This window comes from Phalacrocorax carbo, chromosome Z, assembly GCF_963921805.1.
Source record: "Phalacrocorax carbo chromosome Z, bPhaCar2.1, whole genome shotgun sequence".
Taxonomy (NCBI): domain Eukaryota; kingdom Metazoa; phylum Chordata; class Aves; order Suliformes; family Phalacrocoracidae; genus Phalacrocorax; species Phalacrocorax carbo.
The window spans coordinates 20763662-20835750 of NC_087548.1; the positions used below are offsets into that span (position 1 = coordinate 20763662).

General features: G+C 41.7%; 1 protein-coding gene across 2 annotated transcripts; it reads left to right on the plus strand.

Annotated features, from left to right (window-relative positions):
* The first annotated feature begins 580 nt into the window (after positions 1–580).
* SNX18 (sorting nexin 18) lies at positions 581–30225 on the plus strand. Of its 2 annotated transcripts, none has more exons than XM_064437915.1 (2): positions 581–2479; positions 30030–30225. In XM_064437915.1, the coding sequence occupies exons 1-2, from the start codon at positions 910–912 to the stop codon at positions 30068–30070; spliced, it is 1611 nt and encodes a 536-aa protein (XP_064293985.1). In that variant the 5' UTR covers positions 581–909; the 3' UTR covers positions 30071–30225. The 2 variants fall into 2 exon arrangements, with proteins under 2 accessions (XP_064293985.1, XP_009504446.2); XM_009506151.2 differs by lacking the exon at positions 30030–30225 and adding an exon at positions 19585–22475.
* Positions 30226–72089: the final 41864 nt, after the last annotated feature.

The window sequence follows — 72089 nt, forward strand, 5'->3', positions numbered from 1 at the left end:
ACAGGAAACCAAAATCAGCAGGACGACCACATTTTTCGAAAGAGCCGAAATACACATTATCCACAACTAAAATGCATGCTGTCCTGAGCCTAACCTTACTTTTCTTTGTAAGCAACAGCCAGCCGGAGATGGACCTCCAGACACAGCGAGCGTGTCGCCCGCCGTGGCATCTGCGCGATGCACCTCCGGCAGAGGGGCTGAAGCAGCGGCAGCACCGAGCCCCCCGCTCACCGCGCGGGAGGGACACCAGGCACCCACGGCGGCGGCGGGCTTCTCGGCCTGGCGGGGAGGAACGCCTCTGGGGGGGTCAGGTCGGGAGGGATGGACATGTGTTTGGGCGGCAGAGGGCGGGGAGGCTTACGGGACATCAGCCACGGGACTTAAAGAGGCTGAACGTGCGGGTGTGACAGCCGGGAAAACCGAGCACGAAACGCTGAAAACGGCTCGGTTTGGGATCGCCGCCGCCCCACGGGGGCTGTCGGACCTCGCTGCCGCCCGGCCGGGCGGGAACGGAAGGAAGGGACGGGAAGGGGAAGGGGAAGGGGAAGGGGGAGGAGAAGGAAGGGGCGGGGCTGGCCCGGCCCGGCCCGGCCCATCGTTGGGGCGGCCGCTCTGCGCTCGGCTCCTCCGCCCTGCCTCTCGGCCCTGGATTAGCGAAACTGGCGACGTGGGACGGCCGCCGGCCCGGCCCCCGCGCCCCGCCGCGCCCGCCGGGGTGAAGCCGGGACCCGCAGCCCAGCGGAGCGCAGCCCGGGCAGCCGGCCGCCGCAGCGTCCCCGCCGGCGGGACTCTCAGCCGGGAGGCGAGCAGCGGCGCTCTCCTGCCGCAGCCCCGGTGGCGGCGGCACCGCGGCGGCGGGGAGCCTCCCCTTCTCCCGGGCGGGTAGTCGGTCGGTCGGCCGGCGGGGCCATGGCGCTGCGGGCTCGGGCGCTGTACGACTTCAGGTCGGAGAACCCGGGGGAGATCTCCCTGCGGGAGCACGAGGTGCTGAGCCTCTGCAGCGAGCAGGACATCGAGGGCTGGCTGGAGGGCGTCAACAGCCGCGGCGACCGCGGCCTCTTCCCGGCCTCCTACGTGCAGGTGATCCGCGCCCCCGCCGCCGAGCCGCCGCCGCCCGCCCGCTACGCCAACCTCCCGGCCGGCGGCTTCGAGCCACTGCCGACCCCCGCCGCCTTCAAGCCGGCGACGCAGCAGCCCCCGCCTCCGGCGGCAGAGGCCTTCCCGCTGCCCCCCGCCGCCGGCGGGTACCCATTCCCGCCGGCGCCCTACGGCGGCCCCTACCAGCCCAGCCAGGGCAGCGATGACGACTGGGACGATGACTGGGACGACAGCTCCACCGTGGCCGACGAGCCGGGCGCCCTGGGCAGCTCCTACCCCGACTGTGAGGCGGCGGGCGGCGGGTCCTCCGGCCGCTACCGACTGTCAACCCGGTCTGAGCTCTCCCTGGGCTCCCGCGGTGGCGGCGGGCACCCGGCGGGACACCCGCACCCACCCGGAGGCGGCGGCGGTGCCAAGAGCTCGGCCACGGTGAGCCGCAACCTCAACCGCTTCTCCACCTTTGTCAAGTCAGGCGGGGAGGCCTTCGTGCTGGGCGAGGCATCGGGCTTCGTGAAGGACGGGGACAAGCTGTGCGTGGTGCTGGGCCCCCGGGGCCCTGAGTGGCAGGAGAACCCCTACCCCTTCCAGTGCTCCATCGAGGACCCCACCAAGCAGACCAAGTTCAAGGGGATGAAGAGCTACATCGCCTACAAGCTGGTGCCCAGCCACACCGGGCAGCAGGTGCACCGCCGCTACAAGCACTTTGACTGGCTCTACGGGCGGCTGGCTGAGAAGTTCCCCGTCATCTCCGTGCCCCACTTGCCAGAGAAGCAGGCCACCGGCCGCTTCGAGGAGGACTTCATCTCCAAACGTCGCAAAGGCCTGGCCTGGTGGATGGACCACATGTGCAGCCACCCCGTGCTGGCTCAGTGCGATGCCTTCCAGCACTTCCTCACCTGTCCCAGCACAGACGAGAAGGCCTGGAAACAAGGCAAGCGCAAGGCTGAGAAGGACGAGATGGTGGGTGCCAACTTTTTCCTGACTATCAGTGTCCCCACAGGCCCTGGGGCCAGCCTGGACTTGCAGGAGGTGGAAAGCCAGGTGGATGGCTTCAAAGCCTTCACAAAGAAGATGGACGAGAGCGCCCTGCAGCTTAATCACACCGCCAACGAGTTTGCCCGCAAACAAGTCACTGGTTTCAAGAAGGAATACCAGAAGGTGGGGCACTCCTTTAAGTGTCTCAGTCAGGCGTTTGAGCTGGACCAGCAGGCCTTTTCAGCTGGCCTCAACCAAGCCATAGCCTTTACTGCAGAAGCCTATGACACCATCGGGGACCTCTTTGCAGATCAGCCCCGGCAGGACCTAGACCCTGTGATGGATTTGTTAGCGCTGTATCAAGGGCATTTGGCTAACTTTCCAGATATCATCCATGTCCAGAAAGGTAACACCCTTATGTGTTTTCTGAAATAGTAAAATTTTACTTATCAGTGGTATGCACATAGATGTAGGCACCAGGGGCTACATTTGCCCTGCATCTGGCTTGCTGGCCTAGAGTTAAATCTTTCCGTGTTTACTCAGGTCAACTTGCTAAAAGCACAAAAAATACATCAGTGGCAATTTTTGTTCTGTGCCAAAGGTCAAGGCATAGTTGGGAATTTTACTGGTTAGAGGTTGTTGCGTTTGGCTGTGTATCTCTGAAAGAAACCACATCTGCCTATACTGCTGATAAGTTAAAAGTTAATGGGCTTGTTTACAAACCCTGTAGATCAAGTGGTATGAAAACAGCTATTACTCTTTGATGTGCATTAGGTGTCTTAAATATCTGGTCTAGTAGATAATAAATATGAAGTAACATGAAGATGCAGGTACTTCTCCAATTGACCACCTTGTTTGAGGTGTGTGTGGTGGTGTGTGCATTGTGCAGTGTCAAGACAGTCAGGTGAGACATTTAAAGCTGCTGGGGTTTCTCAGTTCAGCCATGCATTAAACTCTCTTGGTGCCTTTGTAAGAGTGATGGTCTGCCACTGTGTTCTTAGTTGGAGTTGTTCATCCTTTGCCCTTACTATCATAAAAAGATGTTCACCAGTTATACTTTCAGCATCTTTCTAGCTTTTGAGGTTCAGATTGCTGATTGTGATGCATCAAAGAGAAAGAAACTCCAAAAAAGAATAATCTCCTGTATAACTAGTTACACTTATTCAGTTAAATAGAAGTTTATAGCACTATGTTTGTTTTCCTACTGTGAAATTAATGATATTCATATATTCTTCACCATTGTGAGAAGACTAGCCCAGCATTCATTCTTTTTGCTGTTCTATTCCTTACCTGTAGTTTTCAACTCAAGGATCAGGGTGGGGTGGGGATTGGAGCTGTAAAGAGGGGAAGAAAATATCACATATGCTCTGCAGAAATGGACGTGTGTAACAGTTACCTGAGAAAACACATGAGCTTTATTGAAAACTATTTTGGAGATTAATAAGTGGTGTTCTGCATCCCAAGAGGCAGAGCTTGAATTGTCAGTCACAGTGAACCAGTCTTTTGTGCCCTTTTGTGATATTTCCAGGGTTTCTGCATCTACAACAGTTCCTTGAGTTTGATGATAATAACAGTTGGAAGCATTTTTCCAACAGATCAAAAAGGCAGGCTTCTGGGAGGTATGCATGCTTGCTGGGGAAACCCTGAGGACACAGAGTTGGTACAAAGTGCACAATTTGTTGTTATTCAAGAAAGTAAGCTTTTTGTAAAAATTGCAAGCATCAGAGTCAAATTTCCATTCTTCTGTCAAATCTTGAAAATTGTGAGAGGAAACTTAATACTGTTTTGAAGAGAAAAGGGAAGTATGCAATCTAACCGTTAAGGAGTTGTTCTGCTAGCTGCTGTGGTGGTGTTCTGTTAACAACTTTCAAGTATTTTAAATTTGGAGGGAAGGGTGGCCGTGGTGATGCCTGATGATTGGCAGTATAGCATTTTAAAGTGAGTTGTCAACTAATAATAGGATTATCTGTAAGCTTCTGGAAGTAAATAAAGCGAAAGATTTTTTCATTAGGTGGAAAAAAACAGCAGATTGTATATACTGTTTAAATAATATGTCCTCAGGGTTTAGCACTCTATAGAGTCCTTCACTGCAGTATTTTTGGAGGTAAGACTTTGAAGAGAGAACTGAAATAATAAGATATGTGCTTTTATAGTTCTATTGGAGTTTGTGCTTACTGGTTAGGTTTACCTTGCTGAACTGAGGAAAGCTTATCTAAATGAGCTTCCACTAGAGCAGTACATAAGCATGACATCTGTAGAGTAGATTTTGTGCCAGAGCACTGTCCTGGAGCTGGTTGGAGAAATGTACGGCCAGTCTGTGTGCAGGTGTTAATGCCCTAGCACCTCTTGGGCTAACACAGCCTTCAATAGACTATTGCCCCTGGTACAAACTTGCCATCAGAAAACGGCATGGGCTTGAGAGGTTGATGTCTTGAGAGCCCACATTCATGGTTGGAACAGGGTTAGAACCGGGTTATGTGTTTATTATTTTTGTTCCTGTTACAAAACAGGCATACTGGAGGCAAACTTGAGAGGCAGATATATTTTACACCCAGTATATTGCTGTTTTATTACTCTTAATTGTTACTTGTAGCAAGGTATAACTTTTCAATTCCAAATGTAAACTTTAGATGAAAGTATGAACTGTTTGGTGTTCATACAACGTAAGAGCTTTCTTTTATTTTTACTGTCTGGGATAGTTGCCAGTTTTCAGAATTATTATTGTCTGTATAGACTAAACAAATATCTATTGGTGATAATAGATCATCTGAAAAATAGAGCTGACGTGTTGTTTTTCAAGTGTTTTATTTTCTAGTGAACAACTTGTTTGTGCAGTAAAATGACCCCAAAGTGCCCTTAGAAGTGGTAGAAAAAGCAGCCTGATTGATTGATGCATTGCTTACATGGCCGTGCCTTTAAAAAGATCAATTCTGAAGTTAGGAGTACCTCTCCTTTGTTTTCTACATAGTACAAGTACACTGTCCTCTTGGAATAAAAACCAAGGCCTTTTCTAGACTCCATTTCTGTATTTCCCTGGACCTGACAAGGACCAAAAAATAAAGGAAGCTGTGCCCAAAGTGTGCCCATGTCTGTGGGTAGAATATTCAACTACATTGTCCTGTTAGGGGTTTGCTGTACTGCAGATAGTTGAACAGCTGCTGAATGTGATTTGGAAATGTGTTTTCTGGTATGGACTGAAAAGTCTGTACCTCTGGGGTTTTTAATCATTTCTGCAACTTCTGCAGAAAGGAGGACAGAGAATCTGTAAACCAGAGACAAAGATTTCCCTCCATTTGGGTTTTGTCTTTTCTCATAGAATTATGAACCAAAGCCATGGAAACCCCGCTGTTGTTTTTTCTGTGTATCAGCAGGAAAATGTGTTAACTGTTGTGCTTTTAATTGCTCTGGAGTTCAGATCTTTCCGCCTCCTGTGCTGAGGACATCGTCCATGACCTGAAGTGTGCAGAAAGGGATTGTAATTTTGGTCACTTGTGTAAAACATGTGAACCAATGGACTGTGGGAATGTTTTCAAACTGTTTATTACCTTAATAATATTGTAAGAATTTGTTGAAATGGTAATAGCTTCAATAGGAGATTTAAAAAGATTCCTTTCCCTCTGCCTCCTTCATCTTGAGCACCCAGTGTTTAAGGACTTAAAGTTCCTGCTCCAGAAGAGACAGTGGAAGGATTTGAACTTCTCTGTTCCACATGCGAGTTGAGGATCAACTTGTCAGTGCTTTGTGAGACACCTTGCCCAGTTTCATATGCGTTCCAGTCCAGGTCTGAAGATTCACTAGATTGAGCCCTACAGTGAAGAATGCTCTGAGTTGGAAACCCCATGTTTCTATCTGGAAGTGCTTGGTTTGAGAGTCCTACTGAGGCTGGCACAGAGCATACCAGCCCCAAGGCATACATCCCTTAGGAAAAAAAACTTGTTTTGTAGGTTTTATTTGGAGAACTGAGTGGTGAAAAGAAAACTGGCATCTGTAGGGGTGGATGATGGCAGAGTAGTGTCTCAAGCATCTAAGCAACCAAATACTTGTGTGCATCTAGCCCTCAACTCCCCATGGCTAAATGCTTCTGAAGTGCTTGCGTGAAAGTATTCCTGTGTGTACCTGTGTGTTTTGGACTGGAAGATCCAAATATGTTAGATATACTTATACACAGGGTTTTTTAGCCTCTGGCAAAATGTTTGTGGAAGAAGAAAATTAAGTTCTGTAGGCTCAAAAACTAAGCTGCACTTCTGTAATTTTCTTTTGCAGAACTGGTGTATCTTTCAGGAAACACTAGATTCATTTGCCTTAATTTTGAGAAGGAAAGCAGCCTCCCATCTTCATTTATAATGGATAATGCTGCCTTTTCTGCGTTTTTAGGGTCTACTTGTGGAAATTCCCTGGGCATTGTTGGCAAAATAATTCCTAAATATTTATTGCTGGAGCTTTACTCAACTGATGAGATCTTCTCACTTCAATAATCTTCAACAAAAATGCTCACTGCAGGCCCGTGCAAGTTCAGGTTCAGAAAATCTATGCACATGTGAGAATTTTAGATAGTGTGTGCTAGTACTGTTGCTTATGCTTCTCTGGCTATCTTATCTTCATATTTGCTTAGTGAGAGTAGAGAAGTTATGGGTTTTCAGGTTTCGTTCAACTTTTGTTTGAGGAATTACTATAATTAGTCTTTTGCGATTCCTGAAAGTGGGGAAAAATACTGACTAACTTGCTGTTTCATCTCTGCTTCCAGATTTCTCCTTTCTTTTAAAGGCTAGGCAGACTTTTGGTTATGATTTTTGCAAACGTGGTCTAAATATCTAAAATATCTGATTTATCATCTAATAAGATGTAGCCAGCAATTCTGTTTCCTCTGCATGCCAAGATTTAAAAGAATTATTTTTTAAAAATCTGATTTACCTTTTTGCTTCTTGATCACTGTTTGTGAAAAGCAAAATAAGGCAAATGATCTTATTTACCTGAAGCAAATGTAATTCTAGACATTGGCTTTGAAGAATGTGCGAGGTGTGTTTTTAGACTATCTTACAGAATTCTAGGTGAAAAAACATTCCAGCTGGAAATGCATCAAAAAAACCCTCCAAACAACACTGAAACCTGGAACTCTCTAATGTTTTCAGCACTGTTTTATTTTGCAGGTGGAAGTAGTGGTACTTGCGTTCACAAATAAATCAGACTGGTCAAAATTCACACCTAAAATTTTGTATCACAGTGTAAAAGCAGTGCTTCTCTCACTTACTTTCTAACCTCTTAAATTTGTTGTGCAGATGTGTTTTAATGCCTGTTTTTTCTTTTATCCACCTTTCCTCCCCCACTCCCCCCTCCCCTCAGATACATACACTTTGCATGGGGTTCAACTCAGGTAGCTACTGGCTAAAAGCTAGGCATGTAATCCTAGCTAGATGACCCTTACAACAGTAAAAAGAGATGGGAGGCTACATTTCATCTGTTGAAGGACTTTGATGAGAAAAGATGGGTTGCTCCAGGATGACTGGTGTTTTTTTGCCTCTCTGGTTGCCGTAACAGCGATGATGTAGCATTGTCTGCTTGCTGCTGAATCACCCAATATTACCTCCCAGTATTTGAAGGTAACCTGGAGGAAACTGAGACTTTTAGATGGCTAAAATGTGAAAGAATCTTTGTGTTTAAAAACTGCATGAAACTCCTTGGTGTATGTAAAAACAGAGGACAACAATAAACAAGACTAAAATTGAGCAATAGCCTTACTTGAAGAAGATTAATCAGAAAGAGGGAGAAAAGAACTTCTATTCCATGTCTGCCTAAAAGATGCATAAGTCATTTTAAAGTATGGGTTTAGTTTTTTTCTCTTTCACTCCTTCTGTAATAATTTCTTACCTTAACTTTTTAAGGGACCAAGATTCATGCAGTCATGATGTCTTTCTCTTTGCTGCTACCTTTTGAAACCTGCTAGCCTGATATCATACACATTTGATGACAGAGAGATGTTTCATACCTGTTAAAACCCCAGTGATTTTTTTTCAAAACCGGCTGGTAGTAGAGTATAACTGTTCCTCCTGTGGGAGAGAGACAGCACATGTTATGGCACATCAGAAGGTCTATCCAGGCTGCCCACTTAGTCCCAACAGGCTGGAGAGGTTTTTATTAGAGCTCAGCTCTGTAGTAGATTTGACTGCAGGCAGTGCATTGTCAGCTCTTGTGCTCTTACAGGTACTTGTTCACTGCAGGCAGTAAGGCTCTGTCCAGTGGGAAAACCTTTGTGAGCAGCTAGAGAGTAGCAGGACTGTGTAGGTATTGAAGAATTAAGAATGATTTTGTAGGAATAGGAAGTAATTTTATTTCAAAGACTATGTAATATCTTTTCAGCTCAAAGCTTATGAAGAATCTAGGTGGTGAGATGGTTCTCTTGCAGCTCAAAGAACTCCAGGTCTTGCTAAAAGGACTTCCATCAAAACACAGAAGACAAGAATTGGTAGACTGAAAACAGAGAGTAGCTCTCAGAACTCTTCCAAGTCATTGTACGCACATTATCAAAAACAAACAAGCTGGCCGATTTTTTCTATTTTGCAAGTCACCTTTGAGACAAGGACATGTTTCAGCCTTTCCAGCATCTTTCCATTACTTCATGTTAGACTTTGTTTGAACAGTTAAAATGCCAAGTTAATGTGTGCAGGCTGTATAAACTCATCCACCTGGTACCTTATTTTTAAATTGCTTGGTTCAAATAGCACAGAATTTGAAAATGAAACCACATTTGGCTTAGCCCACAAAACATGAGTCTTAGGAGACTGGAGGAAGCAAATGGCAAATGCTTTCTAGACAATCTTGCTTATATCTTTTATGAAGGCCATGAGGATTTAAATACAACAAAAAAAAATAGTGAAAAGTGTGTTTTAAATTTTGGAGTGGAATCTCGTTAAATCAGTCGTAGAATATATACATTTAAAAAATCTGTTCAGTTCTTGTGAGTGACTTTGTGTTGTTATTATAGCAGAGCAGGAAGGAGTGATGGTTTCAGCCTTTGTTTTAGGTAGGTAAACAACATGGGTGGACAACTTGTGTATTGTGATGAACTGAACTACCCTTTTTATGCCTATGTGCAGTTCTTTCATAACAATGTGAAAAGCAGATTGATGCTATGATTGGGAGTTTACATTTTTTTTTGTCCCATGATAAAAAGCAACTTGCTGTTGTAGTTTATTCAGGCTTATCATTTTGAATCTTTATATGGATAAATAGCTATGTTTTGCAGTTTTAAGTAAGCCCCAACTCAAAGGGGCAAATCCCTTCCTCCTAAAAGGGCAATCATCATCTGCTTTTATAAAACGATAATATTCTCTATATATTATAATACAACAATATATACTGGATAGCATTTCTTATAGTATGAATATAGTATTATATTATTATAAAGTTCACATATTCTGCTTTTGTATCATATAATATATTTTAATTGGTTACATTAATAATGGTTTACTTTGCATATTTTTCTTGCAATAAGGAGTCTACTTCTTTTTGTCCCTACAGAGATACTGTAGCATTCAGTTTTCTATGAAAGAGCATTTAAAGGGTACTAGGGAAAAAGTGGAGCAGCATCTGCATTTTTTTTTTATCTCAACTCCCTTCTTACAAATTTATGTTAAACTGTCCATGCATGTTGTATTTACTTGTATTAGGACAGTAGCAGAGCTAAGCAGATGATGATGGACAAGTGAACACCATAAATTGTGCTCCCTTTTTGCTTCCCTTCGGCCTTTACAGAGGACCACATCCAAAAGCAGGTCTTCCATAGCATCCCCATAAAGAGGGATGCATGAGTTGGTAGAACCTGCATTTTATACTTGATTCTCTCAATAATGGTATATGGACATTGATATGCAGTGTTATGTGTCTTCTCCTGTCCACCCACATCCCATGAATCTTAAGAAAATTTTGAAGAAGTTACCATTTCATATAATGATGCTTACATCCATTTTGGCTGTGACTTATATTCGTCCTTTATAGATCCAGAGGAGACATTTCTGCTCATATACTGTTAACCAGTTTTACCAAGAATAAATTTATATCATGCGTGCACAGCATAACTTCTGATTTAGGTTGTTCTCTTGACGTCAGCATTATGAAGAGGGCATTTACAAAAGCTGTTTAGAGTCTGTAGGCATCATTCTAGCAGAAAAGTGCCTGTTCTTAGCATCCTAATTGCGAGAAACTAGTGTTCAGAACCTATGATGACTAGACTGTAATAGATCAACTTAAATTCTGGGGAAAACAGAGATTTATTGTAAAGCCTGTTTGATGCCTTGTTTAGATGTAAGCTAGTAAGAAGTACTTTGAATCAATAAGTTTTCACCTTGGTACTTCTGCAAATTGTGATTGCTTAAACTTTCAATTGTGACCATCCCGAAGAACATGACTGGCTTTCTAGCCAGCAAATAAGTGTACCATGTTTCTAGTGACCAGCCTAGCTTAAGTTTCACTTCTTTCTGTGCCCCCCAGTCTTTAGTGTCTGCTGAAGCCATGCCAAAGAAAAACTCCTTAAATAGCACATGTGAGTGCTGAAAAGTACAGACCGCCTTATAGTTGGGCAAAACTGGCGTTACTGTGTGTTTGCCTCTCAGGCTGTGGTGCAAAATGCTATGTTTGTGATAATGGACAGGAATAAACACAATTTAGCTGGATTTTAAGATAAGAATAATTCCTGTCTGAAAGGAGGCCCGTCATCACCGTAGGTACCTATAAAGTCAGAACTACTCATGAACCCAATTTAAACATTCTTTAGTGGCCTAAGTAAGGTCATTTGTTTGCTTAAAACACTGTTTGTGTACAATGCATCTAAAGATCCGTTAGTTTTAAATTCACTGATTTCAAGATTTGAATGGAAAATTTCCATCTGATTTTGCACAGTTTTTACATGTGGTTACCTAGCACTATGGGCTTGTTTTTTAGTGGGGTTATATGGGGCAGTAGGTGCAATAAACTGAAATTCTGTAATGTTTCTTTCACTTACTTTGACACCTTGTTCTCACCTCCTATTATCAACTGTTTCAAGGGTAAACTATGGCTGGTTGCTCATATAGAAGTGTGGTGTAGTGTGGCCCAGCAAAACATTCGTACTGGAGGTGCTGCACACCAAAGCTTATAGATTCCTCTGGGGGACTCTAGAACTGAAATGTACATTGCCAATGTGATAATTCAAATACTTTTCAGTAGCATGAGCATTTTGGAGCCTCATGCACAGGTATGATTACAGTCCTTGTAGATCTGGATAAATAAATTGGCTATGTATGGTCTTCCTATGTGTGTGTAGACCAGCTGGCACAAAAAAGTCTAATCAGGTCTTAAATATCCCATTCTTTAAAATTTTAAAAAGGTTAGTTAGACATGTATAGTATCCATTAACCCTGGTAGTTCTTAAAAATTGAGTGACATTTGACATTGTGCATTCTAACACCATCGTTAATCAGTTATAGATTAAATCAATGTATATGTTAAAACCACCAGATGAGATTAGAGTTGATCAAGTTTCCGAAATCTCTAGCAAAGACTATTTTATTTGTGTATGATCCCCGAGTTGTGTAGATTAGAAGGTGCTTTGAACTGAAGAATGCATCTCTGGGTGATGGCTTTTGATGAGCTTTGCAACAGGGTAAGTGGAAGAACAAATAATTCTGTCTGACGTTAATAATCCTTCAGTCAGGCAATGTTAATCTAGATGTTAGCATAGTATTGTGATTTATAAGCCTAGTTTTATACGATAGTATTATTTTAGTCTGTGTTTTTTTGAGCAATGGGCAATGAAATAATAAAAAATAAACCTCACTTTTAAAATTATTTTTAGGTTGCAGATTCTAAAAGTATTACAGCCGTTTTATGTATCTGTAAACAAACCCTTGTAATACTAAAGTAATTGCAATTTTATATATTTTTAATATATGTTTCTAACTTTCATTACGGAAGATAGAACATTGCTAAAGTAGTTTTGCACCCATAAGGAAAAGAATATATTTGAATTAGAAAGACTGGTTTTCAAAACATTGTTGTGCTAGCACTTTCCAAAAGAACAAGTGACTTCATAATTTTGTTTTTGATGTTGAGATCATTTGCTTTTTTCTGTTTAAAACTGTAAAACCAGATTTTATAGTAGCAAGTCATTCCTACATTAATAACTGTAATGGTACTTTTTCCCTGTGAGATGTCTTTTATACAGTTCAGTCCCTACTGGAGAAGACTTCTGGTTTTAATTTCAGGCAAATTCCCATTATGCTCTTTCCATTCTACATCTTGGCCAGACAATGTAAAGAATCTGCAGAATCTTAATGTGGGCTTCTTTTGTTAATCTGTGCTCAGAGTGTTCTTAAGCAAATAATCTGTCAACATAGTAAAATCTCTATCCTGCTACGTGCAATTTTGTCGTTTCACTTTGAATTGAGAGAAGGAAGTCTGGGGGCTTTTTTCAGAGTAGGATTTCATGATATGTGTAATCTCCTGTGGTGCTTCTGCAGCTTCCCTTGTTTTGAAGCTAATGATTGTGTAGCCCCAGGCTGAGCTGGATCACATAGCTAAGCCATTGATGAAACTAAGCCACCGTTGCTCCCTTCCAGGCCAAATGCAGTTTTTTGTTGGATTAGTCATTTGAATCATCCTGTAACCACATCTTTGCTAGATCTGGTGTAAGTGGGACAGCCATGTAGACAGGCTTGTTCTGGCAGCAGTCTGCTGGATTAGAGAAAATATTGTTTCCTCCACAGTTGTTTGTTTCAGAAGGAAGGTAAATCAAAACTGCTATGTGCACATGGGCTACCCAGAGTTTGCCTTTTCAAATCTTTAAAGGAAGAGCTGTAGTTAAATAACCTAGTCATTAGGTAAGGAAAACAAAAAGTTATTTCTAGTTATATTTTCTGCTTTTGTATCCTTTGAAAGCAACATCATGAATGTATTGTTTTCTCCCTTCCTTTTAGAGATAGTGTTTCATATCAGTGTCTTGTAATAAAAGTAAAGAAAAGGGATTTGTTAGACTAGTTCAAAGCCCTCCCTTCAGTAGCGTGCTTTGAAGGACACATCATGCGTACTGTTAGACCAGCTGAATGGCATGGAAACATAAGTTGTTTTACTTTCTGGTAAGTAATGCACCAAATTTTATGTTTTATAAAAGTATAAATAGTAGAAAGATGAAAAATTGTTTATTGCACGGGGCATTTCATTTTCACAAGATTTCCAAGGTACAACTGCCAAGAGATTTTCTTTGTCAAACTTGTGAGTTTCTTTCAAGATCACAGAGTTTTCTGACCCCAGCTGTCCTTCCCTGTGAGGGAGCCATCTCTCAGAGGAGCCTTCAGACTTCGACACAAGGTCTTGCTGTCACACTGAAGCCTGTTGGCCAAGGGACTTCTCAAAGGCAGTGTTCAAGAATATGGTGCTCTTTGGTTTTGCCACAGTTACCACTAATGTCAAGGCCACAATGATCACCCTCCTTGGGTTTTTTTCCATTCTGCCATTTTTATGGGTGTTGTCCTTTACAGTATCATTTATGAATAGAGTCTACAAGTAGAATTAAGTGCAGGTTTATGGTTGGAGGAGTTGGTGACCAGGTGCCCCATTTCTGTCCCTTGGAACGCTTACTGCTTCTTACCTGCAGCACAACCAGGGGTGGGCTGGCCCATGCTCGCCCCCCTCCTGGCAGTGCTAGAGCCACCAGGGAAAGGCAAAGAGCCATCACATGAGGAGAAGCACACACTGTTGAGGTGGCACCCAGCTTACTGTTTCACTCTCCCTCCCCTAGCTCCATTAAAACTTTATTTCAGGAAATAGCGTTCTTTGTAAGATATCAAGGGGAACCACAGGACTAATTTTTTTCTCCCATGTCTTCTTTCAGTCTGTTTTCAGTTGGTTTGCAATAATTCCTTAGCTAAAGGTATGAAGTAGAGTAACAAGAACATGAGTATTCACTGAAAGAGTGTTGTACTAATCATAACTGGCATACATGTAAACTGTTATTTCACTACTGCTGAAAGAAATCTGTTTGCTGTGCTTTAGCGTAATTCATCATTGAAGTGAAAGAAATATTTTAATAACTGCAGTGGTAAAGGCATTTTCATGATAGCATGTAAGTATTTAACTTGTTGGCTCCTACCAGCTGTGTGAGTTAAGTTCAGTGTTTTGGACTGAGATACTGAAGGCATTGATATATGGGTGACTTAATGTATGATACGCGTTCCTGAATTGCAGACCTCCCTGACTTCAACAGAAACTTACCACTGCTTAGAGTGCTGTATTCTAGCAGTGTTGAGCTGATACTTCTTTGTGTTTCATCCCATGTGCAGTATTACTGTATGCAGTATTTTTCAGAAATACTGGTAGTGTTATGAACAGTATCAGTAATTACTGCCTGTGTTTTTTAAGAGTCAAGCAAGCCCAGACATGAAACAGATGTCCACTGTAGTAAGCACTGTGCAAGTACGGAGCAAAAAGGGTTCCTGCCTCGGAGGATTCGCTTTCTCTAGGCTTGCCTTTATTTGGATTAGTAGCTTCAGACACAGCTGACATTTTGTTCCTGACTGCTGTATGCAGCACTCAAAATCTGATGTTGGGTACTTTGAGGAGAGGTGGAGATGGGGCAGTGGGAAGATGGTACACCGTTAGCAGTTACTACTCTTCATCTTCCAATCACCTGTGCTGGCAGGCACAGAGCAGACCTGGCTTCAAGTAGACAAAGGAGTTGAGTGAAGAGCAGTCTTGCTTGCAGCCTTCACAAGCTGAACCCCAAAACTTTTGCCTTCTGGTCATGTTGCAGGCTGCAGCCTGGTCTTGTGTCATGTATACTGTGTATGAGGAACCAGTCTAGGGCTGGCTGCCAGTGCACTGATGATACCATGGAGCTGGAGAGCTTGGAGGCACGTATGCATCAGCATGGGTTTACGTGTATATACACATACTTACAGTGTGGAGGGAGAGTGAATGCAATTACAAATATGGATTCAAGACCACCCTTAGTTGACTCTTCACACAATCCCAAAGCATTTATTAGTGTAATAAAACTGCAGGTGATGTGAAAATATGTTTGATCCAAACCTAAGTGCTGTCAGGTTCAGGAATTCTTTTTGTTTTTAATTAATTTTCCTGAATGTGTTTGACTCTAGCAGCCTCATTGCAACCTGATTTTTGCATCGGCAACTTACTGACTCAATACACTTCCCCCCCACCCCGGTATCTCCCAAGCACCCTTTTACAGCTTGGAAATATTTATTTCTAGCAGGACTTTTACATTGTCACTCTGTTCTTGGCTGCTAGCACATTACTATAAGTGTTCCTTGTTAAATGTATCATCTTGTGTTGTCTAATCTCATACTTCAAAACAAGTACTGAAACCTGTGAGTTTCTCTTAAGCCCTTAGCAGCATTCAGTGGGCACCGGTGTCTGTTTAACATCAGGCTTTGGGCAGTGAAAAACAGCATTCACATCTGCTTTTCCCACCTTTGAGAACAGAAATAAATGTAGCACAGTGTCTTACAGCATCTGATCCAGGCCCTCTTCAATCTTTGAAAGCTAGTCCTGATCACTGGTACGTGATCTGACAAAAGGTCTTTTCATCAGACCAGAAGCTTTAAATGCATGAGCAAGACTTTACAGAACCTGAAGAGCTGGAACTAAAGAACCCTAAGAATTTATTTTTATATATTCCATCCCTGTAGGAGCAGTGCATTGGTGGATATTTATCCCAGACATGTATTCAGCAGGAGGTTTCCTTGAGCTAATATGCGTTACAAGGTGGCTCCTTCTGTTTCTTTTCCCTAAATGCGTGTTAGCTTTTTCTAGGGCTGCCACAATTCAGCTTTTGTTTTTTAAATATGTCTTGCTTTTTTGGATTGTCCAAACCAATACTAGATGTTCACATCACTAAATTCAGAAACCAGGAGATGTTGCTGCAGGTTTACTTGGGCCAGAGGGGGCTTGCTCAGCCTCAACAGCCTGTGAGGGGGGCAGCGGGAGCTGGGAGATGCTGGATTAGGTCCTGAGGATGATGGATAGATTAGTGAGGATGGACATGGGGGAGTTCATGGTATATGGCCTGGGGTGAGGTGAGCTAGGAGTTGTGGGCTAGGAGGTATTAGATGTTGCCATGGCATCTGTCCCCTACTTGGGCGTCTCTGAGCAAGACCCTCATTTTCAAGCCAAGATGTACACAAGCAAGCAAGTTTGTACTTAAGCATGTGTGTAAGTTCTTGTCATACATTGCTGATCAGTGGTTGTAGTCTGCCTAGGATTTAAAGGAAATTCCACTATAGGACCAGTATGAATCTGTATACATTAAGGGAACAGTATTAATGGTTGCAAGTTTTCCCCTCTGATTCCTTTCCCTAATTATAAATTGTTCCTTTTTTTTTTTTAATGGCAAAACCCACATAATGCATAATATGTGTAGTCTGGAGGGGTTTAGTGTTTGGTAATGTATGCTTCTAACTGATGTAAAATAATTTGAAAATTCTGCATGCTCCAGAACTTAGTTATAATTTCAGTTGCTGATGCTGTAAATTCAGTATTTTTCTTCCAGTTTGGTCATTCTAGAAATAACATCTAAAGCTGTTTCCCACATCACAACTGAAGAGTTGTCATGTTTATTTAACCAGCTCCATCTGGCTTCCAGTAAGTCGCAAATTTCAGTTTTTCACAGCCGTGCATGCATTCCTGCCATGCCCACAGAACGCAGAGAAAATTTCTGCTAAGCCTGGTTTTGTTTGTTGAAAGACACATCCTTTTTGCAGAAGAGGGGATTATATATTTTTCCGATTGTGCCCTACCCCACAGATTCCTCACTCCTTAGAGGGGAAAAATACAGATCTTCTGGCACAGTCCCACTGCTGGCACCACTGCATGTGGAAAAGGTTTTTTGGTGGTGATTTTTAGGGCCAGGCTGGAGATGATTAGGTCAGTCAGCTGTAGCAGCCAGTACCAAGCTTTTAGCCACCATGTTGGTAGGCTGTGGGGACCAGGAAGGTGTGGAGCTGGGCCCTGCCACCACTTCGCAGCCCCCAGGGAGAGCTGCTGCCCTTGATCTCTGGGCAGCTCTTTGGCGCATCTGGTTCAGGGAGTGGCCTCTGCCACACAGATATCAGCGTCCTTGGCTGTGCAGCCTGCGGTCTGTGCTTACTTTGTTAATAACCTCCCTGACACAGTTTAAAAAAGACAAGCGAAATCTTTTCTTTGGTCTTTCTGCAAGTATGTCACTCTGAAGGGGAATTTCTTATGCTCACAACTGAGAGCTCAATCCAGGGCTGCAGACAGGAGATGCCATGTACAGCCCAGCCTAAATGCAAATTATGCAGAAAAACACAATTTTAAGAGTAGAAGAGTACTGATAATAGAGGAAGTATTTTCCGAGTGTTTGCATCCCCCCCCCAACAGTTAAAAAGTTGTTGCTAGAAGTTGCATGGAGAAAAGTCATGCATGCTTCCCTGATCTTAGGAATTCCAGATTTTATTTATAATGCAAGCAAAACCTCCATTTCATTTCAAAAATGCAACAAACTCTTTTTCCATAAGTCTTCCAAATCATATGATATTTTAACCCCCTTCTAGTAAGAGTGTACCTTGGCCCTCCATTCTGTCTGACTGGTGAGGTGTTGGAGATGGGCAGGGGATGAACTGTAGCAGGCAGGGGAATGTGAAAAGTGCCTGAAAGAAATGCAGCGAGCAGCAGCTGTGCTCCCTGGTTGCCTCCCAACCTGCTGTGCATGCAGCAGACCCAGATGCATCCGTGCACAAGGTCATGCTCCAGATCTGAATTGCAGAGACGTGCTGGGGCTCTGGGGGGGAGTCACATTCGAAGTGGTTTGTTAAACAGGCACAGGAAGGTAAGGATGAAAGATAGCATTACTGACTATGAACTGCGCGTGAACTGCGTTTTTACTGTTCAGTGGTGTTTACTATGTGTGTGGATTTGAGGTGGCGAGAAGACAAACCTGCTCCCCCAGCAGATACAGTGGAGGTTGTCCCCCTGGAACACATAGGCAGACCATAGCTTGCTGGCTAGTGTCACTGCAGGGAGTACAGAAAAGTATTTCTTCAAGGCAATGCAAAAGGAGTCCTGTCAGTGAACTGTAGTCACTTGTATGGTAAGAAGTATAATCTGAAAGGAAAGATAGTTAAGACATTACAAATAGTTAAAGGAACAGGTAACTTAAGCGTGATGATAAAGGATGTGAAAAATGTCCCATCACTAACATCTTGTGAGAAGTTAAAAGCTGTGTTGGTCTGATTGGTTTTAGTCATATGAATAAACTATCTATGTAATATTTAAGGCAAAGAATTTGCTCTATGGGAAATTGAGTCCAAGATAATGAATGTCTTAAGATTTATCTTGGTACTCTGTCATTATATGAGTCTGCTTTCAGTGATATTTCATTTTTGTAGGATGTGTGTGTCCTTTAACTACTAGGAGAAGGACTGTCAGTTCTTTTGCTCTGTTTCTTCTAGCTCTTAAAAGACTGTGTTAGGTCTACCTGGACCTGTGACTTTGAAATAAACTTTTTGATTCTCTGGTACTCAATAATTAATTTTGGGGTATCTGTAGTGTAAAAGTGGAATGGTGTATTGGTAAGGTTTTGTGTATTTAGATCTCCTTTTGACGTTTCACAAAAACTGGGAAAAGTGATGTTTCACAAAGTCCAGTTTCTTAATGAGGTAATTTTTCTGGTGTTCATGTAGGCTTAAATTGATCTGACAAGTTCTCTAGTGATTTCATTTTTTCTCACTACTGGTATATTTATCAGTTATTCTCTGAATGACACCGTCTGATTTTTGAGATTGTGAAATAGGCATGTTTTAGTAACTTTAGCAAGCTAGAGCCTTAAAGAAGTGTTGGGTTTTTTTCACAGAATCCCAGGTTGGAAGGGACCTCAGGGGTCATCTAGTCCAACCTTTCTAGGAAGAGCACAGTCTAGACAAGATGGCCCAGCACCCTGTCCAGGTGAATCTTAAAGGTGTCCAACGTGGCCGAGTCAACCACTTCCCTGGGGAGATTATTCCAATGGTTGACTGTCCTCACTGTGAAAAATTTCTCTCTGGTGTCCAGTCGGAATCTCCCCAAGAGCAACTTGTGTCCATTCCCCCTTGTCCTCTGCATGGGACTCCTTGTAAAAAGGGAGTCTTCATCTCCTTTGTAGCTACCCCTTAAGTACTGGTACATGGGGATGAGATCCCCTCTGAGCCTCCTTTTCTCAAGGCCGAACAAACCCAGTTCTCCCAGCCTATCCTCATATGGCAGCTTTCCAGTCCTTTGATCATCCTAGTGGCCTTTCTCTGGACCCCTTCCCCTTTTTTAAACAAGATTCACTTTTCTGTGGGTTTTTATATGAAAAAGCCTTGATTTTATTCCTTTTCATTTGTGTATATATATAGGCACATATATAAATACATTTAGAATGAGCCTTACACAAATCCTTGTTGCTAATAAATCACTTGTTAAAGTACAGTAGTCAAGTCTACATTGTCCTCATAGTTCAACTGTTCTGTTTTGTTCTTTACGCAGGAGCCCTTACCAAAGTAAAGGAGAGTAAGCGGCATGTGGAAGAGGGGAAGATGGAGCTCCAAAAAGCTGAGGGCATTCAAGAACGCTGTAACATTATTTCTTTTGCAACCCTAGCAGAAATTAATCATTTCCACAAAATTCGTGTGAGGGACTTTAAATCACAGATGCAGCATTTCTTGCAACAGCAAATACTCTTTTTTCAAAAAGTGACACAAAAGCTAGAAGAAGCTCTTCACAAGTATGACAGTGTTTAATCTCTGAACTTCGGTTTGTGGACTTCCCTCAGCATGAACGTGACCCAGGCAGCAGAGCAAATGCTGCTGCTGCTGCTGAACTGTTGCCAGTGGTAGACAGTGGTACAAGGATGGTTTTGTGTTCACCTGGAACCCCGGTTTAATCTCCGATTATGTAGAAAGGAAACAGTTACAGGGCTATGTAATAGAAACAGTACCACGCATTGTAACTAAGTTATATTGTGTATGCCTACACTACCATTGTAACTTTTTTGAAATAATGAGTATACTATTTGCCTTATTGCTTTTGAAATATGGTATTTTAGTGCATACTTTGTAGACCTGAAAACCTTTTGGGTCTTTAAGGAAGTTGGCTAGGTTAAAGCCTGCTTCAGATGCCTTTTTACTTTCCTAGATTTGGATTTCTTAAATTCAAATTATTCTCTGTTTACAGACTCTCCTACTAGAGCAGCTATGTCATTCTGTGCCTTTAGACTCTATTTTTCCTTTTCTAGTAAGTCACATTTTTATGATTGAATGAATGAAGGGTTGATGCCTATGACAGGAACTGATTATGAAACCTCACATTGACTGGAAAAAATTCAGCTGCCATAGAGTTTGCACAGCGCGTACTGTCTTACGACAAATGTTGGCTCAAAAAGGAGAATCTATTCACCCTCTCCCTGAAAATGGAGACTACTTGTTACATGTGCTAGTATGTTAAGCACATACACAAAAAACACCACTCAGTTCCTTCTCCGAAATGAGTAATAGTGAGGGTTTTGTTATGTGTGGTTTTTTTTAATATACACCATTACTGTGAGTAGAAATTTGAAGAGCTAGCCTAATAAAAATGCCATATATCAAGGGGATATGTATGCAAGCTATATGGCTGGAGCATTTTATTAAGTTTGAAATTACCTGCTCAGTGTTCAGTTGCTGATTCAGTTTAACTTCAGCCTTGCATTTACAGTTGTTTGCGTTGAAACTCCACTGTGATTCATTGCTTCACTAAGTTAGAAATTTTCAGGGATGTTCAGTAATGTAAATTATCTGAAATAAGTCTTTGCTGAACTGACTTGGAAAACAGGTGGCATTTTTGTTTGTAACACTCAAGAATTAACAATTGTCTTAATTTTTGTATAAATATTTTTGACAGGCAGGGTGCATTTATATATATATGTAAACACTATCTTTTAAAGAGTTTTCTGGCTTATTTCTCTTGAGTTAAGTCTGGAGTCAGTGTTTCTTACTTACTGGTTTCCTTCTTATAGGTCAGTATGAAAGGGGATTTTTACTTATTCTATATTTTTTTTCCTAAACAAAAATAACAAAGCCTTCCAAGGAAGCAAAATGTTTACTTTTTTGATTTTAATTAAATTAATCAAAGATAGCTTAAACAAATAAAGGCCTGGAAAAGGAAGTTAAGCAACAGTTACATTTAAATACAAATCATTTCTCACCTATGCAGCAGAAACATGTGGTTCTTCTGGTCGATCATGTGATGTAGCTTAACCCCATACCTCCATTTTAGAGGAATAAGTGTAAGAATGTAGTTTTGATTTTAAGATTCATCCTGAAATGCTTGGAGATTGCTATTTTGTGCAAGTTGTGTTTGGCAGTGCTTCTAGTACATACTCAAAGCAAATAAGATTTGTAAAAGAAAGGACAATCAGTGAGGAAGGACTCAATTTCCAGGCTGTTAAAAGAGTTCTGCAAACAACAAGGTTGACCATAAAGTAAAGACCATAGTCACAGGGCTGACGTGCCCTTTATCTTCCTCATGGTGTCTCGTTCCACATTCAAAACTCACCACTTCCCCTAACAGCTCTTCCCAGCAGCACTCCAGCTTCCCATATGTCACTTAATTATGTAAGATAGTGATGAGCGAGGTTTGAGCTGAGTTCCATGGCTTGTATTTGCTTAAGCCAGATACTGTTGTATTAAGTATCTTTGCAGTAATTAGATCAGACTACAATCAAATTAATTCTTTGTGTTTAGAAATTGATCTTGGTCCAGTTAAAGTATTCTAGGGGGTTAGTATTAATGACATGTACATGTCCAGGAGGAAATTAAGCTGTGATATGTATACATACAACATTATCAGACAGGTACAGTTTTCCCAAATAAACTGTCATGGCCTTCACCTTACTTTCTTATTTGTGAATTTTTGGGGCAGGGGGAAGGTAGGGGTGCTAATTGATTAAACTTGATGGACCAAAAAATGCTTGAATGGAATCCTGGATCTGAATTGTTGCAGAGTCTGGAAAGGTTCAAATCTGCATACATACTAGCATCATCCATTTTACTCAGTCGTTATAGAGTTCTAGTTAAACTGATGTAGGGAGCGTGAACTCCATTAATGCTTACTACACTGTGTGAGAACTATGGTTTTAAATTTATTTGGAACGAGTATGACATTGACCACTCATGACTGATGGACAACTGGATGGTGTGGTCTGAGATCCAAATGTACTCTACAGTAAAGTGAATGTATGTTGTGTGGGACTTTAGAAGCATCAAAGAAAATTTAACAGAATCATTTTGAATAAATAAATGTTGGAGGAAAGCAAATTAGCTCTATAGTGTAATGTTAAATGCCTTTGTTTTATTCCATTCCTGTAATTTGTTTTTGATGCGTAACAATTTTTGCACTGATTAGTAGTAAGCGTCTGGTATACTTGTTGGGGGTTGGAGAGATTGAATTGAAAGCTGCAGAAAGATCTGCTGAGGCATTGGTTTCTGTCAAAGTGCTGAATCCAATGGAAACTCTGGAATGAACCCATCAGGGGAATATATCTACTTAGAATCACCACCAGTGCTGGTTGTCTGCTCCAGCCTGAATTCTTCTGGGAAACGTAAATGAAAGTTGTTCAGCTGTTTCTCAGAAGGAGATCATAAAAACAAAGAACTTTTCCCCCCTCTTAAATTCTCTAAACTGTTTGCCTGAAAAGCTTTAGTTCTTTCATATTTTGGAACAAGGACTTGAAATTTGGCAGACTCGTTACCTTTTGCATCCTTAGATATGCCTTCTGCACTGCCTGTGAAAATTTGTCCAAGTATTTCCAAGTTAAACTAAGGTTTCTTTAAGCCCGGCTGTGCTCAAGTTTGACATAAATTTTCTGTAGCTCCCCTTTGGTCCAAGCAGTCTTGGTTCTAACCTCAGTCAGCAGCAGCTAAGTGAGATTTTCACTGTAATTGTTTTTCCTTTCATCTAGAAGGCGCTGAACCTCCTAGACCAGAAGCTGAGTAAAGAGGCTGTCGGTGGGGCCTGGCGTGGCTGCTCTTTGAGCCTGGCCATGTGAGGAGAGAAGCACTAGCCTGAAAAAGAAGTTTGACATTGGGCTTGCCAGCTACAGCAAGGTGGAGGTCGGAGGTGGTCAGGGAGGAACATATGGGGACAAAGATCAGAAAAGGGTGAGGACAGAAAGCCCTGTGACTACAAAAGCCTATTTCTACAGTCCTGTTTATACCTTGGGCTTCCAAAGTATTGGTGACCTTTTGCTCTTACTAAATAGCCATAATGAGCAGGCACAAAATGGGTAACACAGGTTCTTCTGGTGGTGAGGATGGCAACATTTTGTTTCTTTCATTAGAAATTTCTTGGCTTCATGGTCAAAGGTCTGATATGGCTATTGAAAAGTTCAACCTTGTTGATAAACTGTAGATTTCAGGGCTGAAGGAGGTGATGTAGTGCAGGCTCTGTGAGGCAACACCATGGGTGTCAGTACGGCTCCGTATGTTCTATTACCTGTTTTTTTCTTGGGGAGGGAAGAGAGAATCAATTTAGGAAGTTGCACACAACAAAAAAAAAGGATATTAAAGAGTGCTAAGATTGATCATTAAAAAAATTTAGGAAATTTCAGAATTAAAGTTGCCTGTGTAGCTAATATATCAAGGCACATTGTGAGACACGGTTACATAACTCTCTTTCCACCACTTCCCTGCCTGATTCGGTGCACAGGATATTCAGCGTTCTTCTAGTCAACTAAGGTCTTTCAGGGAGGGTGTTCTCTGTATAATACTTACTTTGTTTGCAGCATCAGTTGTACTCTGCACTGTGAAAAAGAAAGGCAGTGAGAAGATCAAGTAACAGTCTCCCTCAGCCTGCAGAGTGGTGCTCAGAGAACATGACTCTGTCCCTGCCTGTATCCAAGTTCTTCTATGCAATATAAGCCATGCAAAATAAATAATTTTTGTGAAGGGTGTGATCTCCATTTTGTGTAGGCTTGCGTTTAAACCCAGGACTTATTCTGAAAAAAGTGCTGGGAATTCACAGATTTTGCTGAAGGCTGTGAACATTCTGCTTTAGAGGAAATGCTGCAAAACACGAAGTTCTCTAGAAAAAAGAAATATCAGGAGTTCATTTCTTTAAGTAGACCACCATAAATTAGAAGACACTTGTAATCTTTTAGCCTTAAAAGTGGAATAATAAACCCAGCTCATTTGCTGGAATGTTGCGGATATAAACTCCCTGAAATAAATGCAGTCATCAGATGTTGCTTTATTAAGGCTTGAAAAAGACCTCAAAGACTTCTAAGGAAATTAATACTTAATCTTCAGAATGAGGTATGAATATTATTTGGGAAATAAGGAATGGGGCCATGAGTAGAGCAGCGAGGTAAAATAAGTCTCTAGAGGAATCTCAGTCAGGTACTGTTCTTTCGGTGAACAGAAAGAAAGGCATTTCCAGAAAAATCGTAGGTGATCGTGTCATTGGAGCCCATTTTTGACGCATGTTCACAGGGAAGCTGAATCAGTGAAACGGGTTACCTTACTTCTGACATTCCCTAAGTTTTGAGATGCTGCTTTTGTAATTTCAGTAATTGCTCAGTATAATAGTGCAGAATAGTACGTGCTATACATAGTAACTTAAATTGTGTAATATATACAAGTAATGTAACTTCAGAGTACTTCAGCCTCATGCAGTTAGCAGCAGAGCAGTCATGCACTGAGTTAGTTTCAATACATGTGACTTTTAGATACAGTAAAACTCTTTCTCAAGTTAAAAGGCATCTCCCATACCAACTGCCTGATAGACTTGCCACTTAGCAACTCCATTTAAAACTAAGCACTTAATTTGGTTCCACTTCTAATTCAACGGGAATTTTTTTTGCTTGGATCCACTGGGAAGAATATCAGGCTCTGCGAGTTGAAATAATATCCCTCCATCAGTTCAGTAGCGTTGAGTCTGAGTATTCCCCTCCACTGCTGATTACAATTGAATCTAACCTATGGTATTTTGAAGTTGCCTGTCAAAAAGCTCCTTCCTGTAATTTTAATAAAAATACACTCTTGCTGTTTTAGGGAACATGACATTGTCGTTTGAAACAATAGGAAGGGAGATAATTTTTTTTACTGGTTTTACTCTTAAAAGGCATTTCCAAGGAGCAGGAAGACATTCTGTGAGAAGATAAAATCAGGAATTTTATTCCATCTTTTTTTCTCTTTTGATCCCTATAATTGACAGTAACAGCTAAGTTTTTGTTGACAAAATAATGCTGCACATGAGGGGCACAACATAAATACACGAAAATTTAGAGAGCTAGGTGAGGCAGTACAAAGTTTTATTTGTAGTGAGTTGGAGTGGCTATATTTCCCACAGTTGGTACTGGTTAATCCCATGCTATTTTTTAAGACTTTCCTTTTGGAAAAAAAAAAGAAGAGTCAGTTCTTTCATTAAAAATAAGGTAATGAAATAATATTAAAAGGATCTCACACCCCCCTTCCATTTTTGATCACTAGCTCTCAGGTAAGAGTTGTAGGACACATTAAGTTCCTTCTCTGACCTTGAGGGTACCTCTACTCAGCTGGCTTGCTTTCTTTCAAAGGGTACCATACCCACCACCTCTGCCCCAGCGCTTCTTAAGGTGACCAGAGGGAAGAGCCACAAGCACCAGTTTCAGTTTCTCAGGCAGTTTCTGGTCTAGTTGCAAACACACAGGCAATGTTGCAAAACATCACTTGCAAAATAGAAGTGTCAGAGTCCTCCAGTGCCATCCTGGCAGGATTTGGCCACATTCGGTGGCTTTGATTTCACTTCACTCAGAGAAATGTTGCAGGCAAGAAGACTCCCCTAATAGTTGAAGAAATTGAGGACCATGCTGCTGCTTCAATTGCCTTGTCAAGCCTGCGACAGTTTTTGCCTATCATGGGTAGACTTCATACAATTTTAAGAAAAAATAGGAAGGGTTTTTCAGAGCTTAATAAGTGTTAGGAATGCAAGCAAACATCTTGTTTGATTGCATCCTTGTTCAGGATCTCTGAAGCAAGCTGTGTCAGAGGGAAAGTCCCTGCTGTCGGTGTTGTACCAGTTCCTTGTTGTACCCATGCATAGCTACAGTGTAGAAACAGTCTGTCCACTAGATTCATGCAAGCAAGACTGAATGTGCCAGTGAAGGATTCCCAGACAGTCAGGAAAGTCTGTCTACTCAAGCTCAATTACCTTCTTCAGCAGAGTCTTTAATTTCAAAAATTTAGTGTATGTATTTTCTTTTTTTTTCTTTTCCCCTTCCCACCGTCTCTCCGGGACTCACTTGTGAATAAGCGTAGGCAGTTGCTCTCAGGCAGTTTGGGCTATTCCATAAGAAACATCCATTGACAAGCTGTGTGCCGAAAGGCACCTGGATCTCTGTTTAGATTAAGGTGAACAACATGTCAGGGTGCCTGTAAGCTGAATTTTGAGTGGCATGAAAGTCAGAAGGAAAACTGAAGTTGTGATGATGCACGTTAAACACAATAAAAATGTGGCTGATGCATCACTCTGCAACTGTGCGCAGCTGGACCTATTATCCTGTCCTGCCTGTCTTTTCCTCCAGGTGGTTGTAAGCAATGATACTTCATCTTGAATGTCTCAGTGTCTCGAATAGGTAATTTTCCAGGCTTAGCTGTCCATACCCCTGCAGCACATGCAGTGATAAAGAAGGGTGCCTTAGTTCAAGAACTAATTGCTCACACTTTGAACCATGGTTAAGGAATGTGCTTGGCCAAAAGAGTTGAGCAATATGCATCCCCATGCCTGGGGGTGGGGAGGAAAGAAATTTAACTGCTCACAGCAGTAACCAGATAAAGGTCAGACTCTGCACCTTGGAGCATTGCTCAGTGTACTAATGTGGTGAGAAAAACCTGTCTGGAACTCGTTGAGGGAGGAGGATGGGGAGGAAAGAGGAAGCAATTGTCTCTTTCCTCATAGTATGGACACAAACTGCAGAGCTGTGTGTTGGCAGCCAGAGAAGGAAGCTGGAGGATGCTTCAGGTTTCCCTCTGGACCACTCTGAGGTCACAAGTGCCTATGCAAAGGATGAAGTATCCCACAGAAGGCAGTTGTCGCCACTTTCTCTTTGAAATCCCTTATTGCTTGGTGTAACAGGAGCAGCCCAGGGAGGAGGAACCTCTCCCAAGTTGCTATTTGCACTTTGAGTAAATGCTGAAAGCAATGGTCTTCAGGGTCATCTCAGAACCTCCTTTGGCATTCTTTGGCACTCGGAGACAATGAGAGAAGGAGGAGCTCTAGCTCACACTGATGACAGATGCTTGCTCCTGGGATATATGCACCTGAACCTCTGTGGCTGAAGGAGCTGGAATTCCCCTCCACATGGGTGAAGCTGCTTCACTGTGCAGGAGGCAGTGGCAGTCCACCAGCATATGTTAGGGCTGAGCTCTACCCTGTTCTTCAAGAGGACACAATGAAGGTGCCCAGACACCAAAGAGGACATTGGGCTGTAGGTGCCCAGGCTATAAAAACATTCATCTGAAACTGTGTGGGAAGGATGCGAGCTCCCAAGGAGGTGTGTTGCCCATGACCCCAGAGCTCATTCCTTCCCTGGCTGCTTCTAGATGTCCTTTTGCTTGTCTCTCTGGGAACTGTGTTGGCAAACTGCAGGGAGTCAAGTCACCTGATGCAGAGGTCCCCACTGCAAGCCAGGCACCTTAAGCTTAGCTTACAGGATCTGCATTCCTTATAGCCTCTAGCCTTAAACAGTTGTTCCACTTGGAGAGTCAGGAAAATTTGTCTAAATTAGATCTAAAGTAGATTAGCTAAACCATGTTAAAGCCTTGTGTTCATGTACTCATTCAGGATTCATGTTATTTCCATTTAGCTTAATTTACCCAGCTAATCAATTCAAGCAAATCAAATTAAGCTCAATTCTGAACAAGAATGCCCAGTGTTTACATAGGGAGTTATGCAGCTCTAATAACCTAAATTCCCTTACCTAGCTGACACATGAACACTAGTCTGAAAATTTCTACACAGAAAAGCCTCCAAATAGTTTGCTATGTATTCTGAGATTTACACAAAATCTGAACACCTTTTCTCACTCTTAACATCTTTTCAAAACTGGGATTAGAGGCTAACATTGCTCTAGTCCATGTCAGATTCCCAATAAGAGCTGTAGCTGCATATCTACAGGAATCCCAAAAGCAGAAAAGGGGGGGAGAAAACAAATGTAGCAATCACTCAGTACCTGCCCTTCAAGCCTTCATAGTCCTCAGTGTTGCTGCAAATACACTACCTCATAGTGAGCTGCCTCACATGACATGCCTTCTGCCCTTCCCACCATACCATGCCATACTTCTAACAAGACTCCGCTGAACCACATTCTCACAGAGCAGTCACCATCCCCGCTGCCTGGAGGAGGAACATGGCTGACAAACAGGCAGAAATGGGCTAGTAGAATTAAACTGGCATGTAGGGTCTGTAATCTGTAGCAACTGGCAAAGTAAGGTATGCTTGTGGATAGGGATGACTCAACATTTTCCTTATTCTTTGTGCATCAGGTATGTTCTGTCTGAGGCAACTCTCTTTTTGTATAAATTTACCATACCTATATCTTTTCTAAGTTCATTTTTTACTACAGTTTGGCAGGCTGCGTTCTTAGAACTTGCATTAAACATTCATGAAACCTTTTTCAAAATTTTACCTGTCGGATAGTTTTTGGTCTCTTGTGAATAACTGTCACTGAGATATTGTTTCAGTGTTGAATTTGAACTCTTGGCTCATTTTTAATTCCTGCTCAAAGGTTTGCAATTTGAAAGTAGTCTGACAATGAGCGGAACCTAATCTCTATCAGTAAGAAGGGAGATAACGTGGTTGGGTTTTCTTTCTCTGTCTCAGGGTCCCGATGAACACCAAGCAGCCCAGAGCAGAGGTGTGTCCCCAGATTGCAATGAAGCCAATATACAGGCTGCTGTAAGCTGCAGAACAAGAATGTTTGGGACTACATTCAAGGAGGCACTTAGCATCTAAGTCCCAAATTAGGTATTTAAAATACCTTCATCAGCCACTGCTCTATCCTGGAAGTGCCTAATTCCTTAACCACCTATCCTTTCAGGTTTACATTCCTGGGGCTGTTTCAGGTGCACCTCCCTCAAGGCTGCTCAGGCCTTTGTAGGGTCAAGCAGCTCATTGCTTAACCTGTGTCTAAAACTCACTAGCACAGATTAACTGGGCATTTGTCTGCCGGAGTTTCTTAGAATTGTGATGATTGTGCTAGAGGCCATCTAAAAGAAAACAAGGTCTAGATTAAAGAGCACATAAGTGCCTGCAAAGTGAACTCTGACACACCATTTTTTAAACATCTGGGCATGAGTACAGTGCCCAGAAACTGAAACCCTAAACTGGGTTCAATTTCCTGTGATTGACCCTGCAGACTTTCCTCTGGGAGGAGAATTCATGGCTTCTGAAGGATAAGTCCCAAGACTGACACACCAAGGGTGAGACCTGAGACCTACTAGCTAAGCCTGGAGCCTCTCACTAGGAAATTCAAAATACAAGGTGCATTTGAACTCATGCTCAGCTGGAAATGCTGGTTATTTGTTTTGCTTTATTCTGTCTTTGAATTGAAGGTAGAAATAACGTTAAATTTAAAAAAGAAAAAAAAAGTGAGTAGATGGCAAGACTCCTTTCTTCTTAGGAAGCAACCTGGTCAACAGAGAGACTGACACAATGACAAGCTGGCGTGTGCATGCTGTGCAGACCTGGGGGAGTGCATCCTGCTTCACCGACCCCAGGTGGATTTAAAGAGGGTCTGGGAACTTGCAGGCTCAAGGGAGGCTGGTTTGACATGCTGTTGAGGTTCAGTAGCCACTGAGCATTGAGGGTTTGAATCACATTTTTAGGCTACCCGCCTCATCTGCCCATGTTGTGTTCTGTTTCTAACCACAGGCATCACAGGGTGTTGCTGAAGGAAGAAATAACCCACTCTTTTTTAGGTCTCTGCTTTGAACCACTTTTTGGACCTGGTGATGGCTGAAGTGAACCTCACACATCACTGGTGGGGCGCCTACAGCCGCTACATGAGCACACAGGATGGACAGGGCATGCCTGACACACTGAGGTCTGATACAGAGGTGTCTGAAGCATTGCATTTCTTTGGAGATTCTTCACAGGTGCTTGTATTCACCAAACAGAGAAAAAAAGACTTAGGCATTTATAATAAATAAAATCTTCTGTATGAGGTTGGCTTACACTCTTTCAGTCCTGAGAGATCAAACACTTGTATCAATTTTTTACTCCCTTCCCAATTCACCTTCTTCAAGATAAGTCTTGGGCTAAGACTTTTTAAAATCATCTGTTAGGCTCCAGAGAAAAGACCTGTAAAATGAAGTCATTAGTATCAAAGTTGTTAGCAGGTAATTATTAGAACTGCCAAGTACAGTATGATAGCTACAAAGCACCCAATATTTCACATATGAATTGTGGTGATCTTGCACTGTGCTAGCTCAGACAGTAGGTACTTCTGAAACCAGTGACCAAAGTTTGAAGTGTTTACAACAGAGAGTTTCCTCCAGAGAGAAGGTTTCCAGTCTGCCTGAGAGTTAGTTTATATGTTTGAAATGACGAAAAGGCTTATATGAGACAATAATGTGCTGAAGCATCTTTTCACTCAGGTGGTAATTTCTTGTCTTAACTAGAATTCTAAACATCAGGCAACGTCAGGACACCTATACCCCCTGTTCAGTGCTGAATTTTCAGGTCATTATATTACTCTTTTCTGCTAATTGGTTTGTGACTGGCAGACTTTGAAGTAGTGTATTTCTTCTCTTATCATACAAGCTGGAAAAGTGCCCAAAGCATATTAGCTCATCAGCCAGCCATTTGTACCTGCTGCTTACTGTCTGCAACTGCTAAATATATGCTAATGATCCTGTCTGAGTCTTGAGAGGACAGGGATGGATTTGTAAATTGTGCTCATGCCAGGAAAATGAATGCTACTTACAAAGATGACAAAAGAAGCAGCTGCTTTTAGATGAGATGAATCACCACATTACATATTACTCTGGGGTAACAAATTATATTTTCTTTCTTGAATTAATTTATTGAAAGTATGTAGTTATATGGCAACTATAGCATGTGAGAAACCTTTCAAAACCTTCTGAGATGGAATAACAAGGCAGTATCAGCTTTATTATTTTTTAATAGACATATGTTTATGTACATACAGTTCTATTATAATGTGGGATTTTTTAGAGGTCTTTTCACATATTGTATCCTAATGTGAAAACTGCAGCCTTTAAATATTTTATAAGGGTTTTTTTCTTTCTTTTAGTTATTAATTACAAGAGTTTTTTTCAGCAACAGTGAGCAATGTTCAGCATGTCTGAAATGCTCATGTATAAAATATATCCAAAACAATAGAATAATATGAAAGCAAATCAAGCCAATTTGAAATTCCAATGTGGTGTAAAATAATGCAGCCTCTGTTAAATATGTTTGGTATGAAAAAAACAATTTAAGCTAATTGTAAGTACAGCTGAGTTTGAATTTGTTTTAACATTTTTGAAAGATGATTAAGACACGGAAACAACTGCCTGAAAACGTAGGTACTGCATTTGATGAAGATACAGATAGGAGCTGAACTGAGGAGTAGAGGTGGGAACTATTTTGGAAAGCACTGCAGTTCCCCTTTCTTTGGAATTTCTGTGATGCCAGGGCAGGCAATGACCTTCCAGAGCGTTTTTTCCCACACTATCCTATCACACCAAACTGAAACAGGAACAGAAGAGGTGAAGAGAATCAAAGACACAGACCAAGTATTTTGGCTGTCCCCCTGTGATGGCAGTGATGGGCATCCCAGGGCACAGACACTGCTCTCCCATTGCCTGGCTGCCCAGCCTCAGCAGTTCTGAGTGCCTGGCAGTGCCACTGGATGGGCTGGGATGTAGAGTCGGGGCTGGGGGGACTCCTACGGGGTCTGCAAATGAACCATGCTGTCCATTTGTTCATTGTTCATTTGTCCAGGCCCAGAGATGGTCAATTACCAGAACCTGGGCTGGCACCAGGGACAGGGCTGCTGTTTCAAGGGAAGGCCAGCAAACACAGCTCTAGTTTTCAAACCCTGTTCCCATGAATTGTCCAAAAGATGCTGGGCCAGGCAAACTGATCATACAATCTTCGAAAATCCTCTTCTCCAAGGTCTTAATACTTTCTGAATAAGTCATAGAATTTTCTTTCATATGAAAAACCACTGGAATTAGAAACTTTTTTATTTGTCCTTGGTAGGGATGAAGCAACGTGAATGGACCTTAAAATATTTTTTTAATTATTTTTATTTTTATTTATTTAGCTAAAAAAAAATACTTATCCAAAAGCAATGGCCTAAAATATGTGCAAGACAAATGCAAAGAACATTGAAAGGAGTAAACTTAGGACACGAGGTTGTGCAGGGGTATTGCAGCCCCTCCAGACATCTCAGACCACAAGCACCACGACGGCTTGCGGTCATCTTAACCCACAGTCATTCTGGTCATAGGAGCTGTGCTTAACCTCTTAGACACAGCTCTGCCATTCACTGCATGTGTTTTAGTACAATGAGCTTTCCCAGTCCCTGCACACACATCGGTGCTGGAAGATGACGCTCTGTGAAACGTTTCAAGTGCTGGGTGAACGTATTGGTATTAAAGAGTGATTATGGGAACAGAAGTATCGCTAGAGACAGCAACATTTTGCTGTGTAACCGTGTAGGCCTGCAATGTAGTATTGCCTTCTAGCAAGATGCTGTGTGCTCTGCAGTGGATTTGCAAGACCTCAGGACTAAGGCTTGTCAGGAGTGCTCCATCTGAACGTCTTTTGACCTGTCCACAGCTCTGTTTTACTTTGTTTAGCTGCGACAGCAATTTGTCTAATTTACCAGGCGTCTGGCTAATTTATTCTACTTTTGTTTATCCTTGCATGGTACAACCTTTGTTTTATATAGCTGGCAGTAGCAAGCAGTGATATTATGTCAAAATGAGATGTTTAAGACTCTGACGCAGAGATGTTGGGCAGAGAAATAGAGGCCTGGTACGCCAGCCAAGGATTTGAGCAGTGTAGACACAGGGTCCATCTTAAAGGCATACAGGGATGGAGTGATAAGAGATGGAGCACAGGCTAGGCACTGGATACAATTTGTCACAGGTCAGTTTTAGAAATATGGACCCAGAGCTGCACAAACCCAATTCTAAGGATAACAGAGAGAACAAAGAAATAATATCTAACATATATAAATGTTACCATATCTAATAAATACATTTGTAACATGGAGCTGTAGACCAGCAAAGAAAAATAAAGGTGTAAAACTGTGTGGACAGACATATAAAAATGATCCCAAGTGCATCTCAGGGGAACAAGAAGAATCCAGCACCACAAACATCACATTCCTCCCAGTGCGGGACTCCAGGGGCTTATGGTCAACACTGTTGCCCTCTCCAGCAGTCCAAAGCTCCTGAAGGATCAGAGGAGCAGTGGGAGGGTGAGCAAAACTCCAAGGAAAGCTATAAAAAATAATAAATATTTGCATTACATTTTTATTATTTCTGTTATTGAGACTTTTTCTGTACAGAAATGCCTTATTAGTCTCCCTTTCATGCAATAATTACATCTAAACTAACAATGATTCTTGAATTAGACTGTTAAGATTTATGTTATAGTAACTTCAAATTCTTGGCTTTATTTATATATATGGTACGCTTCTTCTTCACCCACAAAGAAGATTTTGAACCTAATGGTGTGTTATTTCCTGTGCAGAAGGAAAGGAAATGTTTATTCACATCCTGGGTCTGCCAAAGCAAAGGTAGACAAGCCCTCTGAGCTCATTGCCCCAGTAGCAACACTGACTGCATGGCTACGCTGGAGCTAGCACCCTTTAAGAGCAATCTGCCGGGTCACATTTTTCTTTTGTAAATTCATTTGCAGACACTGTTTCCTGAAGAAACAAGATGTTTCCAGTCATGAGCCACCCTGGAAAGCCATGGCTGTTGCTCAGTTTGGGGGCTGTGGGGTGAGACCCTGCCTCTTGCCGAGTCCTGCCAGTCCCACCTGTGGCCCAGGTCTGTGTCTGTGATCTCTCTGGGTCATCCTCACCACTGGACCATCAACCCTGGACCATACCACAGTAAAAGTCAAAGGGGAAAAAAAGACATTTAACTTCAATCACGTGGGCTGCAGAGTGGGAGGTAAGCAGGCGTTGTAACAACCACCTCAATCCCTTTCTACGTGACAAGGGTTTGACAGCCATGGGAGCCACTTGGCCTTGAGCTCAGAAGACAACTTATTTTGCCTCTTCCATGGTTCTGCCTCGAGAGCCGTTATCCACATCAGAATCTCAAAGTAAAAATATGACTTTCTCACCAGTAATGACATGATGCTGAAGTCGTGTCAGGGACACCTAAAGGAAATTTTGGCTGCGTCTGAAAGACTTGCACTTCCATTTGCGAAATTATGTGTTTATATACTAAACTGAGTTCAACCAGGAAAAATACTACTGCACAGCTGTAAACATCAGAGGACCACAGTGCTGCTTGAAATGTCAGGGAACAGTGGAAAAGCCTGTATAGTTTTGGCAGGAGGAAATAGATGTGGGAAGAGAGGTTTTCATTACAGATACCATCTGATGGTAGTTTTACTAGGAAATAACTCTGTATTTATATTTTTGAAGGCAGGATTCCAGTCTAATAATATTACTACTGCTGTCCACTGAGAGTTGCTGTGCCTGTGAGAGTACCACATGCTGAGTGACTTGCCATGAAGGAAGAACTGTGCTACCATGCAAAGTAAGGGCTTTGCTCAAATGGATCACATCGGCTTGCTGTAGGTACGTGGATATGAGCATGCACACATGTAGGGGGTGCAGAACAAGCTTGCAGTGAAATAAGCCCTAATTTTTTATTGCCTTTTCTGTTGCCCAAAATACCAGGACCAAGATTGCAAGTTACAAGTGCCTGTATAGCTACATACACATCCAGACATCCACATTCATTCTCTGTACTTTGAAAATAGCTGCTCACGAAAGATAAACTCTTGTGCATAGTAACTGTCACCAGCAGATGTGCCCCATTCTGACTACTAGCTGCTCCCAATGAAATATCGTGTTGCATATCCACTGCACAAATCAAGAGTTCTTTTTGTTTTCCTCCAAATATGTACATAGTTTAAATTTTGTACTGATTTGCAGTTTCCTAGATTCAGAAGTTAATTACACCAACGTATACACTTGCCATATGTTCTATACACAGTGCTTTGAGAAAGTACCAGAGTTAACTGTAACAGTTTCAGAATCTGCATTAAGTATATTGGGTTTTGATATATTTCTCAGAAAAATCCACTTGTCTCAAATATGTAATTTCCATCTATATTAACTTTAGAAATGTTTACTCTCTGAATTGTTTTTCTCTGGGACAAAGGAGAATTCAAGTTTATCCTGCTCAATTAGCAGTAATTAGATTTTAAAAATGCAATATTAAATGTAGTATTCTCCTTGTTTGGGATTTAAATGAGGAGGTTAAGAACAAAATAAGAGATATTTCGCAGCATTATTCCTAATATAACAATTTTTTTCTATTATGGCTAATATGGATGTATTTTTCATTCCTTACCCAAACAGCCCAACAAATCTGCCTTTATTTAGGTCCTATTAGTGATTTCCTATTCTAGGCAGGTGGGTAAGGTTATCATTGCGTTGAAATGTATGTTTTATCTAAAAGATAAATAACTGAGATAAAAATGCAATAAATCAAATGAGTAATGATAAATCAAATGAATCAAAAGTGAGATAAAAAGAGCAGAGAATACTTTGTCCTTCTTGCAAATCTAACTCAAGATATTTGGTGTGGATACTTCCATATATTTCCATTAGGTTTCATAGAATAATAGAATCATTAAGGTTGGAAAAGACCTCTACGATCATCAAGTCTAACCATCAACCAAACACCCCCATGCCTCCTAAACCATGTCATGAAGTGCCATGTCTAATATATCTTTTAAACACCTCCAGGGATGGAGGCTCCACCACCTCTCTGGGCAGCCTGTTCCAATGCCTGACCACTCTTTTAGTGAAGAAATTTTTCCTAATATCCAATCTAAACCTCCCCTGATGCAGCTTGAAGCCTTTTCCTCTCATCCTAATTAAAGGAAAGACTCCACCCCACACCCTAAGTTTTAAAGCCCTAGTGCGGTTATTATCATGATGGTCTAAGACTATAAGAGAAACAGTATTCATAAATTTAGAAACTAACATTTGAAGAAAAGAAACTGGATGACAATTCATAAGCTTTGGGATATGCAAAATCTTTCCTAGCTACTGCTTCAGGACATAATGGGGGGATTTGCATACCTAAAACTGCATGTGTTATTCTCCAGTTGCATTACTTACTCCAATAAAAGCTTTCACTTCTTCCTTCCTGGTATTTCAAAGGTGGTTGCACACCTGGTGAATTTTTCAAAGACTATTGCTTAAAAGGTATTCATCAGTAAGAAAATTCTGCGTTCCTATTAGGTGAAAAATATGTATTTGAATCTCAGCTAAAACAGAACAGAATTTGTTCTGAACAAAAGACGGGTCAGGGATTTGACACCACACGGTAAGACCAAGTAAATCTTATGTGGAATAGGATGCTGGATTGAGATGTTGATATGCCAGTCCATAAAGCACAACTGATAAGTACAGGGGTATTGTGTGGTGGTGTGATGAAAGAATGAAGAATGGTGTGTTGAAAACAGATTATGCCTTACCATACCATTCACTGCACTGTTGAGTTAGTCTGGCTTTCAGTTCATAGAAGTCCGTACTAACTGGATATCTAAGTCGATATCAAGGAGATGAGGCTTTAGTAGTGACTTGTTACACATACGCATAAGCAGAGTTTCTTTAAAAACAGCAGCTTTCCAGGACAAAATGCACAGCTGAAATGTATTTTCTTGGGTTGGAGGCAGTCCGAAAAAATTAGGGTGCTCCTTCAACAAAGTAGAAATCTCAGGCTCTGCTCAATGAGCCTCATTTTGCTCTGCCTGTGAGTCACTGTAAGATGGGAGCAAGTCTGTTACTGGTAAGGGAATTGATTTTGGGGTCAGACTCATATGAGCAGACTCCAGCTCCAGCAGAGCAGCTGGGGAAGAAGCACAGCGTTTTAACTGATGGAAAATACAAATGACAATTTGTTACAAATTATTCCATCTGCTTCACATTGCACAGACCCCATTCCTCACATCATTGTTAAAATTATTAACAGGCATCTTAACAGACAAAGTGGAGGTTGGCATTAGAGCAAGAGAGGGTGGTCCCACTGGAGGCTGAGCTGACAGCGCTGCACTGCCTTGGTCTCCACCTCCTCACCAAAGTTAGTGTAAGAAAGCTCCTAGATATGTTTAATTGCTAATTTACTAAATAAAATGTTTTATTATTAATACTTTCATCAAGAACGCACACTTTGCTCCTCTCAAAATAATTGTTTCTTGGAAACATCTGTGGCTGCTATAAGTAGAACAAATGCACCAAGACAACCAGATATAGCAGACTAAGGCAAAGCCTAAGGCATGTGATGCTTTTAGTGTAAACTGTGCTGACAATTAAAATGCATTCTTTTTCATGACTGAATACAAAAGAAAAATGTGAGGTCTTCTCTAGTATTGCAATTAACGTACCGGGAACATTTTAGTGGAGCCTGAATCTTGCAGATACTAGCAAATATTCTGTACAAGCTGACCAGTTTCCTGCATTAATAGATGGCTGCTGTCCAAACTGAGCCTCCTCTATGAAAATAGACACAGATTTAAAGAGATTACTCAGCAAATTCTTCATTTTTAACAATGAAATAAACAGTATAGTCGAGAAACACCTTCCTAAGTCCTTGCAGTGTTCACGTTACATTAGCAGACAAGAATGTATGAGGGAAAATTATATTCACACAGACACCAGTAATAATTAAGCTGGGTTCCTGAAAAAAATGTACAGTTATTTCAGGAGAATTTATGTGTTAGATACTAACAGTGCTCTAACTTTTTGCCCCAAATAAAGGGAAAAGCCCAAAGAGTTGTGTTGTCTATGGATTTGACTTTATATTCTGGACTGAGAATCTATGCATGTTTTGGAAGAGGATTGCAGGGCCAGAGGAGGGAAGCAAGGAAAGAAACAGGATAAAAAAAGATTCAGAGAGAGACATTATTCCCCATTATTCAAAACTATATTCAAGGGCACAGACACAGTACATGGCTAGATAAGAACTTGCTGACAAAAAAATTAATTGCTCTGTAGTGCCTGTTAAGAAATCACATTTTATTCCTGCCAGAAATTATTTACTTCCCACAAAGATATTTTTCCTTAAAGTTCTTCCTCACTTTATAATCACTGAAATAAGAAGAGATGAAATAAAGAAGTAGGAACCTTCCCTTGCTGAAGTGGCTAGCAATACCTCTGAAACCAAAAAAAAGTTAAACGCTCAGAAACCTTGGAGGAACTGAGAATCTGAACCTGAATTTTTCAAATGGAAGTTCCCTAACCAAAACCAAAATCTGAATGCTCCTTGAATTTTGCACCCTTGAAAACCTATTTTGAATATTTGATAATGTGTTTGAGGATCACTTGAAGTTAGATGTGCAAAATATCATAGTCTTCAGCTGTGTAATGCATTAAAAAATGTGCAAGAGAGACTGATTTTCTATAAAGGCAGGTGAATTTCTGTATGTCTTACATTAGGCAATTTTTTTTTCTCCCTCATTAGCAAAGCCCAATTTCACTTTCCGGATCAAATTAATGCCTGTCTGACACATATTTGTATCATTTTAGGTAACTCCTTCTCTTAAATTTGAAAGATAAAAATTACAAAAGTGACCTAATATTTACAGCTAATAGCAAACACATTCATTATAGATTTTAAAACCTGATATTTGCTCTATAAAGTCATAGTGACAGTGCTGAAATTATTACTGGACATCTAGATACTTTGGCATGTATTTGTAAGAGACATTACTAAATCAAAACAGCTCAGGCTAAACTTGGACTCTGCATTAAACAGCATTTTGATGTGCTCAGGTTGGCATAAGAAGAAATTCTTCTGGCTGCTTCCAATGTTAGCTGGGGGAAATGAAAACTGTATGCTAAATGCAAGAATCTCTGCCCTTGCAGGCAGAGATGCTCTCTTAACTCTTCTTGTCCTGTTCCTTTCCCTGCGTAAAGCAGCCAGATGTCCGACGGAGCACAAGACACTCCCTCTTCATCTGGCAGTGATATTTCCACAAAGGGAATGAGCCAATAGCTTTATTTTGGGCTGAAATGTGTTGCCTCATGGGGTAAGGTGTGTTACCGTGCAGGTGGAAGGGCACTGGGGGCTGCCGTGGGGCACCAGGACATGCAGCAGGAAAGGAGAATGGCTGTTACTCCGGGCTGGGCCATGGGCAGAAAAGGAGTAGGTCAGCCTGACCCACCACTGACAATATGGGTTCAAATCAGGCAAGCTGGAGCTGAGCAGATCTGCAGGTCAGCATGGAGTTTGCTTATGGGAACCACTGGCCAAAATTATGCCAGATGGGCAATTTTTCCCTGCCAACAGCAGCATTGCTCTCCCCGCAGGCGGTGGTGGCTGGAAAGGGGATGCCAGACGGGGCAGCCAGGGCTCAGAGGCAGCACAGTCCTACAGAGATGGCTGGCAGGTGCCTTTGGCACATGGGCTTGCACAACCCAGCTGCCAGGTGTCAAAGAGTTTCTGAGCTGTTTAAGGAGTTGGTCCAAGCCATTTGAAGAGAAGCAGGGTGAGTCTGCACTGCTTGCGCAAATGAGAGCTAGCACAGTTGCCTGTTTCTTTACCATAAAACTAATAAATACAAAGAATCAATAATTTCTTTCTTTAGGAACAGTTTCTTAGTTTTAACAATTGATAAGAGAAATGGACCTGCAGTGTAAGACAGGCCACAATTTTCTAGTTCTGAAATACTCATGCTCCAGCAAGCTGCAAAAGCTGGATACACAGGATGGATTTGTATCCCGCAATATGTCCCAAAGAAATAAATGCTAAAGATGTTTCTTGAATTTTCCACCAAAGATAAAATATACTTTTATTACCTCTAAGTGCAACTGAAGTAAAATAAATTAATATAGAGTAGCTGCAGGTCCTTTGATTTGGACCCATCAGGGAGGTAGTGCCATAGGGAAGAGTTAATATCTACACCCTATTGGTTTGGTTATAATTTAATCATAGCTCCAAATGACAGGAATTTGAATATATTTCAATATATCTTATTTACATTTTGGAACATGAAGGATGAAATTGAGTATCTGGAAAATAATTTTGCATATAACTCAAGAGATAGGTACGATTAGATTTCCAAGTGTAAATGAAAGCAATTTCAAGATTAACATTGAATAATTGAACAGAAGAAAGCAAATGCCAAGCCAACCAGCTGCACATTAAATTCAAACAGGTCCTATTATGGGAGCACAAGTAGGGGGTGTCCTCTAATGCGGACCTGGGCAGCAAAATGAGGAGAAACAGGCTTTAACATCTGCAAAACAATTTAGCTGACTTCAAATCCAGAGCAATCCTGCTTGGGCTTGTACTACAGAAGCAATCATGTTGCCCCTTGTGTAAATACTTGTTTCATGTCAATTAACAAATGCCTCACAACTTGAACTGTGCCTGGTAAATATGTGTGGAGAATGCAGATTTATACAGTAAGATGCTGCAAAATGAGTTGTGTGCTTTGGGCCTTAATCTCTCCACTACTTTTTGTGATTTCCTTTTGGCCACGTACCTCCTGCAGCATTCACAGTGATAAACCTCCTCTGCTCAGAGCAGTGCTCCCCCAGCACCAGAGAGGGAGAAGGAAGCAAAAAACAGAATTTAACTTCTGTCTTTTCCTTGCTGTGTTCCCGTGACCAAGTCAAGCAACCTCAACCTTTAAGGATGCAATTCGTTTTCCTCTACCTAGAACACCTCATTTGGCAGAAGCAGAATGAATAGGTGGAGGCTGGGTTACTCTCTGATGGGTCCAGTCCCTCGCTGGCCTGAGGATGGTGGTACACAGGTAGAAACGCCTCTTAGAAACACCCCTCCTTAGCAAACTACAGCTCATTTGCAGCCCCAAGCAGCCAGCAAGTTTTTGCTCTTGCTCTCTGAATTGCTTCTTCAATCTTTGGCTCACTGCTTCATGACAACACTCTGCCAGGCACCTGAAATTTCTGCCATAACCAGTTCTCATCAAGATTAGCATTATTTTCCAAATTATAGTTTTTATGTCTACATCTTATCCCCAGAGCCCTGTGCAGTACCTGTAAAAAAACTATGACATGCTAAGTGCTAAACTTGTCCAAGAGATAAGTTTACTCCAAGTGACGTCAATATAGATCAGGCATAGTCAGGACTTACCTAAGTCCGTTCTACCTGAGTGCCGAAAACAGTATGCCTAGATAAGGAATATAGAGAACTCCTTTAAAATAATAGAAGATCCCAGCCATTCAGAAACACTTGATACCTTGAAAATATGAACACAGAACATAATGTATACTGGAAATTAATACTCTTAGAAACGTATATGGCAAGGACAGAACTAAATGGTTAGGTACATTGTTCAGTGGTGGACTTGGCAGTATTAGGTTAACAGCTGGACTCAATGATATTAAAGTTGTCCTTTCCAACCTAAATTTCTATTCTATTCTATTCTATTCTATTCTATTCTATTCTATTCTATTCTATTCTATTCTATTCTATTCTATTCTATTCTATTCTATTCTATTCTATTCTATTCTATTCTATTCTATTCTATTCTATTCTATTCTATTCTATTCTATTCTATCCTGTTAAATATATTCATCACAGCTATCTCCAAACAGCTTTAATGTGCTGAGGATAGCTGTGGCCAGAGACATGAAAAATGTCAATAGAGTCTTGATGGTAACACTTCTGCCAGAGGTGAGTGAGGCAAAGAAATTAGGAAGCCCAGTATATTGGCGGGAGAAAATTTATTTCCATGTTTGGAATAAGCTGGATCTTATGAGTGGCTGGGTGAAGGAAACCAGTACAAAGCTGATATATCAAGAGTACCCTAGGATCAAATCTTACATATGAATGCTACCTCATTAAAGCAGCTCAGCAGAGCCAATGCATGTTGGATTATATCTACAGAGCAAGAATGCACGTGGTATTTCCTTGGCTCTTCTTTAGTGTCTTAGGCATTGATTGAATCCTGCCTATGGTAAGCAAACAAACCCAGCTGGGCAAAGAATTATCACAGTCCCTCTGAAACCACTAAAATATTTCTGGCTGACCAGACTAGCTAACATAACATCTGGCATGAGAACGCATCCATCATATAAGCAAAGATCAGGCGTATCATGGCTCAGAGGCAGATGGGATCCATCCACCTGCAGATTGTGAAAGTCCTTTTTCAACAATAATTTGTTAAGATGAGATCACTTAGCTGACAGTGCATCAGCTCTGTCATCACCAGATGACTGGTGACCTAACAGAAGTGTCCTGCACCACCCCTGATGCCAGCTCAGCAGGTGCAGATGCAGCAGAACCACTCTAAGGGAGGTGAGAGGGTGAGCCACATCTGGAGCCCATGGATCCAGCTGCAGGACTGTGGGGCAACACATTGGTAGGCTGCAGGGCTGCTCACTCCCCCTACATCCAGGCAGGGAGTGGGATGCTGCTGACTCGGGGATCCACAGGCAGCTAGGACAGCTTAGCTGGGGTTTGTAATCTAAATCTCACTGCATTTGTTTTTCCCACACAGTAAGGCAGCAATAAATAACTATAGTAAAAATTATGAGCCATGAATTCATCCTGTTTCCATATCCTGTCTCACAAGGTGGGGCAGGAGATAGGATGTGATGAGAGGGCATGGTCACAGGCATGCAACTGGCTTGGCAAGGGCACAGAGAGCAAACACACTCACCAGTGTGCATGAAAGCCGTCCCAGTGATGGGGAGGGTCAGCTGGTAACAACACCACTCCCAGAGCATACCAAGTTAGTCAAGGATCAAACAAAACCCCAGAACTGCATCTAATCCATACACATTTAAAGAATGCTTCAGTGTGGTTTTGGCAATTAATGCAATAAGCTGAATTTTGAGGAAGGACACTGTAAAATGACTCTTTTATTGGTCAGGTTTTTATAATAGAGGTATTAAATACAGTTTATTCAAAATAAGTTTGGCCAGTGATCAATAAAGACTATCAGTTAATGTCAAAAAAAGGGTAATTGGTGTAATGGTTAGCATGACTTGTGCAGTGCTGCAAACAAATGAATAGAAGTCAAATACATCTGCCTTTTAAATCCATGCCCTAGATAGAAGGCAGACACAGGGGATTTTGTGATTTGATCATGCAGAAGAATAGTCAGCTTTTGGCAATTGGATGATACATTGTTGATTATGTGCATGATTTTTTGAATGTTTGAGGTGTCCAGGGAGGGGAGAGTTTCCAAGCCATTTAGGCTACATATTGAACCAGTATTAGAGAAGATACACAGGAGAAGAAAGACCAGCAAAAAAAGCACAAACAAGAAGACATCCTGATGAGGAGTCTGTGCTTTAAGTTTCAGAGCAGATTAGAAGTCCTTGTACCCTATCAAATAAGAGTCTATAGAGAGAGATTTTAAAAGATGTGGGGGACAGATTGGTTTCAATGGAGCCACCTCTAGCACACAAAGGTCATGCAAGCATATTTAGGATGTAACTTCTCTCTTACACAATCAGACACTGTACCCATTGCATAAGCCGAGAGGTGCAGTGCCGTGGTACCCTACCCCTTCCCAAGGCAACCCTGTTCATCTTGCATAATCGATCTCTATACACCTGAGTATCTATGAAGATTTAACTGCTCTTTGGGGCTACTATAAGCTACAGCAGCTGCCAAAAGCACCCAGGAATGCTGCTGCAACAGAGGCCCCTACAGCATCCACACATCCAGCCATCGTCCCCTGTGTGAGGGGATGACGTGTGAGCGTGAAGAATGGGAAAGGAGAGAGTTCTTGTGTGACCTACAGCACCACCACCACAGCAGCTCTGTAGCCGCAGTGGGGTGGTGCATGGCTGCCCAAAAGCAAAGTTGGAAACCTGGGCAGAAAAAGAAAACGTTTGAGCACTAAACGAAAAACCCCAGGAGTTGTGGCTTCTCCAAGAAGTTTGCCTTGAATAGTGTAAGGAATTAGGACATTGCACATCTTCATTTTGCATTTTGTGTTGATTGCGATGGCCAATGTACACAGCAGTAGGCTGACAGGTAAGATCAGTAAAACAGATGCAAAAATAGGTGTGCTTTGAGTCATATCTTACCATGCAGTGAAATCTGATAAAAGAGCCAGAGAAATCTGTTTCCAGTTACTTCAGCTACAAAGGATTTGAGCAGAGATCCTTCACAAGGAATATTTCAGAAGGGGAGAGAAGTAGGGTGGAGCTCTATGACACTTCTTTGCCTATTGCAATGTAATCAAGATTGTGTCACAAGGCTGGGACCGTACAATGGATGAATCCGAAGGATTTCATGCAGAAAGAAGAGTAGGCAAACTTGTGTTATCCTTTGTAATCCCACATGGAAACTCTCATAATTCTGGAAAAATAGAGCTTGACACAGTGTTTCTGCTCGAGCTGCCGCTCATAGGAATTGTGCTCTTTCCCTGCCACGTGTGTAAAACTGACAAGACACTTTTATCTGGCATTGGCTTCCCATTTTGAGTTTCCTCCTTTCCACATTTAAGTGTTATTTCCCTCCTAATAAGAAATCAGTAGAAAATCTCTCAGCAGCTAGAAAAAAAAATAATAAAAGAACAGGATTAGAAAATTTGAACGTATGGAAGAATAAACTCTCCTTGATTCTGACTGCTAACAAAAACTTATCTTGCAAGCGCCTTCACATCCTGTTCTTGCAACGTAAGTAGGGCAAGGACAGTATAATGATGGCCATATGAAGAACGGAATTCTAGTTCAGAAAAGTGTTTCACATTTTGAAGTTTGACTTTATTTTAAGCTGGATAAAAGCCCAAAAATTCAGACTTCTTCCTAGTAAAATTCCAAAGCATTTTCCAGGCTGTTTGGTTTCAATATAATACACTTTTTAAAAAGCTGTTCCAAAAGACAATGAAAACATTACATTTTTTTTCCATTTTTAAACAGTTCCTGTGTACTCTATCCCTTTTTTAAACCGTTTTGTTCCAATCACACATTTCAGAGCAAAATTATTCCATTAAGTCCCTCCAGTGAGCTATAAGCAGGTCTTCTGCCTCTCTTCTCATTGCTCTAGATTACTCCAAACTGTAGCTCTCTGCTATTAGTGTGGGGGAAAAAAAAATAATTCTTACAGTGATTTTAATATGCATTTTATTTTTTACTTACTAATTACTTTTCTTAGTAAATCTCAGTATGGTATTTTGAATATTCAGGATGGCTGAAACATAAACACATAATTCATATTTCTGCCACACAAAGAAGCTACGGCACTGGGGGCCCGGGAGGCTGAAAAGAGAGATTCAGAGCTACGACTGAATGCTTCCAGTTGGGCTGCAGGACGTCCATTTCCCAGCCAGAAACAAAAGAGCAAATCCCTGCCACAGCCGCGAGAGCCCCACGTGGTGCAGAGGCTTTCAGACCCTTTCCACGCCGCAGCAGACAGTAGCTCCATAGATACTGAGGTGTGATGCTGAGCAATGTGCAGCTGGTAGGAATTATTTATGGACAATTTAGCAAATTAGGCTAACGATTCACATGAATTCACTCACAGTGGTTGGTGCAGCAGGAGGGCCGGGACAGAGCTTTCCCTGCTGGACTGAGGAGCCCAGGCCAGCAGCCAGCTAACAGGATGGTGCCTTGCGAGGGGCTCCACTGACCTCAGAGGGCTTCAGGGGCAAGTAGAGATATCTGAACATGCATGTTTGGCAGGACTAACACCTGTGGTGATAATACACTTCACTAGTACAGTGTTGGCAGCTTTCCATTTGCCAGTGGAGTTGAATTTGCAGATGTTTCATCATGCACACCTTTGAGATTTGGCTAGTGTCCATGGAAGAATAGGAAATAGATTAATCCCTTAAAGTATTTCAAAATAATAAAAGCTATGTCTATAAAATCAAAATATGAATATCCGCTTTCTATTTAAAACATGCCTTGCCTTTAGACAGAGAATGCTTTAAATGACTAAAGGATGTGGGGTCCAGTGCCACATCCCAGTGCCTGGGCAGGAGCTGGGATGCCTGCCTGATCCCGGCAGCGTGGCTGGCTGAGGAGAGAGTGGCCAACTGCTGGATGCAAACCTTTTGTTCCCAACACATTTCCCCACATTACAATGGTAAGCATGTAATCTACTTAGATATTTCAGTGATCTCATACAGGATTTTAAATGGGCTGGGCTGTCGGAAGACTATGACCAATGAAGTGTTTACTTTAGCCCGTCTAATGGATTGCACATCCCTGTGAGGTAATCCAGTCTGAGTAAAATCCAGCTGGCTCAAATCTCTCCTCCACTAATGAATTCGGTTAATATGTAAAATTAGTAAGGTGAGGTGGAGTAATGCTACGAAAAAAAAAGAAAAAGAGGCTCAACACCAGCAGTAACAGAATTAGCTAAATAACAGTGGCCCAGTAACAGGTTTTGTGATGTTTGTAGAACTCATTAAATAAAGTCTTTGATTTCATAGCTTGTTTTTATAAAATTGCCTACGTAGTTAATACATATTTTTCCCAGGAACTTGGGCTTTGGCAGGAAGGGACACTGTCTTTTCATGGTACAGCCTCCTCCCCACAGCTTGGAAAATGGATTAAAATTAGGCTGTTTGCAGCATTCGTTCCCCAGAGAGCAGCTGGGCTGTGCTGGCTGGCAGTACTGAGGGTGTACGGAAGGAAGCCTAGGTGCCAGTCCCAGCTTTGCTCTGAGTGGTCACATTTGCCCACCTGTCCTAGCAAGTTGCATGGGAGCATTACGCTGTGTCCCATACCATCATGCTGCTGTTTGACCCTGAGCGATTTGGTATTTCCCAGATTAGTCTCCAAATTAAATGTAAGAATCATTTTGTGTCATTATTTGTCCTGAAGAAAGGGCTATGCTGGGACCAAAATAATTTTCAAAAATATAATTTCTGGAGCTTCGGTTTGCAAGTCCACCCCTTTTCAAACCTAGGTTCACTGCCTCAGACAAACAGTTCCACAATACAACATGCTGAGCTGCCTGAAACTACCGCACTGAAATCGCAGAGGATAACAATGTACCTGAACTTCCAACCCCCCTCCAGGGCTTAGATGTTTGCTTCAGGATTCATTTTTAATTCCACCATCCCTAAAGAAATGACAACTCTTCTGACATAAGGCATCTAATACAGAACTAATTTTTTAGGTGAGGAGATTTGCTCCTAAGCAGCATATGGGGTGAAAACCAGTCCTTGTCTAGGAAAGTTTGCCCTTCCAACAAAAAATCCAATATGAGATAAGAATAAGTGTTTTGCTATTCTTATTCTCGAGGTTATTGAATATTTTCCACTTTGAAAACAAGCAATTTATGAAAAGCAGGTTAAATGTTTACCGATATCTATACACGTTATACTGAATGAGAAACAATGACAGCACAGTCAGCTGTTATACTTAGTTAACAACTGATGCTTATCTACAACAAAGTTGCCACAGCCCTTACTTAGTTGGTTCTCCTACTAACTTCCAAAAACTAAATGCTACAGCTACTCCCCTCCTGATACTGCAAGCACTGTGGTCAGAAGTGAAGGATAAACATGCAAGTCAGGTCCCTGATGTTGTTATACAAGTACCCAGATGGACATGCTGACAGTTCGCAGACCCTTCAGCAGGAGATCTGACTGAATTGGGCTGGCCAGAAGCAGAGGCAGACGGCCACCTGGGACAGGCACATCCTTACAAACAGCTTATGGGATCCACAGGAAAGTGGAGGCTTCCAGTAAAAAGGATTTATCATCAAGTAGAAGTTACAAGATCTGGCTAATGTGTAGGTACGAAAGGGTATAGTCTGCTAGTAATTGTTTTTTGAGAGGTGTATATTCAAAATTTCCATCTTAATTACACCAGTTAGTTGGCAGATCATGATTTTTGTGTTAGTTCAGCCAGCAGAAATGATGAAAATATCTAAGATTAGCCTGGCTGCCAAGAAAGATTGTCCGTTTAGATAATGGATCACAAAATGATGCAGCAGAGCTACATGATGAGGAGTTAACAAATTATTTGATCAGCATGAATCAGGTATATGCTTTCAGGGTAATAACTACCAAGATAGCATTTGCTGAAGGTTAGGTAACCCAAGGCACATGGTTTCTTTCTGGTAGACTCCATGCTTATTGTCATTTTCACGAAAATCCAGAAACAAACAAAACATTCTATTTCAGAAAAATATTTTACTTGAAATGAGAAGACCCTGGCCCAAGTTATGCCTTGCAAAGCACCTTTTGCAACACAACCAATCCCAAATCTTCTCAGATTTACAAAAGACATTATTAAAAAACATATTCAATAAAACATGAGGATTACCACAGAAGAACATGTTAAAAAAAGAATGCTCCTGTAGTCTGATTATTTTAATTAAGGAAGAATCTGTAACAATTTTCCTTTCTATTATTCTGTGAAAAACAATGTCTTTTTTTTAAAGCATTTTGTAAGCTACTAGAATTTTTTTTTGTTCTGCTTTAAGTGGTAGAAACAACCATTCAACACCAAAGCAGTACATAAGTCAAATTCTCACCCTAAATCAAGAGGAGGAGACCCTGTGGGAGTTCAGGTACACATCCTTTGCTGGCAAAGCAGGGACTTCTTCCCAGGGTCTAGCAACACAGGTCAGAGGTCGGATCCAATTAATGCCTCTAATTGTCTTTGAACATCTTCTTTTGCTCTTGTAAATGAAGATCTGCTGCTTTCTGCAGCACAGATCCACAGAGGATTGAGATTACTGCATCCTGCTGGTTAGACTACCTACTCCTGCTGTTACAGATCTGGCTCCTCTCTGAATCCACCTTCTGTCTATAACAGTTCCTGTCACAGTCCTGCTGCTCTGTGCAGAACAAACTATACAGCTGCCTCAGCATTGCCAGCTCATCACCCCAGCTTTAGCCTGCCAAACCCACCTGGCAGTGGAGGGAAAATAGCTGTGATTAAAATTAAGTCGTCACACTCCTCATCCTGCCTCACTTTCCTCCTTAAATGGTCTCTGCACCAAAGCTGACAAAATATTGTCAGGCATTAGACAGCTGGCATGCTGAGTCCTGCCAGTTTAATGTGCAGTCTTACATATAATTCTATACGTCTACATGACAAAAATGAAGACACAACCATGATATATACTAAAACTGTGCTATCTCCGCCTAGCCACAGTAAAGTCATGGTGACATGTGCTTTAGCTCCTGGTAGCAGCGTGTGCACCTGGCGCTGAAGGGTTATTTTTACTGTGGGCACTAGTATATGTTGAAATTTGACACCACGTCTCCACTGCCTTGGTCATCCACAAGAATGGGCTCAAACTTGAGCAGGCCATAATCACATCAATTGCCTACTATGCCTTGTACCTCTTCCAACTGTTGGAGTTAGTCACTACATATAATTTGAGAGGAGGAAAAAGATCTTCAGCCCTTTATTATAGGTATGTTCAGTGCCATGTGTGAGGCTGGAGCATCTCAGCACTGCTGCAGTACGAGCAAAGAGGGATTAATTAAGAGGCTCAGAACATGGTCATGAACAAAACAACAGCATGGGTTTGGAAACACTGTCAATAAGCAAAACACAAACAACCAAATAAACTCTTTTCCTGCTGTGAGGCATCTGTTGTGTTTTATTTACCTCTCTCAAAAATACCAGGGTCTTGGATTTGCTATACAGAATGCTTCCCCTTGGCAGCCGAGCTGAGAAGGCTGTGCTTTCAATTTAATGATCATGAGAGTGAGGGTAGTAAAGGTCTTCAGTTGCCCATCTCCTTTATGATTTGTATTTTAACAAGGTGGATGGAGACAAAATACAACTGAAGGGATTGTCCCAAGCTCTGCTAGTCTACGGAGACTGCATAAGAAAGCCTATAACAGCACAGCCACCACACACACTATGAGAGTCTACATATCACCATATTTTTTCTGCTTTCTGAATCCCTATGTTGTACTATAAGTTCCATATTAAGAATTATAGGAAAGAAATATAGGATGTCCTAATTGCAGAAAATAAATATATAAGATGTATGGAATGCAACCCAAAATACAGATCATATTTTTACTGCAGTACAGATAAAACAGGTTTGAAGTTCAAACTTTACAGCCCTCAAGCCTAGTTTTTTATAGTAGGAGCAGAGAAATATGTACCTGTGAAGATTCTGATCTGGAAACAGTCCTTGTAACAATTCCTTTTAATTGGACATAGTATTGCTAGTAACAGGATGAAATGCCAAAAAGAATGATGAGCAGGGTCCCAAGAAGTCTGAAATGAATAAATCTCTGCTACATAGTAACTAAATCCTTGAGGTGTCTTTGCCAAGATATAGTCTACTGTAAAGTTTTGCTGCTTTGTCTGGTAGTAAGTTTTTAATACCTTAAGAGTGAGAATCGTGCTACTTACCCAGAAGTTATTTATTATACAGCATAAATGTTTATGTGAATCTGGTAAGACTTTCGTTTATTGCAACATAAGCCAGCTACTTCAATATGAATACGAGAAAAAGTTCTTTATACAGCTTCACAGATTTGAAAGACTTCAGAAGAAAGCTTGGAGTTTGAAGTTGACATAAAGAAGAGGGAAAAAATCGGAAGTAGCGTATATCATTAACTATAAGAATTCTATCATTTAACAAAATAACATTACAAAAAGATTAAAAGATTGATCTGAAATCCAGTAAAACTAATATAAAAATCATATCACTAGTTTATTATTATGAAAATAACTGACATCCTCAGTTGATTCACATTCAGCCAGGCAATACCAGCACTCTGGGTCACTTCCCTTTAGTAACAGGCTCACTACTCTCTTCACCAGTTAATTACACAGAGAAGTCCTCAGCTTCACCAAAAACAACCCCTCCCATCTTCTGTAGTGTTTCTGCAGAAGAAGCCAAGTCTTTCGTATCTAAAGACAGGCATTTTATTTGTAAAAGCACTGTTTATTTTCTGTCCTACTTCTGGGTAAGTTTTGACCTACCACATCAAATATATGATCATTTTTATTATAGAAGGAAGTGTTAACTCTTTGTTTACCTCCTCAACCGTATTTACTAAACCTTCATGAATAATCGATGGTTTAGTAAAAAAATTGTGTTCATGTGTGTGGCTAACTTGGCTAAAAGCATCCATATAGTACTCTTACTAAAAATACTAAAAGGTTTAGCTAATTGTAGAGTTGACTTCAGATCCATAACTCAAAAATTAGTCATAGATTTATGAAAAGATTCCACCACCCTTGGGGAAAACACAGAAAAAGCACATGATCGTCATTTAAAAAGTTTTCTAGCCCTGCCCTTTTCCTACACAAGACTACATTGTTTTAAGTGTCAGGACTAGTCTTCCTAGTTCCTACACATTATATTTTTTCCTGAATATAATTCATTTTTTTCCTTTTAACCACGTCTCTGGGTCTGACAGCTCCTGTTTTGTTTTGTCCATCATTCCTGTGAACATTATATCCACAGCAGTTCTTTGGTTTATGACATTTCATTATGACCTTACAGCAGCCTCAAGTCAGCTTCAGTCCCCAAGCTATTAACTTTTTAAAATATGTGCTCACATGTTAAATCCTTCAAAACTTTCTGGATATTTGATTGGAGAAAATTCAGAAAAGAGCAGTAGCAGTACAGCTAGCTGCTGCTTCCAGCTACAATGGCTGCACCTTACAAAAGTTGCTCCTTTCACTTGTGAACTTGACTTTTTGCTGCTGGCCACAGAACTAGAGCCTGAGCTGGAGCAGAGAAGCACTGTAGAGGTGTATACACCACCTAGAACATCAGGGGATATATGGCTTCTCTTCATTTTCCCTTAAAGGAACTCACGTTTATGACAATGACTTCCTCAACACTGTGAGGTTGAAAATGGTGGCTGTGGCAAGACATTCTGTCACAAGGAGACAGAGGGGCAAAAAAAATCTGCAGAACTTAGGGCTAACACCAATTTAAAAAAATAAAATACATACAGTATTTTATGTACATAATTTTCATAAGCACAACAAAATCGGGTGTTTCTCCACTTAAGCATCTAACAGACTTATGCATGAGAGCAGTATACCTATATGTGTCCAAAAGGTTAAAAAAATTGTAGCCTTACTTGCTTGAGAATGTTTTCTGTAAGAAATAATAATAAGGACCTCTTCTTATATCCTCCTCTATTCACAGCATCACAGAGCAGCTGCAAATAGAATGCACCTCTGGCAATCATCTAGCCCAACCCCTTGCTCAAAGCAGGGTCACATAAAGCAGGCTGCCCAGGGTCATGACCAGTCAGGCTTTGAGTATCTTGAAAGGCAGAAACTCCATAACTTCTCGGCAACTTGTTACAGTGTTTGACCACCTTTAGATTAAAAGAGTTATTTTCCTATGTTTAAATGGAATTTCCTGTATTTCAGTTCTTGCCTATTGCCTCTTGTCCTTTCACTGGGCACCACTGAGAACAGCCTGGCTCTGTCATCTTTATTCCACCATCAGGTTTTTATACACATTGATAAAATCCCTCCTGAGCCTTTTCTTCTCCAAACTGAACAGTCCCAGCTTTGTCAGCTTTGCCTTGTACATCAGATGCTCTAGATCCTTAATCATCTTCATGGCCCTTTGTTGGACTCACTCCTGTAGGTGCATGCCTGCCTTTTGCTCAGGAGCCTTAGGCTGGACACTGCACTCTAGATGTGACCTCTTATTATACTCTTGCCCACAACAACTTTTCATATACAATTCCAAGTCTCATTAAGAGGTCAGTCTGAATGGAAAGATACAAATTTATTGTTAGTAAACTGATTTTAAGTATCGGAGCTGCAGAAACAAACCACATAAGCCCTAGGGCATCATTAGAAGATGAGTCAAAGGCTATGCCTATCTGCCAAATACAAGAGGGCCAGGAGTCAGTCTGAGCACTGGCGGCATGATTGTCTATGCTGATTAACTGCTGGCTCACACACTGGCTCTGCTCAGAGCTCCTCCAGCCAGCTCCCTCCAAATCAGTATGTGGACGTGAGTAGGGAGGTAGCTGACTGTAAGGACCACTCCCAAAAGACAAGTAAAGTGGTACTTGAGAGACATCAAACAACTGTGTTAGCTCTTTAGCAGGGGACTCTCAGGTTCAAGTACCATTGACAGCACAATTCCTAGAGCTGCTGGGATATTTGTCCACATCCAGTCTTTGCCAATTTCAACCTGGAAGCAGAGGGGAAAACTCAAAACCAGCCGGAATGATGCTACAAAATCTGATATGGGCTGTCAAACACACGTGACAGAGAAGGAGTAAAGAAGCTCATTCTTCTGAGTTTAGCCTAGATATGATTAGCATGACTCACACCTAATTTTTACCACCTACTCAAGGAGATTAAATTGTAATTAATTACTGATTAATAGGTACTGGTTTATAACTGATCATATTTGTCCTCAAAGGAAATTAGACATGGCTAGGCTTATCATTATTCATTTTTATATGCCCGGATGTCCAGGGTAAAATGATCTAGACACAGACCACTAGGTATTTTTAGAAAAATGTGCCTTAAGAATCTAAGACAGGCATCACGCACAGCTTTTAAAAGATCCTTCAGCCAGTTATTGATTTTTCAGAATCTTTAATACTGAGAGGCTGGAATCAAAATAATGCTGCTGTAACTCCAGCCACAGGAGACAACATTTACAACTTCCATTTTCTAAATATGACTTCAGATAGTAGATCGTTCTGGTTATCACATCCCACACCCCAACGAAAGACGTTGCTTTCTACCATTTAGAAAGGCTGGGAGAAATGTTAACAGTGTCAAGATGCTGCAAAAGCAGCAGGTGTGAACTAAATTAAACAGGAAGAATTATGGTGAACATGAATTTTGGTGGGGGAGGGAAGAGAGAAAGGGAGCAAAAACCTTTTCCTGATCCCTGCAAGAAAGGAGGTGATATTTTTGTAAATAGAAAACACACATTCACAGAACTGTCATTTCTTCTAAACTGATTGCTGTAAAAGTCAGCAATTGAAGGCTCAAGTTTCAAACAGTGCCAGTGTCAGCAAGCTCCTCATCCAAAGAGGCAGTGATTTTGAATCTTTGAAGAGTCAGAATACAGATAAAACACAGAGATACTTTTTGGTGGCATTTCAAAGAAAGTTTGGGATCTCACTGTGGTGTAAATGCATCTTCCATGTAAAGAAAACAGGAGCAGCAGTGCTGCAGATTCACAACATGATGGTTCTCAAAGTAACAAGTATGTTCTAAGTTGAGATCTTCGGTAATAAACATCATTTCTACATCTATAGAAGCAACTGTTTACCACCCCAACAGCCAGTTGATTGATTGAATCAATCTTTCTTTCTCTATTGTACTTCCTCCCTTTCACAGGACACAGCAGGACACCATTCAGGTTTGCAGTATTTCTCTTTCCTTTTTCCTTGTTTGCGTTCCTGCGAGCTCCTGCTTTAACTATGATCAATCCAAGGAGCAATCACTAAGGACATGTCATTATCATGCTGTGGACTGGCAGTCAAAACAATTCACACATCAAATAACCCTCTCAAAACCATGGCGCTTTAATCATCTCCAATCAAAGAGCCATGAAGAGGAGAAGGCTTGGGCATCCTTCCTGTGAAGAGAAAGGTCACTCTTTGAGACTGTGCCTGTTGCATCACTGGGGCACTAAGGACTAAAAATGTGCGTGGGTGAGGATATCGGAAGTTCAGTTTGCATTCAGGAGGCAAATGCCCTGAATCATCTGCATTCATAAGCAGCAGTATTTTAGAAATGGCGTAAAACCCAAGAAAACAGTCAGGCCAGGATATGAAGATGGTCACTGCATGGTGTTATAAATGAAGTCAGCTAGATCTAGGAGCTGAGCAAATACTCACTTTTTCAGTAAGACTTGGTACTAAATGTACCCAGCCAGTAAAAAGGCAATGATGATTTTATCTGAAACAAGACACAGACTTCCTCAACCAGCAATTTGCAACACTTAAGAAAAGAAGTGGAGCCTCTGAAGAGCAGCAAATGCCAAGAAAATGGAGATTTTGAGGCAAATTTATATGAACCAGCAAAGAAGAGCGAGGCTTAGGAAATAGCAATAGGAAATGAAAAGTAAAACCTAAGGGGTATGGTGAAGATGAAGAGAGTTTGCAAGAATGAGAGCTGAAATCCTGCCTTTTCTGCAGGCCAGAGGACTTAGGTCACTGGCTCCCGCTGAGCCAAGGAGTTCACTGAAGGAACACTGGAGCTGTTAGGAGTCCAGGCAAGAGTACTCAGTGGAAGAAAAGATTTGAGGTAGAACTGAAAGACTTAGTGTGTTAAAAGCCCCAAGGAAAGCAAAAGTATTTTGAGCCAGAGCAAAGTTCAGCTGTGCTGAAGTTTTTAGGACTAAGAATACAAAAAACTATTACAGACTAAAAACTAATAAAACTATTATCTCTATAATCTGCTGTCCTGCTGACACACTAGTGGGAGATGAGGAATAATATCCCTGGAGCTTTTTGTTTTCCTGGGAGATATACACAACCAGTGTACGCTAGCTAACATATTTCTACCTAGAATAAATACTTGGGAAAGGCTGTGATTTGAGAATATTTCTGAAGAGTAGGTTAGCGTTTGTGTTGGTGAGAAACAGCTTGCGAAACAGCATAACTCTGGGAAACAGAGCAGTTGTGCCTGAGTGGTGGCTCACTCACATACAGTGCTTTGGCACTTTTGGACAAGCAGTTATGCAGAAGTGAACCAGGAGATTAGACTAAGGGGAAGACTGATGTGTGCCATTGTGAGTATCACCACTGACACTGCTGAAGGACCTGAACATTGTGAGCAGGAGTGGGTAATACACCTGACTCCTGGATGCTGAAGAGCACTGACACATTTTTGAATAGTCACCAGTCTGCAGAGGAAGGAGAGAAATTTCAGGAGAATTTTATACCAACTTATAAAGGTGTTTCATAGGTTTATGAACAACCACAAAAAATGAAACAAAATCACTGCAAAGCCTGGGTGATTTGGCAGCCCTGAAAAGTTTCTCATGTGAGTATTTTAGACCTTTTCTTTCAGCATGAAACATGTTGAATCTTTGCCTATTTCTTTGCTAAGCCAATTTCCCCAGAAAAGAGATGGGGATTTAGGTCTATTGTGTAAACCAATCACCATGGAATTTGAAAATATTTTCAAATTATTTTTTCTTTTGCTTTTCTTTTTCCTCTGTAATAAGGAGAAGGAAATGCAAATATAGCAATCTACTTGGATCTATGTGGAGTAAGATAATAAAACAAGAAAGAACTTGATCATTCATTGTATTTCTACACTCCTAAAAAAAACTCAAATCAAGAAAAAGATCAATAACTTATAGAACATGCCAGTGACAAATGTAAGCTTGAGCTGAGCAAGAGGAAGATCTGACCAGAAAAAAATTGATACCCAAAGCACTGCATTGATATAGTAAGAACAAAATAATGATAACAACAAAATGAACAACAATAATAACAACTGAAAAAACTCACATAAATTCTATACATAAATTATTTACCAGATATGCGTTATGTTTTTTGTTTTAGTCACATATTATTTGTGGTACAGAGGATCTCAGTTTCTGCTTCAGAGCTTTTATGACATAGTGTATGTATGTACTAACTCTTGTGCTAATTATCAGATATAGATTATATTAATTCTTCTTCCTTTTGTAATTCTCATGTCAGAAATTTACAATAAATCATTTTCTGCTCTATTGATCACAGTGTCTCTGATGCATTATGGAAAACTAATTCATTTTATGAAGTTACTGTGGTTTGGCTAAGAGAGAGAAAGTGGGTTTTTATGGCATCTATAAACCATTTTCCTCTCTATTTAACAAAAAGATTTACTGGAATTTGCACTGAAGGGAAAACGTGCCAACCTGGAAGATAGATGGTTGGCATAGTGCTGTATACATACGTTGATGCAGGAAGATTGTTCTTTTTTGAAGGGCATAGCTCAAATAACAGGAAAAAAGAAAGGGAAAAAGTATCCTTTAAGGAAATCTCAGAGCTTTAACTTAAAAGAGACTGCTATTAACCTTTCCATGTTTGACATGACTAAAAATAGCATTTTGCTTTTTATCTACCTTTTGTTCCCAGACCCACTTTTGGACAGACTTTGTCAGAGCAACCAGTATAGTGGTACGCACAAGTGGTACCATGCTAGGGAGCAGAGATGCAGCCCAAGAGTGGCAGCCAAGCTGGGCATCAGGACAGGCTTAATTAAGGTACAGGGTTTGCAAGAAGACCTGGGGAGAGAAGGGAGATGAGCAGTGCAGCATTACTTCTGGAGAGAGAGAGGTTGCAAATGTGAGTCTGTAGGATCCAGAGACTAAAGGTCTGGGTCAAATGAGAGAGTTAATCCAATGGCCTGAACAACACATAGTGGACCAGGTTTGGGTGTAAGGCTAGGGACATGGGAGCATTGCTGGTCTGTCTCTCTTCACAATTTTCTTTCTAGCTCTTGAAAGCGTACCAACCTCAAAAAAGATAATGACTTATGTCTCTCTGACCTGCAAGTGTTACTAGTTAATATAAAACCTTTGGAAGATTCAGAGTGTTACACAAAGTTATTGCAAGTCCCATGCTTAAACATAATTACAGTAACACCACCAATGTAGAGACAACTTTGTTCCAAAAGCACTCAAACTGCGTATTAAAATAAGATAGGATTTTAAAACCAGGATGAGTAGCCAAAAACAGGTATCCTCACCACCACCACCATTCTTCCCACCCATGGTGACCTTGCAGTGTCCATTCTTTTTTCTTCCTGCTATTGCTCAAACAACTTGCAGCAGCTTGCTGGCTTTGTAATAAACTGTACAGAGGCTCTCCTAGGTCTTGAGGAGGCCTGCCTGTTCTGTAGGCATCTCTGAGGCTTGGTTGTGGTTTGCTTTTTGACACAAACAGGTCTTTGGAACAGTTGCAGTTCATCCTGGCCTCCCCCAGCTCCTTTCCCCCAAGCTAGGCGTGCTCAGGTCTCAGAGCAGGCACCACTTCCTCCCCATGGTTTTATCTGGCTTCATGAAGAGGAGCCAAAACAGGGCAAATGCAGCAGCCAGCTGTGCTGCTGCTCAGCTGCACCCTTTCAATGAAAGCTACCACACACTATACACAAAAACAGTGATGATATTTAATTTGTTGTGTTTATACTGGAGTGTGGTGTATTTCCAGTATACCAAAGACCCAAAGAAATGATATGGCTGAAACTAAGCAACCACTACAGCAAACTCAAATCAAGCCAAAAAACCCAAAACACTCAGAAAATATTTCTTTAAAAAATGGCCATGCCATATCTGATTTCTTGATCATAATTCTCAAAGAAGGATGCTTATACAAGCACCCCCAGAACTATAATCCTTACTGAAAACTGAGGACTTAAGAGAGACATTAGAGCCATTATGACCTTCCTGAAGTTGCCTCCCTGCTGTACAGGGGTTAACAGCTCTTCCCTCCCTTTTTTGGGGAGGATTGCCCAGGATGCAACTGCACTTTCATCTATTCTGTTAATGTAATTAAATGTAAGTAAAAGCAGTCCTGTAGAGCATGAAATTAGCTTGGATTTATATATAGCTCAAAAGCCTTTCCTTGTCCCTCCTGGCCACTTGCATCTATGGGTCTGCGAGAAGCAGAGCCGATCTAACAAGTTGCCACTGCGAGGGAAGGGCTTGTTTGCCCTCCCTGCTTCTAGCCTAGGGCTCTGGCACTCCTCAGACACTTCCATAAGCAGAATAAAGAAAGATGAGGGTATGGTGTTTTTTTATTAATTGTTGGATTTAATTCCCTGGGGAGAAGTTGGGACGAGGTAATAGGAGAGGGAGAGCAGTGCTTTTTGGGCCAGTCAGCTCTTGGATTGTCTTATCCTACTTCACAATAGGCTGCATTAGCCTCCTGATCAGATAAAGGATATTGTCTCTCTACATAGACTTCAGAAGAGAGGTGAGGGTGAACAACATGCTGTATAACACACTGTAAAGGTAAGTGGTGATCTGAAATCCTCAGATCAAGAGCAAAGTACCCAGAAAATGCTCTTCGGACAAACATGTCCACAACACTCAAAAATTCTGTGGTATGCAAGAGGGCAAACTATACGAGCTCATGGTCCCTTCTGACCCTTTAATGGTCCCTCTGGATTTTTAAAATGTAGGAAAACTGGGTAAATAAGTAAATAATTTTAAAACAGCCTAATGCTAGGATTCAGAATTTTAGTTTGGACTTAAATCTAATTTTAAAGTGTCTCTCCTGTCCCTGCGAAGTCTTTTATACTGAAAGCTTGATCAGACAGAAATATCGATCCAGAAGTATGGGCTTCTAGAAAAAGAAGCCTTTATGACTGACTTAGAAGAGACAAACAGGCAAGTACCTTAAACTATGTTCAGTGAGAAGTTGCTGTACTAGCACTGCTTTTGTCTTCCCCTCGATCCTAAACAGCTATTGGAAATCTTATGAGTTTAGATATTGCATCAACAGTGGGTAAACAGAGCAGCTCTTTGGTCCTGGCATGGGACCAGGATGAGGTCAGATTTGCTACAATAACAAAAACTGACAGAATTTAGAAAATGACTTAACAGTGGCAACTGTATAACTGCTGACACTGGCTGACTGCATGCAAAGGCAGCTGTACTGTAAGAGTCAGGGCATTTGTTATCTTGCTCTTTGGCATTCTCTTTCTTCAACTCTTTATGCACCACCATTTCTGTGGGAGATTATTTAAGAACACACACTCTGGGCTGAAACTAACCACATGACTGAAATTGCTTCATTCAGGACTTAACTGAAAAATACTTTCTCCTGTAAAGGATGATGTGAAATTGAACTTCAAGTTGTCTCCTACCCAGATACGCACTGTGAAATAATTTGTCAGTGTTAAGGTCTTGTCTTCATTTTTCTCTGGGTCGTACTGTTTTAGCTACTTTCTGGGGTCCAGATCTAAATATGCTATTCACAGTGTCAGTAAAACTCCCACTGTGGCTAGGAAAGTCAGACACTTGCACCCCCCTGCCTTTGCTGGCCCAAAAGGCAAGCACAGTGCTGGCATCACACTTTGCACCTCCTAGCAGCCTTGTGATTTCAGTTTTATTTTTTCCTTTTTCTGTTGGCTTTTTGAATTGTTGGGATACTTCAATCCCTCTCAACCCCCAGTTTCTGTAGAGGCCAAGATGAACATGCTGTCAGTAGCATGGGCTTCCAGATGTTTTCAATCTATGTGCTAGCACAGAATTGAGCCTTGAAGCTGAAAGCAGGCAGAACAGAGTGAGTCACTGTGAAAGGGCAGGAGCACGAGGGCAGTTTAAAATAGTTTCTTTCTCCCAAGAGTAGTTCTTTCCTGAGGCCAGCTGCTGTTTCAACCTGAAAAAGACTGCCAACAGTTCATTTTTTGATTTGGGCTCTATGTCTTCATATTCTGTATTTATTTGCTGCTCCTCTATCCTCACAGCTCTAGATTTCAGGGTCCTTTTCCTGGATTCTCCCTTTTCCTCTGTTCTCTGTTTCCTTATAAGCCTATGCAGTGGCAATGAGCGCGGTTGTATGGCTGGACATGTGTCCCAGCTGTATGCCAAGCCTGTACCTGCATGAGATGCAGGTGTGCTCTCCCTCTTCCCCCCAAAGGGACGTGTCCGTGCTCTCTCAGATGAACCTATGTGGACTCCAGCAAGGATGAGGACTGTGAGGCATGCTGTATGGACCTAAGGTCCTTGCTGGCCAGAATGTTTGCTGACTGTAGAAGGAAGAAACTTCCATATGAATCATTGTGACTCTTTGTTGTGAAGTAATTTTCCATAGAAGCAATGGTTGGTAGTCCAGCTGTGCTCAAGTTAAATGTTAAATTCACATATTTAATTAATTGGACATAACTGAAAAAATCCACCGTAAGCAAGTTTGAGAAACAGCACCTTAAAGTTTATTCCTGTATTTATGGATTTCTGACTAGCATACAGTGGCAAAACAATAACTGAGTTTGCTCTGTACATAATTTCCTTATTCTGGATTACATCATCTCTACCCACATACAATTAACAAACGTGACACACCATAGCTAATGTTCTGCCAAATGCTGAACCCACCCAGACTCAGATAGATGTGCTATACCCAGGCCACTCCCAAATCTGTGTACATGGCGTATCACGCTGGTTTAACTTCAAAATATTCAAAGTGTAGTGTGATCAGAATGGGTGCTTTCCATGCTGGCTGGGGTAAAACCAGCTTAGACTGCAACAGACTTGGCTCAAACCCAGAGAGGTTTTTTGGGAATCACACTGTAAACCATGACATACACACTAGCTTTCAGCAAAGAGCAGGGCTACAGCAAGGTGAAGGTCTTTGGAGAAGCAGACGCTGTTAATCCATAGGTAGCTCCTCACCACTGGAGGCAGACTGTGTCTGGTAACTAGCTAAAACCTAGGCAGGGCAAAGACCTGAGGCAGAGAGAGGAGATAGGGCCTACAGTGTTTAATCATGATTACTTGGAGGCACCAAGTACAAAGCCATGTTCTGTTTGCTGGGCTGGTGAGGTGAAGTGTCTGCCTGCGTGCGTTCCTGTCTTTTGGCCAAGTGTGTGAATGCTGGACGGGCTCCCTTTCTGCCTGCCTGCCCCACTGCCTGGAGAACAGTCCTGCCAGGTCCCCACTGGGAACATGGCAGCCAGCAGAGCCTCAGAACACTCTGATTTTCCTGAAAATCAAGAATGCTAACAGGGGGAAATGGGAGACACATGTTTGCCCACGTGCCATCTGTTTCACAGCAGCAAGCACCCCTGCAATTCTGTAGATCGAATAACTGGTTCATGGCTCCTGCTGATGCTTTGCAATGTGGCAGTGCTCTGCTTGTCTTTCCCAGAGTTTGGCCTTAGTATCTGACACCCTAGTAACTCCTTGCACGGCCCCCACAGGAAGGTGAATGCATGTAACCCTGGCCATGGGAGAGCCCGGGGATCCCTAGGAGAGACTGCGGTCTGCAATACAGACCATGTGGGACCCCAGTATGGGGAACAAAAAGATAGGGTGTAGACTGAGCCCTGATGTGGGGAATTGTGTTACGGAGGAGCTAGGGAGTTTCCTGCCAGCAGGGAAGGACAGCAGGAAGGACAAGGAAGAGGAGGGCTGCACGCAGGAGAGGGGAGGAGGAGGGTACAATAGCCCCAGGAGGGCAGCAGCGCATACACAGCTCTGCCTTAGAAGGGGCTGCAGATGTGGGACTGCCCATGTGGGGCAAGTGGGAATGAGATATATTTAGAAATGCTAGAGCTTGAATAAATTTACCTGAAGATGTCTGGATGTCAGGGACTAGAAATTTGTCTCAACATTGTTGTCAGGCAAGTTTCACTACTAAAGCCTGATCACTACGGCAGCTGAACAGAGCAGTTTAATCACCAAGGTCAACCCAGCAGGAATGTGTGCCCCGTTATCTCGGAGTACTCGTCCTCCGCGCGTACACCCGGGCCCAAGGCCGACTGGCAACATATGGGGGGGGCTCAGACTCTCTAGAACTTTCAAGCACCTTCTAGCGACAGTACTGGGCACGCACCCCACCGCCGCGTGGGAAGCAGGGGTATGCAGAACAGTTACTGACTATGCAAGAGAGCAACCTTATGAAAGGGGAAACCAGCAGAGACGATGGAGGCGTGTTCTGGAATAGCTCCCCCTCTACTGGCTTCAAAGATGCATTGGACGCCTGGACTCCCTGCCCAGACTGGATGGACTGCCACAGATCCGTGCTACCGCAACAGTCCCACTCTCTCCCTCCCTCTATCCCTCTCATTCTCTTTTTCACCCTTTTTTTTTTTTCCTCTTTCTTTGCTTTTCTCTCCTGTATCTATTTCTGGCCAAAAAAGTGACTTGGAACTTGACTCCATTTTGAGTCTTAATTCTGTTTCCAAGAATGTAAAAGGAACCTAGTCCTGATAACACATCAGAGCTAATCAGAAGTTAAGCCCAGCCACCCCCAGCCTCCCGGAATTATCTGAGTGAAGTCTGTTGGAAAGCAAGGGGGTTTAACCTCTGCCAAACTGTTCAACCCAACAGTGGACCGTGACACTGGGAAATGGAAGGATTGACCAGGACTTGCACAGCCCCCTGTGAGAGCATAGGCTGGGAAGTCACATCAGGAGTTGTTGCATTACAAGACACAGGAGCAGAGCGTGGCAAGGTGGAAAGATCCCCCAGTGGAGGCAAATGCCCCCAGGCCTGGCCAACGGCCCCTGACTGAGTGACCACAGAGCTGCGGAGCTGTGGAAGAACAGTCCCTGTGGACCTGGGCCCCAGCCATCTCTCAAGGGCTTTGCCTGGAAAAGTGCCATTGTGGGAGGGGAGAGCCAAAGCAGCAGTAATATGCTCTGCTTCTTCCTAATTAAATCTCACATGCCAACGTGAGACTTCTCCCTGTGCTAGCTTAAGGCTGTGGCTCAGTTGCTCTGTGCTTATTCAGCTAAATGTTCAAGCATGCGGTTAACTTTTGGGCGCATGATTCAGTCCCTGAGACTCCGGTGGGACTAAATCATGTGCTTAACTTTTAATTTGTGCTGAAATGCTTTGTTGAACAGGAAGGGGATCTCCTGTGTACTCGAAGTTAAGCATTGGAGTGCTTGTCTGAGTCAGGACTAACTCCAGAGTCAGTCCAGTGTAATCAGTACCTCCAGAGTCACTAAAAACAGAGAGAGGGAGAGAAGAACCAGGCCCACTCTTTTTATGGATTTTTCCTTTTGGTTGAATCTGTCAGTGCCAGCAAAAGTTGGGATACTTCAAAAAAACAAAGCCACACTTGTTTTAACATTATTTATGGGGGAAAAAAAACCAGGACAGGACACTGACATTAAGCAACTTCCTATCTTAAAAGACACTGCATAAAAAGGCAGACTATTATATGGACCCTGGTTTTCTTCTCCCATCAATTCAAAATTCTTACAAGTGCTGATATTATAGGTGCTGCTCCATGATGCCAGGGAACGGAGAATTAGGACTGAACTTTGCTCTATGATCTGCTTTGAGCAATTCATGTTGTTGATCACATAAGCATCCAAACATTTATGTTTTATTTATAAATAAGCCAAGCCATTTCCAACTCACTTCCTGGTAAAAAGGCAGTATTCAAGCCACAGAAATCCCTTGTGTCGTGTGTAGTGCTCATTATTCTCGGAACTTTGACTGATGCCTATTGTATACTGAATGCTTTGTTTCAAGCTTGAAGAGGTCGTTCTGCAATGCTTCCCCACAATGCTACTGTGGCTCTGTTTAACAAGCACTTAAAACCCAGAGCATGTATTTGTAGCAAAAATGAGAATATGTGGCTGTATGTCAAGTGCTGTTGAAAATCACAGCCTGCCCCAATGCTGAGGGGAGGGAATTTCTGCAATTATCAGCAGGAAACTTCTGGAAACCTGAAATAATAAGTTGAATAATAGAAATCTAAGTATGATTTAGGAATGTAAATACTTTGCCATTCCAGTATTGGATATCTGTAAATAATTTAATTTCAGAGATTTTTTTTACAAGTTCCAGGAATATGACTATATCTATTTCAGAGTTGCTGGCAAACAGTAGTCAAATACCTCTTGCTCTGGTATGAAGCAAAATTCTGTCTGTTTACATAAATTGCAAGGTTATTTGTGTGAAAGCCAAGCCAGACAGCTTGAGAAAATCCCAGTTAGCAGCCCTTGTGACATTAATTTTATGCCCCTTAATAACAACAGGAAATACAGTGGTGTTTTCTAGAGGCTGAGTTTTATACAGAACCACTGTGTGCATCACCCACAGCAATACAGTCCATGAAAATTTCTGATCTTGATTCCAGCATTCACTCAGCAGCCTGCTTGGAAATCATTGATCCCTGGGTAGGTCCTTTTGCTTTGTCTTCAGACAATATGCTCACTGGGTTGCACTCTACACAAAATTTTCAGTACCTGTTCCTCTTTCATGGGTGTCTGGAAATCTCACTGTATAATTTGCTGGCATATCCCCTTATCAGCTTCAGAAGTAAATATCAGATGACTCTGTGTGATAATTACTCTGCCTACTGCCTTTTATTGACTCATTTTAACATCAGGAATTGCATCATTTGTAAAAACATGTCACTTTTCCCCCTGCTCGGAATTCCCATTTGAAGTTCAATGATTTAGAGTTCACCACCTTCAATTTCATAATTTCTACAAATGCATTAACATTGAATTTATAATGTATTGCACAGGGAAATTATAGGACTGTTTCTAGATTGGCAATGGAAACATTCAGTTGTCACAGATTAGCAGAGTGATGCTGACAATTTCCAATAGCCAAAGTTACACCCTTCGTGAGACAGAATGGAAAGATGCTTGCAGCTGTAACCTCAGAAACTTCAGCTGTGATAGATGCAGCATTAGGTTGTCCTAATTCTGTCCTCAATTACTTCGATAAAATTATGTCTTGTTTAAATAATTTTGGGTTATCTGGTTCCTAGAGATGTCACATCATGGAAAAACTGACAGCAGACTGATTTCTGCAAATACCTTTTTCTATTTTTTTCCATAATCAAGTGGCCTTACAGCACTGCAAAGGTAACATGCAATGAAGAGTGTTTTTGTCTACTAGATAAATCCAATCTTGTCAATAATTGAATTCAGACTCCACCGTCCCTGCCTCCCATTCCTGTTACCCATACTAGACCTTGAGGTAGAAAGGACCATTTGGGGCAAAATAACCTGAAGGAAAATAGTCAAATAAAACAAACTTTACCTAATCCCCTCAGGTAGCATAAGGGTATGTGGAAGGTAAGAGCATCTGCTTCATTAAGGTTATCCAGTTAAGGACTTTTTCAATATAAATTTTATAATATATAAAGCAAGGAGTGATAAACAAAGGCAGACGTACAAACCTGATAGACGGGGGATAACGGAGATAATGTCAAAGACAAAAAGTCTCCAGTCACTTAACTGATGGGCCATTTAGAAATGCTGGGCCACAGCTTTGGAGAGGGCCAGCCTGGAGACTGTAACAGATAAGAAGGGGAAAATAGGAGGAACACAAGGGATTGGGATATTTGAGATGGTCCTGTGGGACTATGAAAAATTTATTCAGGAATATTTAGGGGAAAGGGACAGGGGAAGAAGGCAGTGGGGACTGGACAGAAAAGGGTGCTAAGGGGCTGGTCATGTGTGAAACAGGGCTGCCGGTGCACTTGTCTGAGCCCTGCTCCTGATCCCCGGAGTCTCTCCTGCCTTCTGATTTAATCCTCTCTTAACCCTCTCACTGTGTAATCTCACTCTCTATCCCATGCGCGTGTGAGGGCTGCAAGGACTAGGTGCCAGATACAGGGGGAACCAGCACAAGTGGGTTTGGTACCAGTTGCTGGAGCCACAGCAGGGGTGCAGGTGCCCTAGGTGGTGTCAAACACTGAACAAGTGAAGGTCCCAGTGCCGGCTGGTGAGTGTGCGTGAGCTTGCGAACCCAGAGCGTAGGGGGTGTGTGGTGTGTGTGCACCTGTGTCTGTGCGTGTCTGTGTCCGTGTGTCTGTGTTTGTGTCTGTGTGTGTAGTTGAATTTTCACTGCAGATATTTGGCCCTGCACAGGAGCCCACAGCTGGGGTGTCACTGTGAGGTGTAAGGCCTGATTGAGGTCCTTACCCTCTCTGTCTGGGGACCAATCTGGAATGTCCAGACACATCAGCTTTGGCAAACCACCCACCTCAACACCTGGACAACATGCCCAAGCTCCCTGAACCTGTTTTCGTTCTGTCTTGCTCTGCTTCCTTGCTGTGGCTTTTGCTTTTCCAGTGAGTTTCATGCACTGATCATACCATTCTGCAGTCCAATGAGCAGCTGCTCACATTTCTTCTTCTCTTGGTGGTGTGGCTGCATGAAGCAAAAAGCGCTGAGTGTTTTCCAACATATTTCTTTGGGATTTAAATTCCACCACTGCAGAAATTAATATAAGACATTGCTACAAAGCCTTGTGCTTTCCAAAAAGCATTCTGCAAGGATAGAGTATTGGGTAACAAGCTGCAGTAAACTCATGTGGAGGGTGTTTCGTTTCCTCCTGGATGAACCTTGCTGTTGCTGTGTATTTTGAAGCCAGATTAAAATATATTTTAAAGAGAGACTGATGACATGTAGTTTGATTTATCATATTTAGCTGTATATTTTTTTGTCTCTAGGCCAGAGTTGTCTGTTACTTCATAAAAAAATCTTTTGCTCTGCAAGATTTACCCTCATGCGCTGTACAACGGCATATTGAATATCTTTCTACCAAAAGTTTGTATTTTTACCTGACTGATTTTTTATACGGAGAGTGTAAGAATGAGGTAATGAGTTGGTTTAACTCTGACAGCTATTACACACACAGAATCACACAGAATCATAGGGGTTGGAAGGGACCTCTGGAGATCATCTCATCCAACCCCCCTGCTTAAGCAGGGAAACCTAGAGCAGGGGGCACAGGAATGCATACAGGTGGGTTTTTGAGTGTCTCCAGGGAAGGAGACTCCACAGCCTCCCTGGGCAGCCTGTTCCACTGCTCTGGCACCCTCACAGCAAGGAAGTTTTTTCTCATGTTTAGCTTGTGCCCATTGCCCCTTGTCCTGTCTTTGGGCACTATTGAAAAGAGCCTAGTCCCATCACCCTGACACCCACCCTTTAGATATTTATAGGTATTGATGAGATCCCCTCTCAGACTTCTCTTCTCCAGGCTGAACAAACCCAAGTCTCTCAGCCTTTTCTCATAAGGCAGATGCTCCAGTCGCCTGATCATCTTCGTAGCTCTCCACTGGACTTGCTAGAGCAGTTCCACATCCTTCTTAAAACTGGACGCAGCACTCCAAATGCAGTCTCACCAGGGCAGAGCAGAGAGAGAGGATAACCTCCCTCGACCTGCTGGCCACCCTCCTTTAATGCAGCCCAGGATACTTTTGGCTTTCTTGGCCACAAGGACACAGTGCTGGCTCAGGGTCAGCTTGCTGTCCACCAGCACTCCCAGGTCCTTCTCAACAGAGCCGCTTTCCAGTAGTTCAGCCCCCCGCCTGTACTGGTGCATGGGGTTGTTCCTCCCCAGGGGCAGGACCTTGCACTTGCTCTTGTTGAAGGCTCTCCAGCCTGTCCAGGTCTCACTGGATGGCAGCACAGCCTTCTGGTGTATCAGCCACTGCTCCCAGCTTGGTATCATCAGTGAACTTGCTGAGGTTACACTCTATCCCTTCGTCCAGGTCATTGATGAATATATTAAACAAGGCTGGACCCAGCACAGACCCCTGGGGAACACCCCTAGCGACAGGCCTCCATCCAGACTCTGCTCCACTGATCAAGACCCTCTGAGTTCTGTTGTTGAGCTGGTTCTCTGTCCACCTCGCTGTCCACTCATCCAACCCACACTTCCTTAGCTTGCCCATGAGGATGCTATGGGAGACAGTGTCGAATGCCTTACTGAAGTCAAGATAGACAACATCCACTGCTCTCCCTTAAGAGAGAATCAGAATTAAATCAATGGTGTATATACAGTGGTTACTAACATAATGGGTAGTTGGTGCTTGCCTCCTAACTTTCCTTTTAACAGCATCCAAGAATACAGCTTCAAATTTGGATGCACTTCAGTTACAGAATTAATATTGCTATTCTCTCTGAAGAACTACAGACCTGCCCCTCCAAGAAAATGCTTAAGATCTCAGAGGAAAAGCTTTAAGATTATGATAGAGAGAAGGACTGACTTCAAAAGGATTTTGTGCAGAGGTAGGAAATAACGATTACCCGCCATCTCCAAAAATCTGTGTATGTCTACTGCTAACTGTAAAATTGTTTTCCCTGCAGTTTAAAGCTGAATAGAATTCCCAGTGAGTCAGTCAGTAAGCACTAGAGTGTCAAATCCAAAGCAGTAAAAGTAGATACTATTTCTTCCTGTCCAGGTAAGAGTATTTTACTTTTAAGATAAGCTGCTTAGGACCTTCATTTTTATTCATAAAATTCCTCAAGAAAAACTTTTCCAAGCATACTTTTGGCTATTTAATTCAGAGGGAAACATCATGCATAGCTTAGAGCTGATGCACATTTCCCTTCCTGGTTTCCTGCAAGCCTCTCAGTTCCTTCAGGGATCATTCATGTTACAGCATATTCTATCCCTGGTTCATTAATCACACAGCTAATAAGGAAGAATATGCTATGTGAATATATCTATATCTATCTGAATGCGGATCTGTCTGAAATGTGAATATTTTATCACAGATTCCAAGCACTCATTGAAGTGTTTGCTACCCAGCAAGGTGCTCAAGTATACACTCAGTGGAAATATTTTGCAAAACTGTGATTAACTGCTCAACTAAGGCCTGAAAGTCCTTCCCTGAAAAGGTTGTGGTACCCTTGAGTTTGGGTATTAGACCTGGCTGCTTCTAAACAGGTGCCTGTCTTAATTTCCAGATTTTCTGTCTTTTAAACAAAATTCTTAGAGTGCTGCCAGTGCACTGCAGGATGTAATGGTTGGAAGGAGTCCATCGGCAGTTTAGTTTTAAGCATAACAAAGGCAGGAAGCGGGGAACACAGGCACCATATATTCCTAAACCTGTTGAACCATTCTTCCATAGATATGCTGGTGAACAGCAGGGGAATATTGAAAAAAACACTGATAAGTGACCTTTCAGGGGAAAGTTAGTGTTACTTGTAACAGGAGGCAAAACCTTTCCTTTTAAAAGATAAATGATCACCATGAATTTGGTCAATTATTTTCGCAGATGTGTTTCAAGGCTGCATTTGTGTTTTGCATCCCATCACTGAATTATTCCCCCCTTTGCATTCCTGGTATGTAAGTGGAAACCGTTTCACTGCATTTGCTGATTAGATAACAAAACAATCTGTAATGAAAATTATAAAGCTAAAGGCTATTTGTAAGAGCTGGTTGAAACCTTTCCAATGAATATTTCAACAGGATTTAATCTACAATCTACTTTCATAAAATATTCAGAAGCAATGTAATTCTTCAAAAGGATCTATCATGTAAATATCCTACCAAAAAAAAAATCACTAAAAATTAGGAAAAAACACTTAATCTCTTATCTTTTTTTCTCTTTCCAACTTAATGTCTTTCCTATTGCTGCTAGAAAATGTGTTTAAAACGTGCAACAACATAACTGTTTATTATTAAAGGTAAAAAAGCATACAATGCGGTCTCTGAATTGAAGTTGACAAGAAAGAGCGAAAACTGTTCTGCCATATAGTTTGCCTTCTTTTCTCACTTCTTTGTCTCTAAAAGGGAAGAAATTATTTAAAATCAAAATTTCTTTTTCTCCTTAAAATGGTAACACTAAGGGAGTGTAAAAATAATTGTCTCATCAATTTTGAAGAAAAATCCTGTCTTCCTGTTTAACAAAAAATTCACACACAGAAAAAGACATCCCTGATGTTGGCCACTTCTGCTGTTCACTGCAACTCACAAGGTCCATATAGCACAGAGAAGGCTTTGCATCCAGGCAACCTGTACTTTTCAAAGAAGACATGAACCCAATAACCACAGAATTACACCCAAGCCTCTGTCTGGATCCCTGCCTCAATCTATCAGCCTATATTGGGCAAAGAAAGAAGCTACATTTAGGTCTAAGTAAGCTAAAATGTGCTCGCTAAACTTAATGCAGGTGCAAGGAAATCTCTGAAAGTGTATACTCTGGACTGATTACTCTCTGCAAGTTTTTTCAATTTGGAGAGAAGTTTTAGGGAAGATGTTTTAGTTTGTACTTTAAGGATGGATTCAACTAAGCACAGTTGCATTTGAAATCGTGGCAACCATCAGAAACTCTGCTACATTATGCCAGTGCCCTCAAAGGAACGGAAAAGGGGAGAGAGAGACCACTTTTTACTGTTTGTAAAGCACATGTCAGAGAAGCCTGTGCCTGCTCGTTAGAAATAGATGACTGCAGTAATGTATGCTAGACCCACAGTTTATTGAATCTTATATACTGTATAGAAGATGGTATATACATAACTTTGCAACTAAATGAGGGGCAATTTAGAGGTTAGTTAAACAACTGGGTTTTAGCTTACACTGCTTTGAAGGATATTCAACAGAAAATAGTCTGCAAAATATGAGTGTATCATCACTATTAGATCATGAATCCATGATCCTCCCTGTCACCACTCTTTCCTGGAATAAAGGGTGTCACTGTAAAATCATGGTGCAGGATTGGTGTGTAACACACTGCTTTTGGCCAAATGAAGTGTGTAATCCTATATTAGAGCATAGCTGAGGTGACCGGTAACATTCCATAGCAAAATCACTTGTGTGTGTGATTAATGGTTTCTCTAATAATTTCACCAAGTTGACCTCTAAGTTGCGGATAAATTACATTATAGAAATTGCAAAAAAACTCACAAGCTTCATTACATTTTGTGTGATCAACAACCACCAACTTCTCTTTCTGGGAGACTGTGTACTGGCTGTCGAAATCATTACGGGAAACTTTTCTGCAGTGGCTGAAAGAGCCTCAACTTATAAACGTTTTAAATCCCGTCAACAAACCCTTGCCACAGCTTGAACATCTCTCCTCTGTAAAGGCTGTGAGAGTTAGCAGAAGTGCAGCAGTGCCATACTGGCAGCACCTTCCTGCAGGCTACTGCTGAGCACTGACCTGCTGTGGTAGAGCTGCTGTGATAGTGCTTGGTCACTGCTGTGGGTCATACTGAAGGGGGGACTCATCTTTTAACATGTTTGTGTTATTTGGCCCAAATTTTAAGAAGAAACAACTCTTTCTTCCTATGGATGATGTACGCATTCAGAAAGACCAGAAGTATTTGGATGTCTTTGGATTTAACTGAACTATGAAGCTGAACTGTCTAATAAGAACATATGTTGTCATTCAAATCACTTTTCCAAAGAGTCCAGTACCTTTCAAAACACCAATGCTACAGGTCACAATAATTAGCTGAAGTCTTTTTCTCAGAAGGTTAAGTTAAGGCATTTCACTTTTCTTTTGCT

Bases quoted from the DNA above. Each gene is read 5' to 3' on its own strand.
- SNX18 (XM_009506151.2), top strand. From the start codon at position 910: ATGGCGCTGCGGGCTCGGGCGCTGTACGACTTCAGGTCGGAGAACCCG. The intron at 2,480-19,584 runs GTAACACCCTTA...TTCTTTACGCAG, and splicing joins TATCATCCATGTCCAGAAAG to GAGCCCTTACCAAAGTAAAG.